Here is a 72089-nt window from a genome sequence, read left to right on the forward strand (position 1 = left end):
AGCCCAAAAATTTCTGAAGGCTCTTCACGGATGTGGGCTGGATCCAATCATGAATGGCCTGAACCTTAACCGGATCCATTTCTATAGATGAGGGAGAAAAAATGAAGCCCAAAAAAGAAATCTTCTGTACTCCAAAGAGGCACTTAGACCCCTTCACAAACAAGGCATTATCACGAAGGATCTGAAATACCATCCTGACTTGTTTCACATGAGACTCCCAATCATCTAAAAAAATCAAAATATCATCCAAATATACAATCATGAATTTATCAAGATAATTCCGAAATATATCATGCATGAAGGACTGAAACACAGATGGAGCATTAGAGAGTCCGAATGGCATCACAAGGTATTCAAAATGGCCTTCGGGCGTATTAAACGCAGTTTTCCATTCGTCACCCTGCTTAATACGAACAAGATTATATGCCCCTCGAAGGTCAATCTTAGTAAACCAACTAGCCCCCTTAATCCTAGCAAACAGATCAGAAAGCAAAGGCAAAGGGTATTGGAATTTGACCGTGATCTTATTCAAGAGGCGATAATCAATACAGGGTCTTAAGGAGCCATCTTTTTTTGCAACAAAGAAAAAACCTGCTCCCAATGGTGAAGAAGATGGCCTAATATGCCCCTTCTCCAAGGATTCCTTAACATAGCTCGCCATGGCGGTATGTTATGGCACAGACAGGTTGAAAAGTCGGCCCTTAGGGAACTTACAGCCTGGAATCAAGTCAATAGCACAATCACAGTCCCTATGCGGTGGAAGGGAACTGGACTTGGGCTCATCGAATACATCCTGGAAATCTGACAAAAACTCAGGAATTTCAGAAGAGGGGGAGGAGGCAATTGACATCAAAGGAACGTCACCATGAACCCCCTGACAACCCCAACTAGTCACAGACATAGATTTCCAATCTAATACCGGATTATGCACCTGTAACCATGGGAAACCCAGCACAATAGCATCATGCAAATTATGCAACACCAGAAAACGACAATCTTCCTGATGGGCTGGCGACATGCACATGGTCAGCTGTGTCCAAAACTGAGGTTTATTTTTAGCCAACGGTGTAGCATCAATGCCCCTCAAAGGAATAGGACTCTGCAAAGGCTGCAAGGGGAAACCACAACGTCTGGCAAATTCTAAGTCCATTAAGTTTAGAGCGGCGCCTGAATCCACAAATGCCATGACAGAAAATGATGATAATGAGCAGATCAGGGTCACAGATAACAGAAATTTAGGTTGCACAGTACTGATAGTAACAGAACTAGCGATTCTCTTGGTACACTTAGGGCAATCAGAAATAACATGAGCAGAATCGCCGCAGTAAAAACACAACCTATTCTGACGTCTAAATCCTTGTCGTTCAGCTCTAGACACAATCCTATCACACTGCATAGGCTCAGGTCTCCGCTCGGAAGACAATGCCATAGTGTGCACAACTCTGCGCTCGCGCAAGCGCCGATCAATCTGAATGGCCAGAGACATAGAATCACTCAGACCAGCAGGCGTGGGGAACCCCACCATAACATCTTTAACGTATTCAGAAAGACCCTTTCTGAAGATTGCCGCCAGGGCATCCTCATTCCATTTAGTCAGTACAGACCATTTTCTAAACTTCTGGCAATATGATTCTGCCGCTTCTTGACCCTGAGACAGGGCCAACAAGGTCTTCTCAGCATGATCCACTGAATTAGGTTCGTCATACAATAACCCAAGCGCCTGAAAAAAGGTGTCTACATTAAGCAACGCCGGATTCCCAGGTTCCAGGGCAAATGCCCAATCCTGGGGGTCACCACGCAGCAGAGATATAACAATTTTAACCTGCTGGATGGGATCACCAGAGGAACGGGGTTTCAGAGCAAAAAACAGTTTACAGTTATTTTTAAAGCTCAGAAATTTGGACCTATCCCCAAAAAACAAATCAGGAGTTGGAATTCTGGGCTCTAAAACCGGAGTCTGAACGATATAATCGGAAATACCCTGTACTCTAGCAGCAAGTTGATCCACACGAGAAGCCAATCCCTGAACATCCATACCAGCGCCGAACTCCTGAGCCACCCAGAGGTAAAGAGGGAAGAAAAAAAAACACAACAGACTACAGACTTCCCTTCTTCTGAGATGCGGTTAACTCATTGTTGGCCAGTTGTACTGTTATGATCTGGTGGCCTAAGAGCAGCATGAGACGTACTCTGGAGAAGGTGGTACCTGTACTGACCGCAGACCCTGATCTTAACACCGCAACTAGAAGAAGCCGTGGAATGTACCTAGCGCTCCCTGGACATCTCGACACAGTCGGAGGACTAATTACCCCTAGAGATAGAAAAGGGAAAACTATCTTGCCTCAGAGAAAATTCCCAAAGGATAGGCAGCCCCCCACAAATATTGACTGTGAGAGGAGAGGGAAAAAACATACACAGACTGAAATCAGAATTTAGCAAAGGAGGCCACTTCTAGCTAAATAGAAAGGATAGGACAGAGTACTATGCGGTCAGTATTAAAACACTAGAAAATATCCACCACAGAAAATACAAAAACTCCACAGCTAACTAAAGATATGGAGGGTATATCTGCATCTCCAGAGATACCAGCTTGGCTAAAAAAATCCTTATACAGACCAAGCTGGAACAGACAAAAACATGAAAAAGAACTGAACAATAAGGCCCACAGCATGTGGACAGCAAGAAATCAAGGCCAGAACTTATCTTTGTTGAAAAGAACTGCAAAGCAGGAGAGACCAGGCAGAGATGTGAATCCTCCAGGAACAATGGACAACTGGCACTGGCTAAAGGGTGAAGCAAGACTAAATAGCCCAGTCAGATTTGCAGAAAGTGAACACACCTGATAAATGCTGCGATTCAGAGACAGCAGCGCTACCACTTACAACCACCGGAGGGAGCCCAAGAGCAGAATTCACAACAGCAGACAGATGCAATCTGTAGTGTCTGAAGAAGGTAGATGGAGAAGACCAAGTGGTTGCCTTACAGATCTGGTGGATGGAAGCGTCTGCTCTCTCCACCCAAGATGCTGCCATGGCTCTCGTGGAATGGGCCTTCAGACCTTCTGGAACATCCCTGCCTGCACTACTATACGCTAGCTTAATGGCCTCTCTCACCCATCTAGCTATTGTATAGTCTGCTTAGAGACTCTAAGACCCTTTCTTGACCCCTGAAACGAGACAAACAAGGCCCCTTGCTTTCTCCAGGGTTCTGTTACCTCTAGGTATCATAGGAGACACCTTTTAACATTCATCTCCTTTTGGTTACTAGGGTTAGGACAAAAGGATGGTAGGATTATTTCCTGAGCCCTATGGAATTTTGACACCACCTTGGGGAGATAAGCTGGGTCTAATCTCAATACAATTCTGTCGTGCATGACCTGAGTGTAAAGGTACCGTCACACTCAGTGACGCTGTAGCGATATAGACAACGAGCCGATCGCTGCAGCGTCGCTGTTTAGGTCGCTGGGGAGCTGTTACACAGACAGCTCTCTTCAGCGACCAACGATCAGGGGAACGACTTCGGCATCGTTGAATCTGTCTTCCCCTGCAGCACCTGGGTAACCAGGGTAAACATCGGGTTACTAAGCGCAGGGCTGCGCTTAGTAACCCGATATTTACCCTGGTTACCATTGTAAAAGTAAAAAAAAAACACTACATACTCACGTTCTGATGTCTGTCACGTCCCCCGCCGGCGGCTTCCCTGCACTGAATGTGTCAGCGCCGGCCGGCCGTAAAGCAGAGCACAGCGGTTATGTCACCGCTGTGCTCTGCTTTACGGCCGGCCGGCGCTGACACATGCAGTGCAGGGAGGCCGCCGGCGGGGGACGTGACAGACATCAGAAGGTGAGTATGTAGTGTTTTTTTTTTACTTTTACAATGGTAACCAGGGTAAATATCGGGTTACTAAGCGCAGCCCTGCGCTTAGTAACCCGATATTTACCCTGGTTACAAGTGAACACATCGCTGGATCGGTGTCACACACACCGATCCAGCGATGACAGCGGGTGATCTAGCGACGAAATAAAGTTCTGGACTTCTAGCTCCGACCAGCGATATCACAGCGGGATCCAGATCGCTGCTGCGTGTCAAACACAACGATATCGCTATCCAGGACGCTGCAACGTCACGGATCGTTGTCGTTCTCGCTGCAAAGTCACTTAGTGTGAAGGTACCTTAAGGAGGGTCTGTTGATAATTCTTGTAAGTCACCTACTGTACGGGCTGAAGTGCCACCATCAAGGCTGTTTTTAATGTAATTATGCTTTCTGATACCGTGCTCAATGGTTCAAAAGGACTCTGTGTTAAGGCTGATAATACTAGATTTAGATCCCAAGGAGGAGGTAAAGGAGAAGGGATAGAGTTTGCTCTAATACAAGCCCTGATTAATCTCGCTACCCACCTGTTATTTGCCAGGTCATAATTAAACAATGCCGCCAACGCTGAAACCTGCACCTTGAGGGTACTGACTGCTAGCCCCAACTCTAAACCCTTCTGCAGGAATTCTAGTATGGCCACTGTTGGGATTTCCCCTTCCGGTACTGGCCCTGAGACAGGCAAAAATGTATTCCATATCCTCCCATAAATTCTGGTGGTTATTGCCTTCCTGCTACTAAGCAGTGTAGACACTAACCCTGCTGAAATGCCCTTCCACTCTAGCAGCAACCTCTCAAATTCCAGGCTGTTAAATGCAGCCCGGACTGCTGAGGATGATGGAAGGGTCCCTGGGTCAGAAGGTCCTGGTCCTCTCGGAGTACCCATGGATCTGACACGGACATTGTCCTTAGCCAGTAGAACCATGGCCTCTTTCACCAAAACGGGCTATCAAGATTACTCTGGCTTTGTCTTCCCTGATCTTCCTCAAGACTGCTGGTATGAGGCATATTGGAGGGAAGGCGTACAGGAGTCCTGATGTCCACTGTATTCTGAAGGCATCTACTGTCATCGGCCTGTCTGCTGGACTTAGAGAGCAAAATTCCTGAACCTTTCTGTTCACTCTTGAAGCAAAGAGATCTAACCTGGGCCGACCCCACATATCTACAATCTGATTGAAAATTGACTTCTTTAGGGACCATTCTCCCTGCCTCAATTGATTGCGGCTTAGAAAGTCTGCCTTCAGGTTGTCTATTCCTCGGATATGCAGGGCCGATAATGAGAGGAAATGATGTTCTGCCAGACATAGAATCCTTTCTGTTATCTGCATCAGTGCTCGAGAACGGGTAACCCCTTGGTGATTTATGTAGGCTACTGCCGACTGGTTGTCTGATAGGACTCTTACATGCTGTTCCTGTAGATGTGGCAACAACCCGTTTAGTGCTCTCTCAACCGCCAGCAGTTCCCATTCATTTGATGACAGGTCCCTTTCCTCTTGGGACCATGGATTCTGAAGCCACAGAGTGTCTAGGTGGGCTCCCCACCCCCAAGGACTGGCGTCTGTTGTGACTATCCTGGAAGCTCCACATACCCAGGGCACTCCTCTTGGGGCTAATTCGATATGCAACCACCAACTGAGTGACCGGATTACTGAGTCTGGGAGGGTAAGCTTTTGGTCTAATTGACCCTGTAGTACTAGATTGTTCTACTAAAAATACCGCTGCTGCTTTGAAGGCAGGCATCGCCTCCAAGATGTTTTCTCTGGGGTCTCTGGAGCACCCCACTAGGACCTTAGGGTATTCGGTACCGGGTACGGTCATCATTAAAGGGGTGATCACGGTGGCAGTGACCCGATCTGTGGCCCTGGGCATCCAAATTAAAGGAAAGGTGGAGGCCCTGTACACGTCCATTAGGCATTCTGATGGCATTAGGGCGGCCTCTTTCTTCCTCTCTAATAGCAGTATGGATGCGTCATTGAAGGAGTTCCTTATCGTGGCTCTTGACTTTTGTTTGAAACACAACTTTTTCGTTTTCAAGGGCACCCCCTACCTACAGCTCCAGGGAATTGCCATGGGAGCGGCGTTTGTGCCTTCCTATGCAAACCTTTTCCTGGGGCTGTGGGAATGGGAGTGCTTTATGACCAATCCTGTCAAGCATGCCGAGAAGGTACTAATTTGGACCAGGTACATCGATGACGTGCTGGTACTGTGGCAGGGATCTGAATGCCAATTAAAAGAGTTTATCACTGAGCTCAATGAGAATGAATATAACATATGGCTTAATAGTCAACAGAGCCAAACTTCCATTGAGTTCCTGGATAGCTTACTCTACAAGGATAATGGGAATACTTTACAAACATGTATACACAGAAAGGTCACGGCAGTCAACTCATTATTGCATGCATCCTTGGCACATCCCAATCATCTAAAAGAAAATATCCCTATGGGACAATTCTTACGTTTGAGACGTAATTGCTCTGATGACAACTCTTTCTTTCTGCAGTCACGTGATTTATCTAGAAGATTTATGGACAGAGGGTATGGCAGAAGTTCAATTAGAAAAGGCCTTAGAAGAGCTATGAATACAAAAAGAAGAGATCTACTTCAACCTCGTGCAAAAAAGTTAAGAAAGAACAGGTCAGATTTATCTCCCAATTTAATGCACATCATCTAAATATGAAACATGCTCTCTCCAAATTTTGGCCTCTTCTAACATCTGATGATGTATTACAGTCGCATATCTCTGGTCAACCTTCCGTGACTTTCAGGAGGGCAAAAAACCTAAGAGATCATTTGGTCAAGAGTAATTATAAGGGACCAAAACCCCAAGAGATGTTTAATTCTGGAGGGCCAAGAGTGGGATTTTTTCCATGTGGATCATGTATTGCCTGTCCAAACATGAGAAGGGACACTAAGTTTTTTTCAAGTGATGGAATAAAAAAGTTTAAAATCCTGAGACATATAACCTGCAATACGGAGGGGGTTATTTATTATGCAACATGCCCCTGCAATTTAATCTATATAGGGTTGACAACGAGAAAACTACGTATCCGCATACGAGAACATGTCCTGGATATTATTAATGCCGAAAAAGCCACTGACCTGACTTCACTGAAGCCAAACTCAATGCACTTCAAAACCACACATAAGAGCAATTAAGATTGGTATTGATTGTATCATAATGAATAACCGAGGAGGTGATGTGAAAAGGATGCTATCTCAATTGGAAACAAAATGGATCTGGAGGTTACAGACTGTTCGCCCAAAATGCTTTAACGAAATCCTGAGCTATGCTTCCTTATTATAATTTGGATTTTGTAATGTTTTACTTGTTTTTTTATTTTTTATTTTTTTAGTATGGGTTTGACCCTCGAAGGATCCCCAAAGACTCTTCTCTGCTCCTGTGAAAGATGCTGAAGATCGAACTGAAACACCTTTGTAATATTTCTTCTTTCATTATGAGTACTGAAAACGCCCCACTGAAGACCCTTCACTATGGACATTGGGTTTCCCGTTATCAGGAATTAATTATATTTCATTATATGACTCTTTGTACCTTTATGGATATTGTTCTACATTTTATCATTTTATGACTTTAGGTCCAATGTGTACATTTCATAACCGGGCCATTTGATGATGCAATTATGTACATCAACTGGTGTTGTTATTGTTGTTATTATATATATATATATCTTTTCCCCAGTTGTTGAGTTGTGAATTCATGGTAGGTATCTTCTTTTCTCTCTTTTTCACTTTGACACGGTGGTTCCTGTATCACATTTAATTGTCCCTATGGGACTCTCATGGGATTTTTCACTTTATTCTCAGTGGTGTATTATTCACATACATCATGATTTTTGTGATTATATATAGCTGTTCACATTTTTATTTTTTTTGTTCACCTGTGCACTTTTGGTGCCTTATGTTAATTATATATATCCTCATTTGGTTATATATCAATCACATACCCTCACGTTTCACGTCTTCATACTCTCACATAAGTTGAGTTCTATTTTGGCACTACATTTTTTTTTTCCATGTGGGCCCCCGCATGTATTCTTTTATATACACATATATATATTTTTCTTTTTCAATTGCCCTGACTATTCCATCCTGTGGACGTGTTCTTATGATCTGACAGTGTGCTGTGATCTTCAAGTTACCATATTTTTCGGCGTATAAGACGACTTTTTAACCCCTAAAAATTGTCCCAAAAGTCGGGGGTCGTCTTATACGCCGGGTACGGGTGCACAGAGCGATCCTGGATGATCCATATTCATGTAAAAAATAAAGAATAAAAATAAAAAATATGGATATACTCACCCCTCCGACGGACCCTGGACCTCAGCGGTGCAAGCGTCTGCCTCTGTTCCTAAGAATGCAGTGAGTGAAGGACCTTCGATGACGTCGCGGTCACATGAGCGGTCACGTGAGCGGTCGCGTGACTGCGAAGTCATCGCAGGTCCTTCACTCACTGCATCCTTAGGAACGGAGGCAGACGCTTGCACCGCTGAGGTCCAGGGTCCGTCGGAGGGGTGAGTATATCCATATATTCTTTTTTTTTATTCTTTTTTTTTTTACATGAATATGGATCCCAGGGCCTGAAGAAGAGTCTCCTCTCCTCCAGACCCTGGGAACCACACGCCGTATAAGATGACTGGGCGTATAAGATGACCCCCGTCTTATACGGCGGGTATATCCCAAATTCCATATTTTATATGGAAAAGTTGGGGGTCGTCTTATACGCCCAGTCGTCTTATACACCAGAAAATACGGTATATGAATTGATTTAATTATTTTTGCACTATGCACTTTATATTTTGCACATAGATTCTAATATTTATGGTATTTATATTTATGACATATCTTATACATACCGTATATATGTAGTGCTTTATTTTTTAGCATAATTTGTTTTTTTGTCCGGCGTTTGCGTTTTTCCATCACTTGCATGGGCTACCTGCATCTCCTATCTTTTAATTGTTTAACAAAAATTATGTTTATCTGAATAAAAATCTTTTTATACTGTAAGTTATTTGAGTCTGAGGACCTTGTTTCTTTTCGTTCTATTGATATTTGTGGTCCTCTCTATTCACATTGGGGCTACCCATTCCTATATATTCTAAAGGCGTCTACTGTCATCGGCCTGAGTGCTGGACTTAGAGAGCAAAATTCCTGAACCTTTCTGTTGGCTCTTGAAGCAAAGAGATCTAACCTGGGCCGACCACACATATCTTCAATCTGATTGAAAATTGACTTCTTTAGGGACCATTCTCCCTGCCTCAATTGATTGCGACTTAGAAAGTGTGCCTTCAGGTTGTCTATTCCTCGGATATGCAGGGCCGATAATGAGAGGAAATGTCGTTCTGCCAGACATAGAATCCTTTCTGTTATCTACATCAGTGCTCGAGAACGGGTACCCCCTTGGTGATTTATGTAGGCTACTGCCGACTGGTTGTCTGATAGGACTCTTACATGCTGTTCCTGTAGATGTGGCAACAACCCGTTTAGTGCTCTCTCGACCACTAGCAGTTCCCATTCGTTTGATGACAGGTCCCTTTCCTCTTGGGACCATGGATTCTGAAGCCACAGAGTATCTAGGTGGGCTCCCCACCCCCAAGGACTGGCATCTGTTGTGACTATCCTGGAAGCCCCACATACCCAGGGTACTCCTCTTGGGGCTAATTCGATATGCAACCACCAACTGAGTGACCGGATTACTGAGTCTGGGAGGGTAAGCTTTTGGTCTAATTGACCCTGTAGTACTAGATTGTTCTGCTAAAAATACCGCTGCTGCTTTGAAGGCAGGCATCGCCTCCAAGATGTTTTCTCTGGGGACTCTGGAGCACACCACTAGGGCCTTAGGGTATTCAGTACTGGGTCCGGTCATCATTAAAGGGGTGGTCACGGTGGCAGTGACCCGCTCTGTGGCCCTGGGCATCCAAATTAAAGGAAAGGTCTTTAAGGGGGTTTTTAGGAATAAGAATGCTCATGACGCCACCTGTGGTATTCGGTCAGGGATGACCGACGCTGCTTAAAGGGGTCCACTGGGGTGATGTTATGGCAGCTGGGATGGTATGGCTTCCCACAGGTGAAGCTGGGTCCCCAGGGCTCACAGTGTAGTAGATAAAGATGGTGTAGTAAGAAACAGGACACAAGGTTGCAGTCTCTTTACCTCTTTACTGGTGTAAGTCAGCCACAGTCCATGGTACCGGATCACAGGTACTGATATGGTCCGGCCAGCTTGGAAGCAACTCAGGAATAGCTCTAGCCAGGTGTGGTTGGAAGCCTTCCCTTCTGCGCTGTGTTGTAGTCCCTTGATGCCTTAGGTTTCACAAAAGGTCCTCACGTTCTCTCTGTCCCCCTTGTTGGTAGGACACTACCTGCATTGCAGGCAGCGTGAGTCTTTTTACAGGTGTCTCTCAGATGACTACGGGCTCTATCTGTTACTGTGCCTTCAGGCGTTATTAGTAGACAGGCGACCTGCAATCTCCAGTCCACCAGTTTCTGCCATGGGGCATGGAGTTACCCCCACAACCTCGGTCTTCTGGCTACCGGAATTCTGCGCTTCAGTGTGGAGGAAGCTCAGTTGCAGCTTCCCTCCAGCTCTTTACTTCTCCTGTGCTTCTCTTCCCCTTTCAGTCTCCTACTGACTGCTCTGTTCTCTCTCCTTCCAGGAGCTGCAGATCCACTCGTCTGCATGGCCCCAGCTATCCTCTCTCTTCTCTCTCCTCTGACAGACTGACCAACTAACTACTCCTCCAGCCAGAATATATAGGGAAGTTTCCCGGAATCCAGATCTCGAGCTCCCCCTTCTGGCCTGGAGTCAGAACAGTGTTGCATGTACTGGTTACCTGTTAAAGAGATCCTTCCTCACTTCCAAGCATGGCATCACCCTCCCCGAGAGGAAGGCAATACCACTGTAACTATCGGTTACCTGGAGTGTTACAACTCCTTGTTATAGCTGATCTTCTAGATTGTCCACCCAAACCTTCAAAGATCTAGTCACACAGGAGGCCGCAATGGCTGGTCTTGATGACCCTACCGAGGAGACTCGCAAGTCGTCTTGAGAAAATTGTCCTTTTTTAATCCAATGGCTCCTTCAAGGATCCTGAATCTTCAAACTGGAGGGAAGACTTCCTAGAGATTTTCGAGATTGCCACTTCAAGTCTCGGTGCCTTATCCCAAGACAAAGACGCTTCTTCATCAAATGGATATTTCTTTTTAAAGAACTGTCTGTGTTCTTTTTCCCGGTTTATCCCATTCTCTTTTAATGAGGCCCTGCAACTGCTCAGTAATGGGGAAGGCTCTACGTTTTTTCCATTGCAAGCTGCCAAACATGAGCTCCTGGGCCGACTTTAGTTTTTTCCTCTACAAGTCCCATAGTAGACCGGACCACTTTTTTTAGTTTGTCCATTGCCTCCACCGGGAACGTAACTTCTTCCCCTGAACTGCTCTCAGAGTATTGTGATTGATCTGAGTCTTCCGGCTCTGAACATGTGGAGTCTTCTTGTGATACCAGAGAGGGACTGGACCTATCTCTTCTCTTACTGACTGTGTCCGTTGTGGCCTGTACCGCCCTAACCGACTTACAGACTTCGGACTGTATCAGAGATTTAAAGCTTTCAGTAAAGGTGGGAGTCTCCTCTGCAATAGTCCTATCAATACAGTCCTGACATAGCTTTTTATTCCAGGGGGCCTCTAACCATTGTCTCCATAGGGGACACTATTTTCAGCTTGGCTTTACTCTTTTTCAGGGACTCCCTATACTCCACCCCACCAATGAATATAAAACACAGGGAGAGGTTAGTAGACAAGAAAGAGAAAGAAAAGACAGACATTAGCATGCTGTATTTTCTCGGAGCTCACTCACCACTTGGACGCTTCAAACAGGTACCGGATCCAGGGTTCGCATAGTCATCTCAATGTCTCCTCCAGAGACTATGGACCTCTCCTTCCTGGAATCCTGGAGATCCACCCGCGTGCTGCCTAAGCAGCCCCCACTGCTGCTGCAGCGTGGCTGTCTCTTCCTGTGAGTGTGACCAATTTTCTGGCTCCTGCTCCTGGTTAGGCTGCAAGTGCTCAGGCAACAAGGCTTCAATGGTTGCCACCCACTTGCAAGCCTGCTGCCTTTAAATATTCTTAGGCTTCATTAGCTTGAGAAGAGTGCCACCCCTTCCTTTCCACACCTGGGTTAATTCTCTTTTTTTGCTCGTCCTCTAGGGGTATGCACGCATTCTGTCATTTTCCAGCGTCCTAAAGCATGCCCACAGCTCCTGACCCTATGTGCCCCTGGTATTCTACTTCCGGTGTGTGCTGGGGTCACTTCCTGTATACGCTCCCAGCCACTGGGCTGTAACAGCGCGCTGCCTTAACTTCACTTCCTATCTGTGCAGAAGTTAGATCTGGCATCCCTTAACGCCTCCACATGCCATAGCCATGACGCTCCACAGCTGCCCTTTCTCCAGGACAGGAGAACTGTAGGAGGGAGCAGGCCTTACCTGCACTTTCCAGGTACATCAGGGAGGGTACAATGGGATGCTATCCTCCTGCCATTCTGTGGGCTGCAGGGCTACCATCTACATCAGGGAGGGCACAGCGCAGTGTTGCCTCTGAAGTATGTTATCTCACCCGGGAATCATGTGCCTCGCAGGCTGCATGGCCACTGTATTCAACAGGGAGGGCATGGCGAGACGTGGCTTCTGAGGCCTCTGTTTCACCCAGACATCACCTCGCGGCCTGAGTGGCCACCATATTCAACAGGGAGCGCAGGGTAACGCAACCTCCGAGGAATTTATTTCATCCGGGCACCGATTTGCCTCATGGGCTGCATGGCCAATATATCCTCCAATTGTATTTTCTTCTCCCAGGCATCACCTCACAGGTTGTGGCCATGCTTCGCTCAGGCAGGGCGCGGCAAAATGTGGCCTCTGAGGCGCTACCGATACCTGGCAACGGATGCAGCAGCATGTCTGCCCAACACCACCCTTCCCAGGCATCCTCTTCTCTCAAGATTTTCATCTTAAGGATTCCATGTCAAGGACAGGAAACCAACTGATGCAGAGAGAGGAGCTGCCATTTTAGCTTGAAAGTTTCCTGTCCTTAAAGGGAAGATACCCTCTCGTGATGCCGTCACGTGTGATGGAAAAAAGTGGAGTTCTCCAGTTTGCAATTGTTACAGTGATACCAAATTTGTATTTTTTTTAGTTTTTTTTTTTAAGAAAAATTTGTACAATAATCACCATTTTTTCTAGACATGAAAACTTTACATTTGTGCATCAGTGAGGCTGTTTGTAGAGTTGATGCTTTTTTATTGATACCATTTTGGAGATAGGAAGTTTTAGTTTTTGCACTGTTACAGTGACCGAAAAACGGCAATTTTTTTTCAGTATTTAACAATCAAGTTAACTTATTTTATGAGTTAGTTGTAATCTTGCAGTAAACCAAGTTTTTTTTTTTTAGCTATAACCATTTTGTTCAGGAAAAATGAGGTTGATATGAAAATACATTTTTTTCATTTTTAGTTGCTTTGGGGGCTTGTACCGGTGATCGCCTGAGATTGTTTTATCTGGAAATACCACACTATTGCATCATAAAGCAAAAACTGACTTATTCTTTGTCTAATGAGTCAAACCAGCTTCTTCTCAGGAGTGCCAAAATGGCATTTATAGGGGTCTCGGCCAATGTAATCCATTGACTAATCACATCACGGGCACTGGTGATAGGCACAGAACTACTTGATAATTCCCTCCCCACAGCACACTGACACTGTCAGAGAATGAGTGCAGCATTTAAGGCACCAATAGCAATGTGCCAGATAAGGTCTTCGCATCTTGAGAAGTTGGATACCACATAGGCAGAGAAGATTTTAAAAGGTGTCAATGCAAGATTGACTTTGTTCAGATCAAGATAGTTGACCACAAAAATTAAGTGTCTACAAGAAAGTAACTTGTGTTCTTGCTTCCTGCACTACAGAAGCCTAGAGTGAACAAAGAATCGAGAAGTAACTGTTGGACTTTTAGCTGCTGCACTCTATATGAGTAGCTACAGAGCCCGCTTCATTACACCGTGATGCCGGCGCACTGACTACGGTGTGCGCTAAGTAGTATCAGTGCATTAGAGTATTTGATAGTGGAGAGGGTTGCTTCCACTGATTTTGGGGGTCTGGGGCAAGTGGACACTTGCCCCAAGGAGAGGGTATGATGTAGTTATTAGAAGCCCCCCTTATTTTAGTAGCTACAGTTAGGTGGACCTCAACTGGTGATACTGGTCAGTTTTAGTTGGTCAAAAGGATCAGGATTTTTTACTGTTCCGATCCCTTGTTTTCTGGGAGGCATACATCTGCCTGGTCCAGCATTGGTCCTTTGCTTGCACAAGCATTGGGCCAAGTATTCTGTGCTCTGAGCTGGGAGAGAAAAGCCATAAGGACACATTAGATGGCTGATTGCCAAGTTATAGATTGCAAGAGGGGGAAAAAAAAAAAAAAAGCGCTCGAGTTCATGGATCAGGCAAATTCTAGGGACATGGCCAGCCATAACCACTTGTAGAGTGCCGGTGGCTTCTCTCGCACTACAGGCTCCTGTACACCGTCAGATTTAAGACAAATCCAGAAGAAACTTCAATGAAGCCAATGCCGATTGGCCAAACATTAACTCAATCTGTGCTGAACTTCCTGCAGGAGCCCATGAGCTCAGTTGCTGCCTCCTACTCACATGAAGCATTTCAGGACTAGTTCTGCACGTGTTAGAGGCAGCCGTTACCTTTAGGTAACACCTTTGATCTAGTGCGTTAGTGACATCAATGTACAATGTGAGGGCTGAACATGGCCAGTGTGAGTGGTATATTTGCAGTGTGGGGTGAGTGGCAGAGACGCTAATTAAGGTAATCAATTTGTGGTCCCCAAGTCCTTTACAGGTTTGTTTGAAAGTTTGGCTCTGGCCACTATTTAGCCCAAGGCCAGCCCTGGCATTGTCAAACCAATAATTGAGACAAGAAACATTGATGATGTCTTCCATCTTGATATTTAGATACTACAGCTGCCCAAACTGGCCCTTAACACCTCATTTTGTGAGATATTTTTTTTTGGTGTAAATCATAGTAAGTCCCTGGATCTGTTTAACTACCCCAGAATATGAACTTTCCATAAACGTTATGAGACAAAAGAGCCTTAGACCACAAGTTGAGCATTAGAAAACTTTATTGACCCCTGTAAACCACTGGCAGACATGACAATTTATTGGTTGTGGGTTTTTGTAGAAAGTCCTTTTACATACACATTCATCTCATCGTCCCAATATATTGGCTTTGTTGCAGTTCCCGTGTCATGGTTCACACAGTATAAATCTTGTAGTCCACCAGTTTCTTTATTCCATGTATTAAAAAAAATTAATCTCAATTATGTACAGCATCCTTCATAAAAGTTTAGACCTTTCTGGACTTATGGTTCAGGCGTTACTATATTAAGAAAAAGAAAAAAAAACAGAATGTTAAACACAAGCATTTAGGTTTGTTACATTTTTGCTTGAGGACATTCTATGACTTGTGTGTTTCCAACATCTGGAAACATGGAAGTGTGTCACAAGTCTCCTGCCTGGATCCCCAAGTATGCCACTTCCGTCCTCCCACATTATGGCCTACAGTGCCCCAGTTGGTTGAGTCCCTTCAAGGAAAACATCCATAATGGTGCCATCTTAATTTGATTAGTTATGGACAGCTTTTCACCAAACCGCCCTTCTAGGCTCCTATATTACCCTATCTATTGCCAAACTTCAGATGAAGTCTTGTCTACTTTTCATAAACATGCTAGAGTCCCATGTTGCACTCGAATATTCAGGTGGTCCTATTGGTCAAAGGTTACTCACCAACTAGTGAAGTCTAGAGCTTTCCAAGAGGCTATGAGCTGTACCACATTAGCAACAGACTTCCCATCTGGAGACTTGAGATCATCAGTAATGTCTCCGTTAAAGTTTCCACAGGCTCCACAGATCACCTCAGACAATTTATCAGAGACACGCAGTACAACACTGCCGGCAGTTGACCATTCGATCCTAAAATCAGCACCAATCTGGACAGAAATCAAGTTCTCTACAACACTGGCTGAGAAAATATCAGACCCAATAGGGAAACTAGCCAAGCGGCCATTGATCTATACAAGGAGGAAGAAGAGAAAAAAATGTTTTATATTTCTCAGAAAGTGCATCCAGTAGTGCCAGTACTACCCTCAAAAAGATTACTCACCCATACATCCTTGTCTTTAGAGATGGTCACCAGGGAGCTACCAAGGAAGATATAAAGTCTTGACAAGAGTGTTGTAGCCTTTCCACAATTTTCAAAATTAGCAGTAACGCGGAACCATCCAGAAGCTCCGTCATCACATAGACGCACTAGCTCTACTGGACCATTTCCACTAGGACCTCCTGAGAGGCCATCAAAAGTAACCAGCTTCTGAGGACTCATGGAGCATTCACCTTCCACCTTGTAGCAACCACGGACTCCATTCACCATGCCACATCGTTCCTTGGCACTACATTTTACTGCGTTACAGGTTACACCTCCAGCCTGGCATTTACACACACTGGTACAATCGGCTGTGATAAAGGAATCTCCATCCTACGAAAAGGATTAAAATGGTTAACTTTTGGAAAGCCAGTTGTAGACCTAATGGCATTATGGGTGAATGGCCATCAAAATAACTCATGGATGCACTGGTTAGGCCAGAGTGGGAACTTTTAGGCATCTCTAGTCTAGCTTTGCTTCATTTATGGTCAAATCCCATAAATTATATGAGTAGGGCTACTAAACAAAAGTAATCTTCACAGGTTTGATATGTGGGCAGCACCAGAGTCCTGGGTTTTAATCCCACCATCTACAAGAAGCCACTATGTTCTCCCTTTGTATGCTTGGGTGTCCTCAAACAGCGATAAGGAATTTAGATCAAGAGACCAAGTGGGGGACAATTATGGCTAAAGTTTTACGGAATATGATGGCATCAGTGTATCGGCAAATACAACAGGTTGTAGATATCTGACCATGTTGACTAGACATCCCATGCTAGAGTTACTGCATCTGTAGATTAGACAATACTCACACTAAGGTATCTTCCATTGAAGACACATCCACATTTGTCAGCCGTGATGCAGTTATCTCCATCCAGCACATACCCAGTGTTACATTCACAACCTTCAAAGCATCGGCCTGAACATCTCATTGGTGCTGTGAGTCCAGAGCAGGTTTGTGAACAGGTTTGGGTGCAAAGTTCATAATGACTGTTTGCTGGGCAAGACATGGCTACAGGAAAGTAATGTTAAAGTTTGTTAATTTTCACTAATACCTAAATTTTAACATAGAACAGTTACAGTTAAAGTTTACTATACTTACGACAGAATGCTGCAGTTCTCCAAGTGCCAATTGTTACCCCAACAGTTTGACAAGCAGCTGCATAAGCCTGGAGGCTCTTACACAGGATTTCATCTTTTCCACTAACTGCACAGGAGTCAAAGACGCAGTTCTCGAAATACTCAATTGGGCTGATAAGGGATTGACATGCCTTGAATGGCCCAGATGGGTTTGTGATCATACCACAAGATGATATGGCCTTGAATGGTTGGAGCTTGGCATCCTCACATACCGGGCACTCTCCTGCATTACAACCATCACTGCACTTAGCCCCAGTGATGTTAACTTTCCAGGAGAGCCCAAACTCATTCACATTCTTGACAACCTGTTTGCTGGGAAGCTGGAATTCATCACTCTTGTCACTATTGAAGTTGCCACAGAGGCCACCCAATTTGCCACGGTAGTTACTTGGAATACTGAGGACCACATGGTACACGGTGTCATAAAGAACCTTCATCCCAAAGTCTGTCTGCAGGACAACGTTGTTTCCTTCTTGATTCACAAAGATGTAGTCATCCTCAATCACCAGAGGAAGCTTGACAAGTTCACCGTTAACCTAAGGCACATAAAGTAGCCATGATTACATGATGAAGACAAAACTCAATATTAAGGTTGCAGCACGTTGCCGATACCCACCTTGACCTTTGATCTCACGTTTCTTTCAATGGCAATTGTGTAACCATAGACGGACACCACCACAAGCCTTGTCACAGCAACTTTACCGTTTCCATAGCTCTCATTCTCCACAGTGACCGAGAAGCTCACCAGACGTGGATCATAGTCAACAACTTTTGAAAGAGTGTAAGTGCAGGTACCTTGGAAGTCGAATTTAAGGCCATCGAAGGAAGTGTAGTGAGGATCTCCAGAAGCAACACATCTTCCACATTCTTTTGCTTGACATCCCCACACACCATTGACCAACTTGCATTCTTCCTCAGGTCCACAAGCTTCAGACTTACACTGGACAGTGCCATCAGCACCACACTGGCACTTCTCACTGCACTGGCCCTTGGGATAGAAGATTTCATTTTTCTGGTAATATTTATCTTGATACACACAACCACAGTCAGCAATTGGAACACATTTGTGGCCGCTCATAATGTAGCCATTGTCGCAGTAGCAGGCTTCCTTGCATGGGGTGTCACAGCCAGCTGGTGAAGACAATCCACGGCAATTGACAGAACAGGAGTCTCCACACAATTCATAGTGGGTGTTTATTGGGCAGGATAGACCTAGGTGGAAGAGTAAATGACAACTGGGGTCACTACCAGACAAGTCTATAACAAACATTTATTATGAGAAAATAACTTACTGCAGAAAGAGGATGATCTCCATTCCTTTAATGGGACATTAGCTGCTTGGCAAGCTGCCACATAAAGACTGATAGCATTACAGAAAGATGATGGGTGTCCCTTGTATTGGCAAGTATCAAAGATACAATTGTTAAGGAATGGAGTTGGGTCCACAACCGAGTAACATTGGCTGAATGGCCCATTGGGCTTGTTGATAAGTCCACAGTAATTCTCAGTCTTGTACTGTTGTTTCTGGGCTTCAGAACATAGAGGGCAGCTTCCTGTACACTCTGGAGAACAACCAGGGACATCACCAACTTTCCAACTGTTACCAAACTGAACAACATTTGTAGTTGATTTTCCATCCTTTGTGAGGAAGTCATCGTTGGGATTTTTGTTGAAGTTGCCACACAAGCCACCAACAACGTTCTCAAAGGTGCTGGGTATGGTCACTTCCACATAACTGTTCCAGTCATACTTGATGGTGACTTCAAAATCTGTTTTTAGAATTCCTTGGGAGCCACTGATGTAGGCAATGACCTTGTTAGTTTGGAAGTAGAATGGAAGAGCAGTAACCTCTCCATTGACCTGAAAAACAAAACCAAGGAAGAACTTTGAGAGAGACTATTCATCGGATGTCAAGAGTTTGGAGCAAGATCATTTTAACGAGAGAGTCTATTGGGTCCCCTATTTAAGTTGAACATTCAACTAGTACATACCAAGATACGGCGAGGGTAGTCCATGCTAAGAGTCAAAACAATATTGTAGACTTCCAGGGTAACCACTTTGGTATAAGATACAGCTGTATTTCCACCACGGTTGTTATTCTGGACTTTGACATTGAATTGTGGAATTAATGGGTTGTTGGAGGTCACACCAACAAGTTGGTAGATGCAGGTACCCATAAAGTCAAATAATTTGCCATCAAAAGTCTTATAATGTGGATCTCCAGACCCTGTACATGTGGAGAAACTGAAGGGTTGACAGCTCCTCACACCGTTCTTTACCATGCACCTTTCGCTAGCTTTACAGCTGCTCGCCTTGCAGATGACCATGCCAACATTTGGATCACATTTGCAGAGGGTGCGGCAGCTGTCATCAGCCCAGAATTCTTCATTAGGTTGGTAGTAGGCACCATTGTAAGTGCAGCCACAGCCTGATATGGGAACACATTTGTCACCGCTAAGTACAAAACCATCGTTACACTGGCAGGTCTCAACACAGGCATCCGTGCATCGTGATGGAGCGGTGCGGTCTGTACAAGTGGCTGGGCAGGCATTTCCACAGAACTCATAATGACTGTTTGCTGGACACGGCAAAGCTGCAAAGAAAAGAATAAAATTAGGTGTAAGTTTAATTAACTAGTACCAACCATTTCCTTCAGGAGTGTTGACCATGTACCCTTAAGCAATCCAGTAGGCTTCACTTAAAGGGTCATTCCATTGGCCAAGGAATGTGATGTCAATAGATATATTTCTAGCATCCATAAGCACTTCTACTCCTCCCAGCAACAAGCCTGACAGAACTAGACTGCAGCTTCATCTCCCTCCTCCATTGTTACTTTTCTAGTCCTTTCAACATTTAGCCTCAAACTAGACTCCTTCCATCCAACCATCCAGATGCTATCATGGTGTACTAGACTAGCCAGTCGGATGTCTCCCTGTATTTCCATTCTGTGTTCTCACCTAGCATGCAATTTCAGTCTGACTGAATAAGACCCCACAATAAGACTAGATGTGCATCATCTTTGCTTCCTGGGTCATTTTTATAACATGCTCCTCACTTACCACATCCTGATGGAGTCCTCCAGTCGTATATTTTAACTCCTGCTTTCCTGCAGGTACTGGCATAGGCATTGAGAGCTAGGCATAGGAACTGGTTAGCGCCACCATTAACGCAGACATCATACAAGCAGTTATCGAAGAAAGTGTCTGGGCTAACTTTCGAGAAACACTCCCTGAAGGGTCCGTCGCCAACTTTGCTAATAAGACCACATTTCTTGTCTCCCCCATATTGGGCCTTCTTGTCATCATCACAAGTTGGACAGTTGAGTCCGGGACAGAAGTCAAAGCAGAAGGGATCTCTGTCGTTCACTTTCCAGCTCTTGGCCCAGTCGATAATGGAGGTGACAGCTTTGTTGTCTGCAGTGATCAGCTCATCTTTTGGATTTTGGTTGAAGTTTCCACAGAGACCTTGTGTGAGGCCATAGTAGCTGCTGGGCAGAGTCACCACCACGTGACTGTTGTAATCATAAGTCACCTTGAGGCCAAAGTCTGTACTAACCACGGCATACAACCCACTGATACTGGCTGAGATCTTCCCATTGAGCAAGGTCACTGGCAGGTTAGTCATCACATCATTGACCTGTTGGGAATGAAGTGGGGAAATACAGGGTGTGACTTTCATATTTTGGCTGCATTGACAATTCTGCAAGCTCCATCTCAATAGACTACAGAATATGTACAGAGATTCCATAAATGACAGAAGTCATGTCCAATGAAGAGCTTCTACTCACCCGAACTTTGCCGAATTCACTCTTCACGATCATAATCTTGTACCCATATGTGTAAATGGCCACTGATCGGACATAGGCTACTGCCTGGGTTCCTCGATTATCGTTCTTCTCTTCAATTTTAAATGGAACCAGTCCGGCATCACCACCATCATATTTAGACAGGATGTAGGTGCAAGTTCCTTGGAAGTCGTAGTTGTATTCGTCAAACGTATGATAGTGGGGGTCTCCCCATCCCCAACAGGTGCCTGTGAAATTCGGAACGCAAATGGGCTTTCCATCTTGTATCTTACATGTTTCCTTGATCCTACAGTTCATTGACTTGCATGGATCTGAAAAATAAATGCATGGATTGCACAAGTAATGTTTAGAAGCCTGAATACCTCAAAGTTTAATGATACTGGTGCTTGAAATTGTTGGGGGTTCAAGATAAGATGCCATTTCCACCCAAAATTTTAACATTACCTTTATTAACACAAGCCACAGCGCCATCTTTTATCTGGCATGTCTCATCAGCCGCACATCTGGTATTTTCACAGATGAGTCCACCCATTGGGCTACAGGCGCAGGCTTGGGAACAGTCACTGGATAGAACTTTTACACCAGGCTGTTGATATAGAAGCAAAAAGTACATTTTAGCCAATTTTTGACAAGTGTTTACAGTTTAGCCATAGGATGTGCCCAATGTTATTTTTTCCTCCTTGCATCATTAAGGGAATGTGCCCACGTTGCAGATTCTCTGCAGATCTGCAGCGTTTTTTTGCAGTGCAGAAACGCTGCAGATCTGCAATTGATTTACAGTACAATGTAAATCAATGAGAAAAAAAAAAAATGCTGTGCACACTTGCGGACATCCGCTGAGGTTTAAAAGAAGTAGCATGTCATTTTGTGAATCTGCAGCGTTTTTGTACCCATTCCATTATGGAAAACTGCAGGGGTAAAAATGCAGCAAATCCGCAAGAAAACCGCAGCAAAAACATGCTGCGGAACGGCACAAAAAAACGCAGGTGCGTTTTGCCAGGAGAGGCAGAATCCGCACCAGAAATCCCTAAGCCTAATCCGCAACATGTGCACATAGCCTAAAGAAAGCAAGCTTTTTTGCTTGGGGGAGGGGGGGCGAACTTAATATGGTACAAGTGGGCAACCAAGCTGCATTCTACTTTAGGTTACCCATTAGATTGTCACTTGACCCCACAGTTCTTGAGTTTAAGCCATAAGTAATTGCACCCACCGGATAATATCTTCCATCCTCAAAGCAACCACACTTGTCAAGTGACACACAGCTGTCCCCATCGAAGAAGAATCCATCATCGCATTCACAGCCCTCTGAGCAGGTTTCGGGACACTTGGCGGGATCAGTAAGACCAGCGCACGTTACAGAGCAGATGTCGGCACACACTTTGTATTTGCTGTTGGCTGGACACTGTATGGCTAAAAGAAAAGCAAACAAAACCACCACTTGCTTTATTAAGATACAGCACCAACAAGAGTTAGTTGTGCCACCGACAAGTAGACTTACGGCAGAAAGCTTCAGTCCTCCATGGTTGGACGGTGACCCCAGCTGCCTGGCATGCAGCCACATAGCTATGAATGCTATCGCAAAGGATTTTTCCATCACCCGCAGCAGCACACAGGTCATAGACACAGTTGTTGAAGAAGTTATCAGGGCTGATTGTGGCATAGCAAGCGCTCAAGGGTCCTCCAGCTGTCTTCAGGAACCCACAGTAGTTTTCGGTTTTGAATATCTCCTTTTTCTTGTCATCACATGTAGGACAAGGTTTTCCACTGCCTCCACAACCATCATCACAAGAAACACCAGGAATCGGGACCTTCCAGGAGGCTCCAAATACGGTGGCATCTGAGACCAACTTCTTGTCAGGTAGCAAGAACTCATCTTTTTTATCACCATTATAGTTACCACAGAGGCCACCCAACTGCTCCTTGTAGTTTCCGGGAACTGTGACGATGACATTATAGACAAGATCATAGTTTACCTGGACACCAAAGTCAGTGTCGATCAGGACCCTCATTCCATGCTGATAACAGTGGATCTTTCCACCTTCCAAATTTAGGGGGAGGATATAGTATACACCGTTGACCTGCATGGAAAGCAACATTAAAGTTAACCCTACAGCAGTGTTAAGAAAATAAGAGTCCAACCCTAAGGGTTTTTAGATCTTCTCAAATTCCAAGACCACCACTTAAGGACATTCTAGTCTTTTCTTGTTATTTGTAATATTTCAATCAGGTGCTCAGAAATACCTCTACTATAGTTTTGCCCTGAAGGTTTGACCTCAGACAACGATCACTTACCATGATTTTGCCACGAACTTCATATTGGAGAACAAGATTGTATCCGTAGACTTCAAACGATACCAGTTTGGTGACTGCAACCGTTCCATCACCCCACTTCTCATTTTTAACGTTGATGGCAAAGGGTACCAAGTTGTCCTTCTTGGTGATGGTCTTGGTGAGGGTGTAGGTGCAGGTGCCCTGGAAGTCAAAAGCCAGACCATCGAATGACATGTAGTGAGGATCACCTGCAGCAGAGCACTGAGCAGACCCAATTGGTTGGCATTTCTGGACTCCATCTACAACTTTGCATTCTTCGTTGGCTCCACAGGTGAAGGCCTTGCATTCGACAACGCCGCTTGCTGTGCATACACACTGCTGGTTACATAAGCCACTGGGGAAAAACATCTCACCGGCCTTGTAGTATTTATTGTTGTATCTGCAGCCACATTGGGCTATGGGAACACAATCACCACCACTTAGGATGAAGCCATCATCACATGTGCATCCCTCAGTGCAACCAGCTTTGCATCCCAATGGAGGTGCAAGCGACAGGCATGTTGGAGCACATCCAGAAGCACACACTTCATAGTGGCTGTTCTTTGGACAAACTGGACCTGGGGTTAGAAGACAAGGGTAAGCATTTAAAAACAAGAGTGGGCAACTTAGTCATATGACCCAATTATGTTGGTTCAAATTACTGTTTCGACTCCATTAACAGATGTGACATTGGGCATGTCTAGCCTATCATGTTTTAAGAAGGCATGAGATGCCTTGAATTCTAAGAGTGGGGTAAATTGGCCAGTTCAGCATGTTAGAAACAAAATCTATTGAATGTTTATGGCCATGTAGACTAGTAAAATATGCAAGTGGTCTTGGGTTAACTTACTGCAGAATTTGGGTGTTCTCCATTGGTATATGGTAACTCCAGCCTCTTGGCATAAGGTTGCGTAGCTGGCTATTGTTTTGCAGAGGACATCTGGTCTTCCTTCATAGAAGCATGCATCATATACACAACTCTTGAACAGGCCATCTGGATCGATCTTGGCATGACACTCACGGAAAGGTCCACTCTTATCTTTAATGATGCCACATCCCTCTTTGTTGTTAGTGTGAAGAAGTTCCAGTTGTGCCAATTTTGAGCAATCTCCCTTGTCTTCCTCAAAACACCCAGGTATGTGTTGCACTTTCCAGCTGTTTCCAAAGAGTACTGGTTTTGCAGCCAACTGGTTGTTTTTCATGAGGAAGTCATTATTTTTGTTATTATCAAAGTTGCCACAAAGACCACAGACTGCTCCAGCATAGCTGCTTGGAAGAGTAACGGCAATTTGACTGTCCCAGTCATAGGTCACACGTAGACCAAAGCTTGTCTGGACTACAGCTGAATTACCTTGTTTGTAGATCGAGAGTTTGCCATTATCAACAACGAATGGAAGGTTGGTCAAGACTCCATCAAGCTAGACAGAAAGGGTGGATAATTACCATCAGAAAAACAAAAAACCGACTACAACATAGGCCAACAAAGCTTTGCTCATAGGGCATTTATAGACTTACCAGAATTTTGTTCTTGTACCTCCTGTCGATGACAATATCAAAGCTACAAAGCTTGACTTGGACAGCTGAGACATAGGCCACAACTTTGCTTCCTCGGTTATCGTTTTGTACATTGACCTGGAAGTCCACTAGATCATTTATCTTCTGGCATAGTGCTGCAAACTGGTAAACGCATGTGCCCTGGAAGTCATATTTCACACCATCAAAAGTGATGTAATGAGGGTCTCCTGATGCTGAGCATGTGCTATAAGATAAGGGGTAGCAGTTCTGGATTCCATTTATAACTGAACATTGCTCTGAAGACTTGCACTTTGTGGATTTGCATTCAACCTTCCTGGTGGAAGGGTTGCAGACACATTCCTGTTCACACTTGTTATCTCCCCAGAACTTCTCATTGGGTGCATATAGTCTGCCTTGGTAGATGCAGCCACAGCTGGCCTTGGGTATGCATTTTCCTTCATCAAGGACATAGCCGGTCTTACACTGACATGACTCCACACATGATTCAGAGCAGATAGAAGGGGTAGCATCATCATTGCAGGTGGATGGGCATGCTTGGGAACATAGCTTGTACTCGCTGTTTTCGGGACACTGCATTGCTGTGGAAACAATCAATATCTATTTTGTACCATTTTAGACAGGGAAAAAAAATAAAAAATAAATAATGTAGGAGATAAGGTCTGTGTTGGTTACACCCCAGATGATCAACACTTGTCACAGCTAATGGACAAGGATGGTGCCATTTCTGGAGTTAACACTAGTCAGCCATAGCTCTAACCCTTTCATGACCTTGGGATTTTCCATTTTTTCCGTGTTTGTTTTTCGCTCCCCTCCTTCCCAGAGCCATAACTTTTGTCAATTTGGCCATGTGAGAGCTTATTTTTTGCGGGACGAGTTGTACTTTTGAACGACATCATTGGTTTTACCATGTCGTGTACTAGAAAACGGGAAAAAAAAAATTCCAAAGTTTGGCTTTTTTTGCTAGGTTCACTAAATGCTAAAACTGACCTGCCATTATGATTCTCCAGGTCTGTACGAGTTCATAGACACCTAACATGACTAGGTTATTTTTTTATCTAAGTGGTGAAAAAAAAAAAAATTCCAAACTTTGCTTAAAAAAAAAAAAGCGCCATTTTCCGATACTCACAGGTCTCCATTTTTCATGATCTGGGGTCGGGTGAGGGCCTATTTTTTGCGTGCCGAGCTGGCGTTTTTAATGATACCATTTTGGTGCAGATACGTTCTTTTGATCGTCCGTTATTGCATTTTAATGCAATGTCACGGCGACCAAAAAAAACATAATTCTGGCCTTTTAAATTTTTTTTCTCGCTACGCCGTTTAGCGATCAGGTTAATGCTTTTTTTTATTGATCTGCCGATTCTGAACACGGCGATACCAGATGTGTAGGTTTGATTATTTTTTTATTGATTTATTTTGAATGGGGCGAAAGGGGGGGGTGATTTAAACTTATATCTTTTCACTTTTGCCATGCTTCAATAGCCTCCATAGGAGGCTAGAAGCTGGCACAACACGATCGGCTCTGCTACATAGTAGCGATCTGATGTTCGTTGCCATGTAGCAGAAATGCAGGTGTGCTATGAGCGCCGACCACAGGGTGGCGCTCACAGCTACCAGGGATCAGTAACCATAGAGGTCTCAAGGACCTCTATGGTTACTATACAGAAGCATCGCCGACCTCCGATCATGTGACGGGGGTCAGCGATGCACTCATTTCCGGCCGCAAGCACCGGTTAAATGCCGCTGTCTGCGTTTCACAGCGGCATTTAACTAGTTAATAGCGGCGGGTGAATTGCAATTTCACCAGCCGCTATTGCGGGCACATGATGTGGGCTCACCGCGGAGCCCTGCATCAAAGCAGGGGTTCTGACCTCGGACGTATTATCCCATCTGAGGTCAGAAAGGGGTTAATGTCCATACCATTCCCCCTTCCCCTTCATGAACAATGGCCCCCCTTCTGAAATATCAGCAATAATTGAGCCCATAGGTGAGGATAGAGCCCTTTTCCTGGGTTATTTTTAGTAATATTCCAAAAACTATACTTAAATGGTAAGGATACCCCTTTAGTTCTCCCTTAATTGCATACATTTATAGTAATTAAGAGACTTCAGTTTCTACTTACGACATCCAGAAAGTTGGCGCCATTCTGCTATTGAGACCTTGCTTCTTTGACAGGCGTCTGCATAGGTTTTCAAGCTCTGGCACAGAATTTGCTTGGAGCCTCCATTCATACACAGATCATATACGCAGTTGTCCAAGTATTGCTTGGGATCAATGACCGAGTAGCACTGACGGAATGGACCATCTACTTTAGAGATCAAGCCACAGTTTAGGTCAGTTGAGTAGGTTTTTTGAGTGTCAAGAGGACACGTCTTGCAATCTCCATTACAGTTGTGCCAGCAGAACCTGTCACCATCTTCAACCTTCCAACTCTTTCCAAAGTCAACTAAGTTAGGAGCCTGGGTACCGGTTGGCGTCATCTGGTCATCTGAAGGGTTTCCATTATAGTTTCCACACAAGCCACAAACACTACCAAAGAAGCTACTAGAAATGTAAACCTTTAGGATGGAGTTCCAGTCATAGTAAACCCTTAATGTAAAGTCTGTTTCAATGATCACCGAGCTACCAGACTGATACAAGCGGACTTGACCATCATTCAGATTAATAGGGAGACGTTGTCGTTGGTTGTTGACCTGGAGAGATAGAAATTGCAAGTGCATTATTGTACATGGCTTGTTATAAAGAGTTGTATACAGCAAGTAGCATTACATTTATCAAAACTTACCCTGACAAATCCATTCTCATATCTCACCAAGGATATGGAATAGGCATAGACTTGTACGGTAACATAGCTGATGTAGGAAACACGAGTATCTCCCCGATTTTCATTCTTAGCTTCTATGTTGAAAAATGGGAGGCTGCTATCACTGCCACAAGTCTTGGCAATGGTGTAAGTACAGGTTCCTTGGAAGTCATAGTAGCGGCCATCAAAGGTGCGGTAGTGGGGGTCACCAGTTCCTTGGCAATAGGCTTCAGATTCCGGCACACATATAGGCTTCCCATTGGACATCTGGCATGTCTCCCTTGCTCTGCATTTTACAGAGCTACATGATGGAACCGAGTCAGCTGAAAAACAGTATCAGATTGGTTAACATTAAGAAATATCATTCAATTCCCCCCATTGAGAGGCTTAAGAAACCCACCATTGATGCACAAAGCTGGGGAGCCATAGCTGTTCAGCTTCACGAATCCAAAAGACAACAACATGAAGGGTGAAGATGGGTTCTCAATAAGTTGGAAGCTAAATCCTTTCCCTAATCCCTGAGTAGACCAAGAATAATCTGTTCCTGGGATCGCACTCCATGTCAGGCCTGTAACTGGATTTTTATTGTAGCTGATTCTTGAGACATCTGCGGTCTTTACCACCAGGCTGCCATAGTTGTCAAATTCTTGTTGACCGTAGATGTAGTAAGAGGAACAGTAGCTGCTGATAGGAGGAATGGTCATGAGAATTGGGTCAAATTGTGTCAAAAGCCTGTCTTGCCAACCAGTACAGTAGTAAATTACTTGGATTCCAGCACTGGCAGTGAGAAAAATGGGGCTTTTGATGGGGACTTCCAACTGGATTACTTGACCTGCATTTAAGTTCTGGCTTGACATTCTGGAATCTATTTGATAATCAATTTTTGTAGCCTCGGCAGCTGTGACAAATACAATATCGGACTTAAGCTGCAAGGATATTGGAGGTATGATAAAACTTCTGCCCCAGCTGGAGACTGGCCTGAGCTGCTCATAGACATGGTTGCACTTTGTGTTCTTCCATGTACACGTGTGACCACTCAATACTGCCACGGGTTTCTGTGACATGACACGAGTACCAGACAAGTTATCAGTACTCAGGAGCTGAAGAGCATTGAACGGATCTAGGGCAACAGTGAGTTTGCTACCAGCTTTATAGGTCTTCTCTTGGTAGATAACTGCTCCGGTCAAGAAGAGGTCAACACTGGTGGGGTTTTCGTAACTGACTACGGAGAACTCTTTGTACCCATCACTAGGTCCATCCAAAGGAGTCACCACATAGTAGTCAGTACCAAGGTCTTCGATGGGATACACGATACTAGTATCAGCACTTTGAGACTTGTAATTCAGAGAAAGAACAGATACAGGCTTATCAGCTTTGATGCCAATGACATTGCATGACCTGGTAGTTCCAGGTAACTCTGCATTCGGAGGAATCTGGACAGAAAGCGTTGCACGTTCATTCACAGTCAGGACCTGTTTGAAGCTAGACTGGCTCATCCAAATTGTAACAGTGGTGGAAGGACTGTACCCAGCGATAAAGAGCTGGAATTCAGCTTTGCTGTAAGATAACTGATAGTTTTGCATGAAGACCGTAACAAATTCCTTGCCCAGTGGACCGGCTGAACAAATTCCTGCAAAAAACACAAAGACAAGACAACACCTAAGGTAAGAACGTGTTTACAGTAGTAGAAAACTCCTTTGTAGGGCTCATTTAGATCACAAATCTAGAAATCAAGATTAAGAATTAGATCGCACTCATCTGGTGATTGGAAGATCTAGTAAACAAAAAGGTGGTACCCCAATATATACAGGAAGGAAACACTGCGGTCATACCGAAGTTAAGTCTTTGTTGACTTGTACTTACTGTCCCAATGAAGTCCACACTTTCGCAAGACTCCAGTATGGAGTGGAATTTGGACACTTATAAGCAGGATACTGGGCCACTGAATCTAAATCATGACTAGGACACTTGGGCCAATGGCACAAATATGGTTTACATCATGGCAATGCCTTCTTTGTGCCACCAAGCCACAGGAGTGTGTTTTTAATAGCATTATCTACCCAAGATCTGTGGTGGTTAAAATAGCCTGCATAAAATTTGGTGGCTGGTGGAAAGTAGGAGTGCAGTGATCAAGGTCAGAGGGCGAGAGGGTAACTAGGCCCTTGCTGGAGGGGGCCCCGCTGACACCAATTCCATCTGGATGAGTATTGCATCACAGGGAACTGGTGGGTAATGCATGCTGCCCATCAGTGGCCAGCATACCAAGGTCAGGTGCTGGCTACAGATGAGGATGCTGCACAGTGTGACTGATGGAGGGCAAAAAGGTATTTCTTAAGAAAAAAAAAAAAAAAAATGAGTTATTGCATGAGGCCCAGGCTGAGAGAGAAGGATGCAACACAGGACATACATGTATGTTTTATAGGATCTAGACTGGTACAAGGGACCATGCATGTTTGCCAGATGTAGGAGAGGGCCAAGGTCCAAGTTCTGTACTAGGGTACAGGAGATTCTAGTTACATGACTGATGGAAGATATTTTATTGGCAAGTGGTATTGACCAAATGCAACCCCATCACCCAATGTTGTTGCCCCATTTTGGCACAAGTCAACTAGTAGTTTTCCAGTTCTGTTGCATTTTATCCTTACTGACTGGACAGCTCTCTTCTGCTTCTTAGAGCCATAACTTAGTTTCCCTATAGACATGTGCTTTCTTGTGGTACAAGATGTAGTTCATACTTTAGTTGGAATTATCACCTGTGTGATATTAAGAATACCTCAAACCATGATGGGTTGGTGGCTGTTCAGGACTAGACTTGGGGGAAGCACTTAAGTAGTTAGTACAATGGCCCATTGACTTTCAGCTGGGGACACTCTGGTCTATGTCTAGATCAGTGTTCCCCAACTCCGGTCCTCAAGAGCCACCAACAGGTCATGTTTTCAGGATATCCTTAGTATTGCCCAGGTGATAATTGCATTACCTGGAAAGGCAATAATTCCATCACCTGTGAAATACTAAGGAAATCCTGAAAACATGACCTGATGGTGGCTCTTGAGGACTGGAGTTGGGGGGAGCACTGGTCTAGATGTTTGATTATGGGAACCATAGATGAAGAGTTTTAGGACCCTCTCACAGTTTATATAGTTTACTGATCCAACACTGAAGATTCCTCAATGAGAAGACCTAAATGAACGATGGAGAACTTAACTAATTTCAGTCATCATCAACTTATCTACTTTGGAAGAATGACCACCATTGCCATCTCCTATGAAGTCTTACTACAAGAAAAAAGTGACTACATCACTAATGGGATAAATAGAAGCCACTCAAGTCTCAGGTTTGGGGTGGGGTTGTGTACTTTGAGGTTAAGTGTACAGTAAACACAACTTTAGCTTATAGGTAAAGTCAAATCCCTTTGGTTTAGCCCATTGTGGGACAACCCTGAGTCTACAGAGTAAAGGCTGAGTCACAACAATATCGTTAACGATATTGTTGCAATGTCACGCTTTTGGTGATGTAGCAACGATCCCGCTAATGATCTCGTTATGTGTGACAGCGACCAATGATCAGGCTTCTGCTGGGAGATCGTTGGGGAATGATCAGGACCATTTTTTGGTCGCTGATCACCCGCTGTCATCGCTGGATCGGCGTGTGTGACGCCGATCCAGCGATGTGTTCACTTGTAACCAGGGTAAATATTGGGTTACTAAGTGCAGGGCCGTGCTTAGTAACCCGATATTTACCCTGGTTACCATTGTAAAAGAAAAAAAAACAAAAAATCTAAACCAGTACATACATTCTGATGTCTGTCACGTCCCCCGGCGTCCACAGGGTTAAAACTGCTTTCGGCAAGAGCGCTGCTAATATGCACGTGCTGCTGCCGAGAGCTTCCCTGCACTGACTGTCAGCGCCGGCCGTAAAGCAGAGCACAGCGGTGACGTCACCGCTGTTACTGCCGGCGCTGACACATTCAGTGCAGGGAAGCTCTCGGCAGCAGCGCGTGCATTCGGCAAGAGCGCTGCTATAAAGCAGTTTTAACCCTGTGGATGCCGGCGGGGGACGTGACAGACATCAGAATGTGATTATGTAGTGTTTTTTTTTTTTACTTTTACAATGGTAACCAGGGTAAATATCGGGTTACTAAGCGCGGCCCTGCACTTAGTAACCCGATGTTTACCCTGGTTACCAGACAGTTTCAACGATGCCGAAGTCGTTCCCCTGATCGTTGGTCGCTGGAGAGAGCTGTCTGTGACAGCTCCCCAGCGACCACACAACGACTTACCAACGATCATGGGCAGGTCGTATCGCTGGTTGTGATCGTTGGTAAGTCGTTTAGTGTAACGGTACCTTTAGTCGTTATGTAAAGGTACCGTTTGTGTTCATGTATACTGTGCAGTAGTGTAGCTACTGGGGGGGCAGAGGGGGCCATCGCCCCGGGCCCTGTCACATGAAGGGGCCCACCGGGAGCCAGGGCAGGGACACTTATGTGACGAGGCAGGACACCGCATAGGAGCAGAGCAGTGTAATGTCTGCTCCCGTCTGACGGAGACTCTGCACGCTGCTGGCACAGTGGCCGGCTGCAGTCTCCCTCCTGCAGTGGATGGTGCTGCCGTCTGACCTGATGATGATTCTGATGGAGCTTTTCCTATCTTCACTATCTGCACGCTGGGATTGGCTCAGGCACGCTGGGTCCTAGTGCCCACCTTGCATTTCACTCACACTTCCTGGTCCTGCCTGCAAACTTTATCAGTAAGTGCTGGGGATGGAACTTATCAGGTTTATTATATTCAGATATGTCACTGTGAGACCGTTGGGGTATTGTGGGGGCTGAAAGAGGGGGGACAGGGTACTGGGGGGTGGATGTGAGACCATTTGGGTGTTGTGAGGGCAGAAGGTGGGTAAGGTGGGATAGGGCACTGAGGGGGTGGATGTGAGATGATGGGGTATTGGGGCTGAAGTGGGGGAGGGGGACAGGTCACTGGGGGCTGAATATTATAATGTTTAGTTATGATATTATATGTACTCCATCATGCAATATTTGCTGTCTGGGGAGGCTGGAGATGGGGCAGGGGGCTTTTGATACGTACCACCTGGGTCTTTTATGAGTATTAGTATAAGGAGCCGGCATACAGTAACCAAGAGCTGCATCACATTTACAGCACCACTGCAGCATTATTATTTATTTCATTGCTGGAGCGGTGCTGAAAATCCCCGTCCCCTGCCCCCTGTCTGATACTCACCTTCCGGCGTTTTCATCGGTTTTTGTCTCTGCTTGGCTCCGTCTCCTGCAGTTTGTGGCCTGTCTGAGGCTCCAGTGTTTCATGGAGCAGCGCAGAGGTCACTAATCAGTGAGTCTATGGGAGCCTCGTTCTGGCCTGTTCCTCGCTCTCAGGCTGTGTGCACATGTTGCGGATTGGCCGCTGCAGATTTGCAGCAGTTTTCCATCTGGTTTACAGTGTATACCTATGGAAAACCAAATCCGCAGTGCCCATGGTGCGGAAAATACAGCGCGGAAATGCTGCGTTGTATTATCCGTAGCATGTCAATTCTTTGAGGATTCCACAGCGTTTTACACCTGCTCCTGTATAGGATTCCGCAGGTGGTAAAACGCAGGTGAAATGTGCACAAAAAACAGGAATCCGCAACAAGTGCACATAGCCTCATAGTCTTACATTGAGCGCTTGTGACATAGCTTCTAACTTCTGGCCTGTCAGAAGCTGCGCTCACAAGTTTGAGCTGCGGCACTGCAGCAGTGCCACAAAATAGTGATTACGCCGGAGTATGAGTAAGTGATCGGGGCATCCAAATCATTACAGGGAGCTGTGAGTCCATCGTACTGTGTATAAGGGAGCTGCGGGCCCATCATACTATGTATAAGGGAGCTGTGGGCCAATCATACTGTGTATAAGGGAGCTGCGGGCCCATCATACTGTGTATAAGGGAGCTGCGGGCCCATCATACTGTGTATAAGGGAGCTGCGGGCCCATCATACTGTGTATACGGGAGCTGCGGGCCCATCATACTGTGTATAAGGGAGCTGCGGATCCATCATACTGTGTATATGGGAGCTGCGGGCCCATCATACTGTGTATAAGGGAGCTGCGAATGCATATTGTGCATATGGGAGCTGTTGGCCCATTACACTGTATGTGGGGGACCTCTGGGGGGCATTATACTTTTCTATAGTGGAGTTCTGTCAGCATTATACTGTGTATAGGGGAGCAGTGGGAACATCATACTGTGTAGAGGGAGAGGGGAGCAGTGAGAACATCATACTGTGTATAGGGGAGCTGTGGGGGCCTTAGACTGTGTATAGGGAAGCTTTGAGCTCACCATACTGTGTATAATGGAGCAGTACATGGGGGAACTTAGGGGACATTATTAAATGTTAAGTGGGCACTTAAGCATTATTGTTATAGGGGCACTCAGAGTATTGTGACCATCAAAGTTGCATATGGTCACAATATGGCGGTAAAGTCAACGTTCGTTTTTGTATATAGATTTTTTTTTCAATAACAGTGCGGTCATATTCTGAGGTTCCCCTATATTTACAATTAGCGTGCGCAACCGTAGCTGTAATCAGGGTTAGCTGGTTAGGGGCCCACTCAGATGTTTCGCCCCCCCTAAGTTGAAACCCTAGCTACGCCTCTGATACTGTGGAATGAAGAACGTGCAGATTAAACAAACACGATAACAGGTTCCTGGTCATTTAATGCTACAGATCACTCAGGTTAGTGTATTAATTTCTAGAGATTTCTATCATTTCATCAAGCATTGAAAGGGCTTAAATAGGAGCTCACGCACAATGTAGTCAATCTTTGGAAAATGGTATTCAGAAAGTGGACTTCTTCACGACAACCCTGACAGAATGCAGGGAATTCGTGTATGCTCATTAGCCCATGTTACCTTTATGTTTTGGCTACTGGAGAAAGACTACAAGGTCCAAAGAACCTGCTGCCTCCCGAGAACACATTGAAGCCGTGCAGGAGCTTCACATGACTCATCTGCTTGACCATAAGTTAGGAGTCTCAACTTAGTGAGATGCCTGCACTGCTGGAAGGGCCAAGAGATGGAAGAAGTAGGGGTATAGGCAACTGACTGAAGTTTGGCATTATGGGAGGGCACGATTTCTGGAAAGGGTCCTTAGGGTATGTGTCCACGTTCAGGATTGCATCAGGATTTGGTCAGTATTTGTAAGCCAAAACCAGGAGTGGGTGATAAATGCAGAAGTGGTGCATATGTTTCTATTACACTTTTCCTCTAATTGTTCCACTCCTGGTTTTGGCTTACAAATACTGATGGAAATCCTGACCGTGGACACATACCCTTAGATTTGATTTTCATTAAAGTAATGAAAATACTCCAGATCTGGTGTCTCATTTCTAGACAACTGGATATTTTGAATACTATGGAGTTGTATGGCAGTTAGGGATGAGCAAACCTGAACTGTAAACTTCGGGGGTTTGTACTAGACAAAGTGTCTGGTACTGAACGCCAAACAGTGACTTCTCCCGGGAGTCAGTGTTACCGTTTTGTTGCTTAATAAAACTTGTTGAAAGGCTGAAGCACAGTCAAGTCAACAAGCTTTGAGCACTTCTGAAGCCATCACAGCCATGCCAAGTATTGGAATGGCTGCAATTGGCCAGCTCCACCTGTTGATGCATCCTTTATGACTCCAGATCACAGGTGGAGGCACCTTGTGAGGGATAGTGTAAAAGTACAAAGATGACTTAATAGCCAGCCAAGGGAAAGCAGACAGCTAAGAGCTTGTTTTATTATGCTGGGAAGGGGCCAATATCCATGAACCTTCCCAACCTATAAGGGCTCATTTCCACATGCGAGGCACACGTCCGTGGAAACGAAGCTCTGGCGCCGGCACTTTGGAGTGGAGCTGTGCAGCTCCATGTGTTCCTATGCGGCCGCACGCTCCGCTTGGTTTCCACATGCGAGACACGGGCGTGTTTCTCGCATGTGGAAATGAGCCCTTAAAAATGGCATCGAGCTGTCTGCATACCTTTGGCTGGTTAATAGAGGGGACCCCCATGATTCTTAAATTACTTACAGTGAAATACACAAGGCACTGCTCCACTCAGACCTACAAGATTATTAATTTTCTATATTTTAAGTCCTGCAAACCCTTACATTTCAGCCCCTTAACACTTTTTTACAGCACCAGAGTTTGGGTCCCTATTGACTTTATGGAGTCAAGTTCTGGTACCCAAACTTTGGTTGAACCTGACCTTCCACACATTCGCTCATCCCTAACTGGATTATATAGAAAATGCAACACAATGATGAAGGATCGAGTAAAGGAGACAAAAAGTTATACTTAGTTAAAGTTACTTTCTATACTAAAAAGCAAACAACTAACCAGCAATTTAGATTTCGGACTTTTATTCAGTGAAATTCATCATTCTGGACACATTGCAGCAAAAGCTACAGAGTAATTCTAGTGTTAAAGTAAATTTGGGGATCAGTAATTCTAGTGTTAAAGTAAATTTGGTGATCAGACTGGGAGATAATCTAGAGGAAGTCTATGAATCATGGCCAAACATACAGGTCACTTCCCTGGAAGTCTTTGATGTTGAACATAGATAATTAATGATTGATAGAACAAGTGTAATGTATACAGCAGGCCCAGTAATGTATGCAGAACTATAGGTGACAGCAGAGCTTACACTACAGAGATGATACTATTGTATCAGTGACTGCTGGATGAGAATATTGCCAGCACTACTATGTAGAATGCACTACTATGTGGCGGATACTACAGACAGTGATGAATGCTCCTGCTGTACAGACACTGGTGTTAATGGTATTTTCGTGTAGACTTATGAATGAGCTGTATAATTAGAGAACGGACATTTTTCTAACATGTCTGTGGACATAAGGAGGATTGCACACACTGGACGGCAGATTTATGGCCGCAGGCAGATATTGAATAGTCATTAGTCACATGGGTGTAATATGGCGGCACTACTGTACAGTGAGCACGGTGTGACTGGTACCGGGGTAGAAGCAAGTGATACAATTCGCACCATTGTATAAGTGACAGGACTAATGTACAGATCATATTGATCCCCTGGGATTGACCTTTACCGGCACTTTTTTCTGCCTAGGGCGGGTATAATGGAGGGAGGAGGATGGCAGATAGCGAGTAGCCATTAGTCTGTGTACTCACCACACAGGAGGGCCAGGAAGGCCCAGAGCCCCAGGACGGTCACCGTACCCATGGCTGCGGAGAAAGACAAGGCGCTTGTTAGGAAAAGTGTGAACGGCACAGAGGTAGGAAAAAAAAACCGCAACAATTCATTAATTTCCCTCTAGTCACAACTGAAGCTGCTCCCAAGTTTGTAAGCATTACTTAGAATTAGTTATCTGTTGGGGAGATACAAGACCTCACAGCTGAGGGCTAAGACCCCACAATGATGTGTGACAGGTGTAACCAGCAGGAGAGGAAGCTTTGGGTGTGAATGGAAAAAAAAAAATTCAAAACATTACATTGGTGCACAGGTTTAGCATTCATCCACCATCAAGGTATCTGCTCCGGGGCCTCTGGCGCTTGCTCTGTACCAGGGACTCGCAAACTCATTTTGGTTCTATAGATGCAAATACATCCATTTCCAGTGCAGCAGAGCTGTGTTTGCAAGGTCTGGATTGCAGTGACGAGTTTGGCTCTGCTGCATCCCTACTATCACCCATGCGGATTAGTATTGCAGGATCTGGATTCCTGGAGACTGGCTGCAGAATGATCAGTTTTGCAGGGGGATAAGCAGCACATGGCACCCACTGTACCCATGAGCCATTGGTGGTGGGGGGGTGAGTGCATGCATGCCACACAATAAAGGGTCCACATAAGACCCCAGTCTCCAATAATAAAGGGCAATGCCTTTAATTTACATTATTGGGTCTAATATTCAACCCGATTTGTTTATGATGACAGATCAGGACCAAGCAGAAGTCTCACCAAGCTTCTCTCATCCATGAGACCTCCTACAGCAAAAAGCAGGTTAATGATTGAGAGGAGTCAAAGTGTCACATTCATCTCACTGCACTGGAGTCTGAAGGGATGGATCAGAGTCCCTGATAAAGCCCAGTGCAGACAGCGCCCCTAGTGGCAGCAGCGGAGTACTGACTGGAGATGCAGGACATTGTTGCCTCCTCTGAAGATGAACTGCTGTCACATAAAATAAAAATGTATATTTGTATGTAATTTATTTATTTATTTTAACCTGGAGAAAATGCCACTGTATTCCCGAGTCTGGTTTTTGAGAGACATGATGACCCCCTGTGTGCAAATATGGTCCTCAGCCAAGGAGGTGTGGTCCTCAGTACATGAAATTTGAGAACCACACCCAGTTGACTAAACTCAGTGAAGAGTAAACCCATAGCTAAGGGGGAAAAATTTTTTTTTAAAAAAATTATAAATATATAAATTTTGAACAATTTTTATATTAATAAATAAAAATAAAAAAGTCTCCTACTTCAGTGCCAGACTCAGGAACACCAATTAGTGTCTATGACAGGTGACAAGTCCCCTTTAAGTAAGTCATTCCAGTACCACCAGTATGAGGCATGTTCCTTCCAAAAGTAGCGCCACCCCTGTGCACAGGATGCATGTGGTATTGCAGTTTTGCCCCATTTACATCCATAGATCTGCACTTGACCATACATGACCTGTAGACATGGTGCTTTTTTTGGAAGAAAATACCCAGGTTTTACTTAGGCTATGTTCACATTTGTGTTGTTGCGTGTTGCGGAGACGCACCGCACAATGCATGCAAAACGCATTGTTTTGTGACGCATGCGTCCTTTTTTAGCATGATTTTGGACGCAAAAAAATGCAGCTTGCTGCATCCTCTGCGCCCCGACGCGTGCGCCCAAAAAGACGCATGTGTCCCAAAACGCAACGCATGTCCATGCGTCCCCATGTTAAATATAGGGGCGCATGACGCATGCGGTGCACAACGCTAACGTGAACGTAGCCTTATCTTAGTGGGTTGCACTGATTTAAAGGGAAAGTTGCATGCAAAATGCATCATGTTCTAGAAGTTAAAGTTCAGACACTTACTATCTAAAACTAATGTTTCCATCGCTATAATCTGCTCAGAAGCCTCAGCAGGTAGGTTACTTAGACTATGTTAGGGAGAGTTAGATAAGAAAATGGCTACAAGTCGAAGCAAGTAAGAAAGCGTCGCCCCGGGCATTAGTTTTTATAAATCTGATAAGTGATAGAGCAGGAGATGGGAAATACTGTGGAAACGACTATATAGGACCTGGACATACAGAATTTTCTAGGACCAGATGTGTATTGGAAAAAACTAGAATGATACAGATCATAATCTGGCTTAAATTGTGAGATTAGAAGAAATCTACTGGGATCAGTCGCAAATTAGGGAATTGGTATCATCCTAGTCCTAGAATAGCCGAAACCCCTGGTAAAATATATATATATATATACATATATACACACACATACATACACATACACAGTAACCAATAGAATTAATAAAGGCAAAAAAGTGACAAAAAAAACAGTAAACAAAAAACAGTGCAATAAAAGTAACAAATCAGGAAAGTTTTGTTTAAAGGGCCAGTGTCCAATTAAGTATATTCTTATTTTCAGGGGTCCCTGCTGTGATTGATCAATTACATTTAAAGGGGTTTGGTGTTGGAGGAATTATAACTTTATTTACAAAAATTAAGAAACTATTTTAGCAAGCCTAAGTTGGTTGGAAGGGTTAAAAAAAAAAAAAAAATTATATATATATATATATACACAATTTTTTTTATTTTTTAAAAACTAGTAACCTTTAACCAACTTAGGTCTAGTAAAATTAATTCTTCATTTTCTTAAATTAGTTATAATTCCCCCTCCCCCAACAAAAAAAAGACCCTTTAAATGGATGTATACACTGATAGGGAAGATAAAGTAATGGAATCATATTTAAAAAAACTAGGGATTCCTTTAGTTAATATCTCCCCCATCAGCATTTTAGCCCAATTCTGAGATGTTTATAGTGAAGAATGCAGAATACATTGAGAATTGGGTGAATCAAAAGTAAATGTAACACATTTGTTTCTTTCATACATAAAACATAGGTTAATGCTACCCAGCAGCCCCATGTAACACACCCTTTCCCAACCACATACCTGCAGGCTGCCCTAGATCTTTCACCCTGCCACTAGCAGCGGTTTATATACTTTCCTGGGAGGTGGGAGGCCAATGGCTAAGGAGCTCATACCTGCAGAACAGGTGTAGCGGGCCCATCATTAGTGCACTGAGAATGGTACACATGGGAGGGTGCGGTGCTGCAGGGAATTACACAGAAAACATAGAGGAACTGCTATAAAATAACACAAGATATGATGATACCGGCGAAGAATAAAACGGGGCAGATTGTGACCTTAGAATGTGTGATTTTACTGATATTCTGAGGATTCCGGGGATTATATTGCCACTATTGTAAATGAGCGAGGAGCGATGTTATCAGGAGCAGGAGGAAGATTTATCACTAATCCCCCCCTTTCACCCGCCCAAAAATAAAATAAAACATTTATGAGTCCCAACATTTTTTTGTTATTCCGAGTCACTTTCGGTGACTGCGATTGTGTTGGTGACAGTAATATCTTTATAAGGATAAAGGTCGCTCTATAAAATACCAAGACACCAAGTGTGATCTGTAAGCGTTAACTGCAATACGTCGCAAATGCGTCGTTTTGCCGAAAATACGCATCCAGCAAAAGTTCTTGCTGGATACGTTTTTTGTCATAGACTAACATTAGCGACGCATTTGCGACGCATTGCCAAACGTCGCGTCCGTTTTGCGACGCTTGGGCGTTTGGTAGCGGACCGTCGGGAGGAAAAAAACGTTTTTTGCTCCCGACGGTCCACTTTTTCCGACCGCGCATGCGCGGCCGGAACTCCGCCCCCACCTCCCCGCACTTCCCCGCACCTCACAATGGGGCAGCGGATGCGTGGGAAAAATGCATCCGCTGCCCCCGTTGTGCGGCGGAGACCACCCTAGCGTCGGGAACGTCGGCCCGACACACAGCGACGGGTTGTTCCCGACGCTAGTGTGAAACTAGCCTTACCGTAGATCTAATTGTATGGACACTCAGGGATTTTTGGAAGAGGTCAGCCCCGAAAAAATGCCAATGTGCAAATTTCCTGCACCCATTAAGTAAAATAGGGTACTTGCATTTTTTTTTACTAAAATTTTCAGCATTAAAAAATTATTAAAAATGAACTGTGGGAACAGTGAACTTGAGTTTTCATGAAATCACACGCTTGAATTGTTAGTGCATGTTCACACACGGCGTAATTGCAGCAGATTTCTCTGCATCAAAAGGTGGATGGAGAAATTACAAGGCGTGCAGTTTTTACTATGTTTTTATGGCTTTATAGCGATTTTTTTTCATCCGATAAAGGAAAAATGCTGCTAAAACGCTGAAATAATTGACGTGCTGCGGATTTGGAAAAATAAAAACAGATTGATGATTAAAGGGATGAAATTATGATGAAGCCACAGGACCACCAGGGATAATATTATCAAGCTTCAGGACCACAAGGGATGATATTGTGAAGTCACGGGATAAAAGGGATGATATTATGAAACCACAGAACTCCAAGAGATGATATTATGAATCCACAGGTCATCCAGGGATGATATTATGAAGCAAAATGATAACAGGGATGATATTGTGAAATCACAGGATCACCATGGATAATATTATGACACAACAGGACCCCAGGGATTATATTATGAAGTCACAGGACCACCAGGGATGATATTATGAAGCCACCGGACCACCAAGGATGATATTGTGAAGTCACAGGACCACCAGGGATGAGATTGTGAAGCCACAGGACCACCAGGGATAATATTATGAAGCCACAGGACCATCAGGGATGAGATTATGAAGCCACAGGATAACAGGGATGATATTATGAAGCCACAGGACCTCCAGGGATGATATTATGAAGCCACAGGACCATCAGGGATGAGATTATGAAGCCACAGGACCACCAGGGATAATATTATGAAGCCACAGGACCATCAGGGATGAGATTATGAAGCCACAGGACCACCAGGGATGATATTATGAAGCCACAGGATACCAGGGATGATATTATGAAGCAAAATGATAACAGAGATGATATTGTGAAATCACAGGATCACCATGGATAATATTATGACACAACAGGACCCCAGGGATGATATTATGAAGCCACAGGACCACCAGGGATGATATTATGAAGCCACAGGACCACCAGGGATAGGGATAATATTATCAAGCTGCAGGACCACCAGGGATGATTTTAACAAGGCACAGGACAACCAGGGATGATATTATGAAGCCACATGACCACCAGGGATGATATTATGAAGCCACAGGACCACCAGGGATGATATTATGAAGCAACAGGATAACAGGGATGATATTTTGAAGTCACAGGATCACCAAGTATAATTTTTATGACACAGGGATGATATTATAAAGCCACAGGACCACCAGGGATTATATTATGAAGCAACAGGATAACAGGGATGATATTGTGATATTACAGGATCAAAAAGGATACTATTATGACACAACAGGACCCTCAGGGATGATATTATCAAACCACAGGATCAGCAGGCATGATATTATTAAACCAAAGGCCCACCAGGGATTGTATTATCAAACCACAGGACCACCAGGGATGATGTTATCAAACCACAGGACTTCTAAGGATTATATTATCAAGCCACAGGACCACCAGGGATGCTATTAGAAAACCACAAGACCACCAGGGATGATATTATAAAGCCACAGGACCACCAAGGATGATGCTATCAGGTCACAAGATCCCCAAGGATAACATATTAATATTATTTAAAAAATTTAAGTCCAGGACCCATTAGAAATCATTTTTTTTAATGTCCTGCTTCACTGATATGTGTAGTTCTCCCAGCGGGCTCTCACTCCACAAAGTCTATGGATGCCAAGCGGGTCACAGACATCTACCCACACATTTCTCAGACCTGCGGCTAAACTATGCGTATAAATCATGGCTTGTGATACATTGTATCACTATGAGTTCTTTCCAGGTTTGCTGGACTTCCTAGCCTGAAGCAGCTGGAAACGTGTCTGACCAGTAACTGAGCGGCGACTGTACGGTACAATCATGAACCTTTGACTTAACATCGGTAAGAAGAAGCATTTTTGGATAATGAACGTTACACAAATTGTTTCATAATTGTTCCCCCTGAAAGCTCTTGAGATGCCCTAATAATCCAGATGATTGACAAGGCTGTCCCGCAGGAACGGTCAGCAGGACGGAGGTCAGTCATCAGACCGTCCCATTCTATAGCCCAGCACCATATGTTTGTTAGAAGCCCGATTCATTATTGCACTTGCGGCTAGCTTTTTTCTAGTTTTTCCAGTTTTTTTTCTTTTAAATTTCACTTATTTTGAACTCGTTTATCTATAATTTTTTTTCCCCCTCGGCGCAATTTTTGTTATCCAGATGACAGTAACCTATTCATTATGTGTGACATTTGATTTGAAAAAAAGTCACAATTTGTTATTTTTTGGCGCAATTCCCCCCCCCCCCCGGAGGGAATGTTTCTGTACCAGAACTTTTTGTACCGATGTTAGCATTGCATGCAACATTTTAACATTTTATAGAATCTTGTCATTTTTCTTTGTTCTAAAAAAGTGCAGCTAAGGTAGAGGACAAAAAAAGGAGATTTTTTTTTCATTGCGCAGAAAATGCCATTTTTGAAAAATTGGGAGAAAAAAATAGTAACAACGATTAATAAATGATAAAGACATGTCAATTAAAAAAAAAAAGTGCAAATGATTAATTTATGACATGTCAATTCCCTGTTCCCGGCTTTTGTTGCAGGCTCGGCATGCGAGCCCGCATCTTTCTCAGCAGATGATGGCTGTTTTATTCAGCCATCATCTGCCTGTAACATGCCCTGCTATGTATAGTACAAGCTATCAGACAATCACAGTAAAAGATACAGTGAAAAGTATGAAAAAATGTTTTTAAAAATCTGAAAAAAATATATATATAAAAGTTCAAATCATCTTCCTTTGCCTCATCTAATATATAAAGCTGAATGTGTGTATGTATGTCTGGGATTGGCATCTGCACCGTCGCAGCTACAGCCACAAAATTTTGCAGTCACAAGTCTGGACCCTGAGAGCGTCATAGGCTATGTTGTGAGGCGAAATTTTAACCCCGCGCATTCCAATTCACCAAACAATTTTGCCCCTATCTACATAGTGGAGAAAAAGTGAAAGGAAAAGTGTTGGAGGCAAATTGACAGCTGCCAGATGTGAACAAGGGGGACTTAAAGAGTGAGAGCGATGGTGCCAAAGAGTATATACCGTACAGTTGCTAAGGTGGGGCCCCGACATGGGATACTCACCACACAAGGGGATATGAACACACACACAAAATGTGCCACACACTGCCACGTGCTTGAACACGTATACCACCCTCAGCGCACATTTCACCACACACACAGCAACCTCGCCACATAAAAGTCGAAACACAAAAGTCACCGCTCAAAACTCGCCACGCGCAAAACTCGCCACATGCAAAACTAGGCTCACGCAAAACTCGCCACACGTGCAAAACTCACCTCATGGAAAACTCGCCACACGCAAAACTTGCACACGCAGAAAAATTGCCACATGCACAAAAGTTGCAACACATGCAAAAGTTGCCTCACACAAAACTTGCACATACTCAAAATGCACCACACATAAAACTCGCCACGAGCAAAACTCGCCACACGCAAAACTTGCTGCACACAACTTGCTACACTAACCTGTCACATGCAACTCGACACACAAAAAGTTGCTTCACGCTGTGATGCAGTGACCCCTGTAACAGGTAGGGGGCGCTGCATGGTCTCTCCAGTATACGCACGGAGGCATATTGAGGCCATGGGTATGCATGAATGTGGTAGTGAGACAGTGTCCGGCATTGTGGTTAATGGGAGGTATGTGTCACAGGGATGGATGCTCCCTGCGATGCAACCCGGAGTAACTTGTCATTAGAGCATGTAAGCACTGAAGATGTCATTTAGTGCACCTGGGTCCGGGTTGCGGGTAGCTATGAGAGATGGGAGGGTCTGGCTACCCACATACCTCACCCCTGAGTGGGGGCACTCACTGTACCTTTTTCCCTGCAGGAGTGTGAGGACCTGCAGTGATGTCATGATCACGTGACCAGCCCATGTGATATACCTCACCTATGGGGTGTGGTTAGAAGGTACATAATGTGACCAGAGTGTGGGTCACATGTCCCTGTGTATGTTCCTGTGTTGGAAGACCTGGGAGGAGGCTTCCTGAAAGCACATGCTGGTGTTGGGAGGTCCTGGGAGTAGGACCGGATCCCTGAGCAGCGTGGGAGGTCCTGGGAGTAGGACCGGATCCCTGAGCAGCGCACAGCTACTGTGTGGGGAAGCTACAGTCCTCCGGTGGGTCTGGACTGACTAAGATATGCCGCCCAGGCAAGTTGGTGATCCCCGTGAGGCAGCTTACCCGGAAAAAGACGACTGACAAGGAGTCAGAAGGTGGAGCAGGAGCTCCCATAAGGTACCTCCATAAACTGTTGGTGCTGGTGATATGAACTGTGTGGTAACCCACGGCAACTGGTCAAGGGAGGACCAGCATGTTTAGCTGCTGCAACCGTAATGTCATACGTTGGTGCCTGTTGTGCTCCATGGACATTAATCAACTGTATGGCGTGCGGTCACCCACGATAACTGGACACAGAGGTTCAGTGTGTTTAGTGACCGCGGTTTAAAGCCATAAACTATGGTGTGAAGACTAATGTAAAGACTGTTTGCTGGTTGTTCATATTTTCTGTGGTTTATGATGCCATAATAAACCATATAGACTGCTTTGTTTGAAAAAACTGTGCCCGTGTGCTGAATATCGCGGCCAAGCGAGTGTCCCCCAATACACTCAGTAAGAGCAATCTTACATATGGTGCTCGAAGCGGGCAACGATCCAGGATGCACATGTAGAGTTAATTGCTGTGGCTCGGCGGGGCCACGAAGCTGACAAGCGTCTTGCTGTGGATCGGCGAGTCCACGAAGTTGACAAGCGTCTTGCTGTGGATCGGCGGGTCCGCGAAGGTGACAAGCAGCTTGCTGTGGATCGGCGGGTCCACGAAGTTTGCGGTAGAGCCGTGCAGAGCCTGGTGGGGAGCGTAGCTGCAGTTGCAGCAAGAGGTTCCACAGCAGGCGGAGATGCAGTGGCAGTGGCTTGTGGTTGGCAGCCGGAGGTGCCGGTTGTATGTGACTGCAGCGGGAGCTGTGGCGGTACCAGCAGGAGCTGGTGAAGTGACATATAGAAAGAAAAAAGAAAAATGTTTTTCTCTTCCTCAGATTGTGCAGACTCTTAAAGGGCCAGTACAAGCCCAGAGACATAGGGGTGTACTGTGCGAACTGGGGCCTGAGTGCCGTGGGGAAGTCCACGGGGTGTAACCCAAGGAAGAGAATATCCCTAATAGTGAGCGGTGACCCCAAACGGGGATGGTTGCCCAAAAGGGGGCGGAGTCCCAAAAAGGGGCGGTAACCCGAACAGGGGTGGTGGCAAAAAGCGGAGCACTTGTCCAAAAAGGGGGCGGAGCCAAAAAGGGGCGGCAATCAGTGAGGAGTCACGACTGTGTCCTTTTTGGCTGGATGGAGAGTGTGTGCGGGGGTTGATAGACCCGGGGAGAGAAGCATCTTTGCTGAGAACCCTTCCAGGAAGTTCTGTGTCACCTGGGGACACTAAACGTTTTCACGTAGCCACTCTCTACATTGTTGCAGCTGATGTTTCCACATACCATGAGGTGGCTGTAGTCCCGAACTTGCCTTGTCCTATGGTAATAGGACAAGATTTGGAAGCACTGTGGGACTGGTTGAAAAAGGGTGAAGTATTTGTGAAAATTATGTATATGGGAGGTAGTAATGTTGAGAATGTGCCCCCTAGAGTTGACAGTCCTAAGGTGGGCATAACCAAGGAAAATGGTGAATGGGCCCAAGTTAGTGACACAACGTTGGCAGAAACACCTTCCAAGACTGATAGGTCAGACGTCGGGTTGACCAGTGGGGAGGGAGCGTCTGCCCAACTTACAGACATGTCACCTGGTGTGTACCCCAAGATGACTTTAAGTGACATGCTTAATAAATCCTGTGAAGCTGATGCAGCCCCCAGAGTCCTGGTCGTTGCAGTACTGTGGCTCCGCCGCTAAGGGGGGCTATGGTACGTCTGATGGCACTGAAGGAGTTCATCTGACCAGGTATCACAGACACCAATACATTTCACAGTCTGGCCTCCAGGGGGAGCTAAGGGTACTATTCATTAGGCCACTCCTCACAGTCTGGTAAAACTGGGGATTAGGCAGGAAGTTAGTAAGAAAGCTGACTGGGTTGGAACCAGGCAACACCTTGTGGCAGAGGGTGTTGTAGGGGAAGATTCGGTAGGGTCCCTGTCAGGGGTGGGATCCTGACAGAGGCCTGGCAATCAGAGAGAAAGCTACGGGACCACGCCTGCACTTCATAGCGGCGGTGCCCTAAGAAAGGACGAGAAGCGAGATTTATTGTGCTGAGTGAGAAACGAGATCAACGCAACAGGGAGAAATACCAGTAGGAGTCGTGCTGTTAGACCGAGGCAACATCCTACTGAGGCGTAAATAACCGGTGGCCGGAACGCCGAGGAAGTACAGAGCTCTAAGCATTACGTCAAACCAAAGGCAGGGCAGAGAGCTATAGGCTGGCTGCCTCACCTACATCACCTACGCAGACATAGGGGGCAACCTTTGGAGAGGGGCGACTCTAGGGTCCCGGAAGAGCTCCGAGCCTTCCCGTCATACGGGTGCGTCCTACCATAAGATCTGGGGGGCGAGAAGAAGAAGAACATCAGAATTGAGTTGTTGTGAGGGAACACGAGGAACAGACACAACAGTTGTGGGGTACTATCCCGTAAGCACAGCAGGGGAGGACCACAACACACAAGCGCTAGAAGGAAGGCACAGATTTCCACCTGCAACGGGAACTCTGGAGGTGCCATCGGACCGGCCGGACTTGCGCAGCCCGGTTAACCGTATTCCGGACTGAGGACCCAGAAGCGTTCAGTAAAGAGGTAAAGAGACTGCAACCTTGTGTCCTCGTTATTAACTGCGACCGGCACTACACCGCACCACTACCACCATCCACATCTATTACTGTACGCCCCTCAGCAGGGTCATGGACCGGGTCTAGCCACCGTGACAACCCCAGAGCAGAGACTCAGAGGCCCGGTACCGGGTACCGCTCGGCCCTGCGGCAGTGGGGGCGCTGCAAACTTGGCGTCACAAACAGGATCTACTTAAGCCTGAAGAATCAGGTCATGTGTGCCTTGGAACTGTGATTTATTATACTTGGACTGTGACTTATTGCAAAGACTGTGCTGTGCCACTTGCCGCCAAAATCCACCGCCATTATAGCGCTGAGGAGAGCGCAGGAGAAGAAGAAGGGCGTGGAGTGGGCGTAGGCAAGCTGGAGAGCGCGAACGACAATGGCCGCCCAGTCTAAATATTTCTGTGTCCTGAGGAAGTGTCCGTCAGCAGCCGAGGTCCGCCTCCTCATTCTCTTTGGAGGATGGAGTCCATGGAGACAGGGCCGCCCACGAAAGAGACCACGGGAAGAGGACACCAGAGAGGAAGCGAAGCTGGCGACGCCGGAAGCACCGCGTGGGAATGACCCAACTCAGCAAGGGGCTGCACAACCCGACACAGCCCTGGACACGCCATCATTGCGGGAACTGACCCTTGCGGAGCTACCGATAGGCCGACCCCCATGGCCGATGTCCGAGCAGTGTGTGGCTGCAGCCGAGGCCCGGCAGGTAGCCTACCGCCTGGAAGCCGATGCTCATGTGATCGCTCGGCTGGGCCAACCTACGGAGGTCCGCCTGTCTCCGGTGTCCCCCGCTTCTTTTATCCCGGCCACGGCGGAGTGTGAGCTGCAGGCACAGGGCCTGAGGATCCTGCTGGAGGCGGAGCACCTGCAGCGCCTGATGACAGCGTGGCGGAACAGACCCCAACCGGCAGCCCAAGTCAATCTGAGGAGCGTTGAGGAGGTTCCACCGTCACACTGGGGAGTAGTAATATCCTTTAACTCCCGGAAAGGAAGGGGAGTTATCCAGGAGATCGGGGAGCCACTGCAGGTCCATGTGGATCGGGAAGAAGTGGAGCCCTGCGGGGGAAGGTACGATTCCGATCTGAAGCCTGGCGACGTAGTGACCTACACCCGGTGGAGGAGGGAAGCTGGCGAAACCGGTTGGATAGCTCGAGGCGTCCAGCGGTGCGTCGGCCTCCAGGCTGCTGCCGGAACGCCGGAGGACGAGCCTTCTGCAGGGAAGGTGTCGGAGCCCGTCCCCGCGGAACCTCAGGAGGTCCGGGTCCACCGTGTGCCCTTGGGTCGCGTTTGCCCACGAGTAAGGAGGGCATCTCGCAGAGGGATTCTGTCGCTGCTGGAGCCAGGACCGGCCCTTGCTGCACCAATGCGACCCGTAGGCCGGGTGAGGCCTGGAAGGAGACCATCCCCTGCACAGCCACCATCAGAGTAAGCAAAAACGCTTTAATGATTGTAAATAGTTCATTGTTTTCTCTGCTATTTTGCTGCTAAAACCCGTCCAGGGTTAACTCTTAAAGGGATCCCTTTGTTGACCCGGGATCCCTATTGTTTTGTTTGTTTTCTACGTTTTTGCACCAGTTATCAAGAACTGCTGAATCATGAACAATGCATGATACAAACTCCTTGTATATAGTTTGCACCTTCTTAAAGGTGCTCTCTACTGGTTTTACATAAAAGACGGACTCTTTGCGAAGATATGGTTCTTGGAACTTGCACTGGAGTCCTTGCTGCATACGGACTTGCGGCTTGAGAAGTTGCACTACCTCGTAGAGACTTGGTCCCCCCCTTAAAGGGGATGTTCACATCTTGCACTTATGTACAGTGTTGCCTTAAGATGGTTAGATGGCAATAATGTCTTGACAGAAAAAGTAATGATGCTAATATGAAGAAGTTATATGTAGCCGACTAGTTGATTGTAAGAAATGTTTGATAATGTGTTAGAGAATGAGGACAGAAAGTGAACCCGTACGGGGTTAGTTAGTGAGTCCTCCTAGGAGCCATACAGAGATGGCTCAGTGATCTTAAACTGAAAGAAAAATGATATGTTCTATACTGTGTATAGTAGTGGAAGGACAGTAGGCCCGGGCGGAAAGGGGCGGTCCTGTACAGAAAGAGAGGCAGTAGGTCTGGAGCGGTTAGGACAGGCGGTCCTGCAGACTTAAAGTAGGAGAATGTAACCTTATAATGTGATTATAAGAAGGTCTTTAGTGGATTTAGCGAGTACGTCCTTAAAGGCAATGTTAAATTATTGTTCAAAGATTTTGCACTCAGTAGAATACCCGGTTGGGTAAGAAAAGTTATTTAAAGTATTTAACCATGTTTGTAACGTTCAAGTGTCCTCACCTCCCATAAAGGGAAGCTCTGTTAAAAAGTTTAATCGTACTTGCATTTTCAAAATTGTATGTCTTTTTGCTGACATGTATTGTTGTTTTCTTCCCAGTCCAGGAGTACTGGATTTAACCGGGGGGGAGTGCAGCGCCCCAGAGTCCTGGTCGTTGCAGTACTGTGGCTCCGCCGCTAAGGGGGGCTATGGTACGTCTGATGGCACTGAAGGAGTTCATCTGACCAGGTATCACAGACACCAATACATTTCACAGTCTGGCCGCCAGGGGGAGCTGAGGGTACTATTCATTAGGCCACTCCTCACAGTCTGGTAAAACTGGGGGTTAGGCAGGAAGTTAGTAAGAAAGCTGACTGGGTTGGAACCAGGCAAACACCTTGTGGCAGAGGGTGTTGTAGGGGAAGATTCGGTAGGGTCCCTGTCAGGGGTGGGATCCTGACAGAGGCCTGGCAATCAGAGAGAAAGCTACGGGACCACGCCTGCACTTCATAGCGGCGGTGCCCTAAGAAAGGACGAGAAGCGAGATTTATTGTGCTGAGTGAGAAATGAGATCAACGCAACAGGGAGAAATACCAGTAGGAGTCGTGCTGTTAGACCGAGGCAACATCCTACTGAGGCGTAAATAACCGGTGGCCGGAACGCCGAGGAAGTACAGAGCTCTAAGCATTACTTCAAACCAACGGCAGGGCAGAGAGCTATAGGCTGGCTGCCTCACCTACATCACCTACGCAGACATAGGGGGCAACCTTTGGAGAGGGGCGACTCTAGGGTCCCGGAAGAGCTCCGAGCCTTCCCGTCATACGGGTGCGTCCTACCATAAGATCTGGGGGGCGAGAAGAAGAAGAACATCAGAATCGAGTTGTTGTGAGGGAACACGAGGAACAGACACAACAGTTGTGGGGTACTATCCCGTAAGCACAGCAGGGGAGGACCACAACACACAAGCGCTAGAAGGAAGGCACAGATTTCCACCCGCAACGGGAACTCTGGAGGTGCCATCGGACCGGCCGGACTTGCGCAGCCCGGTTAACCGTATTCCGGACTGAGGACCCAGAAGCCTTCAGTGAAGAGGTAAAGAGACTGCAACCTGGTGTCCTCGTTATTAACTGTGACCGGCACTACACCGCACCACTACCACCATCCACATCTATTACTGTACGCCCCTCAGCAGGGTCACGGACCGGGTCTAGCCACCGTGACAACCCCAGAGCAGAGACTCAGAGGCCCGGTACCGGGTACCCCTCGGCCCTGCGGCAGTGGGGGCGCTGCACTGACACCTGGTTAGAGTGTGACTTGGGGGTTCGCCATACTGTGGGGTATGACACAGAATACGAGGGTGACTGTGACTCTGAGGAAATAAAGGGGTACAGTAAAGAAGAGCCCCACAAGAAGGGCAAATCCTTTGGTCGCTGGAGACGTAAAGGGTGCAAAGAGGTGGTACCAGTTGCACCTTGTGAAGAAGGAGAGGAGGCCACCAAAGGGGGGGGCCTGAAGTTGACACCCGGTTGAAGCAAGAGGAGCTTCGGAGACAGGCTGCTGAGTGCCGTGTGGGTGCCTTGGAGAAAGAGGTGGCAGAGCTCAGAGGTCACCTGTCAAAGTGGTAAATTATGACCAAGGCCCTAAAGGAAGACATGGAAGTGCTCAGAGAAGCACTAAAAGGCCCTCTACAAGAGGAAGAGGTGGTGGTTGCAGACTTACCGTGTCGACACCAGAGTGGTAATGAGGTGAAGTTGCTAATGCCCATCTTGACCAGGGGTCTGGAAGAGGGTAAAGCTGAGGAAGAGTTCGTGCTAAAAGCGGAACAAGACAGTCACCCGGTCGTGGCAGATGTCCGTGAAGAAGATGAGACCCCGCTTTTCAAGAGCATAATAAAAGTACCCAAAGACATGCGAGAAGTGTGTGCCAGGAAGGGCGTGCATGAGGCCTTTAGAAAGGCAATAGAGGCGTGTAGTGTGCACTGGGCACCTGAGACTCAGCAGTTGGTCATACTGTCGACTAAGGAAGTCACAGTGAAGCGGGTGGCTGTCCTGAGGGATATGCACCTACACTGCCTCCGTACCAAACAGAGGATCATTTTGAAGAATAATGAAGCCGTTCGATGTTTGGAGCGTGAAAGGAAAGCTCTTAGTCGACTGGGCTTAGTGGAAGACACAGTCCAAGTACCCAAAGTTCTGGTGGCGAAAGTCATTGGGAGACTTGGGAGAGTGATGCCGGAGATGGTGGATAAATCCGGTGTGAAGAGACTGAGGATACCGGCTGATGACAAGGTTCAGGTCATGGGTGAAGATGGGATGGTTCCATTCCCTGTTGTCGGATCCAGAGAGAGTCTAGGGAATATCCGCATGCTCCTGGAATATCGCATGGCATACCTAAGGGAGGTAGAGCAGCTGAGACTTGAGAGACTGCAAGTTAATAAACAGCTGTCAGAAAGGCGAAGAAGATGGCGGCCACTTTCAACCCGAAATGTGGACAAACAAAGGGGTGGAAGTACCCAGCCTGAAGGAAGAGTTAGAGGCAGTGTCTCCTCAGAAAGCTCAGGGCCGAGTGACTTAGGGGGGAGACCTGGTAGCGGACGTGTTGACAAAGAGTCAGTCCAGACAGGTCATATGGGTGCAAGGGGATTGCGACGCCAGATAGACCATGATGCCCAAACCCGATTGAGTGGGCCCTTTTGGCTAGTAGGGCAAGGTGACTTGGGTACCCGGTCTCAGGTCCCCAGGTGTCTGACAGATGTTCAACCCCACAAGTTTGAACAGAGGGGGGGAATATGTGATGCAGTGACCCCTGTAACAGGTAGGGGGCGCTGCATGGTCTCTCCAGTATACGCACGGAGGCATATTGAGGCCATGGGTATGCATGGATGTGGTAGTGAGACAGTGTCCGGCATTGTGGTTAATGGGAGGTATGTGTCACAGGGATGGATGCTCCCTGCGATGCAACCCGGAGTATCTTGTCATTAGAGCATGTAAGCACTGAAGATGTCATTTAGTGCACCTGGGTCCGGGTTGCGGGTAGCTATGTGAGATGGGAGGGTCTGGCTACCCACATACCTCACCCCTGAGTGGGGGCACTCACTGTACCTTTTTCCCTGCAGGAGTGTGAGGACCTGCATTGATGTCATGATCACGTGATCAGCCCATGTGATATACCTCACCTATGGGGTGTGGTTAGAAGGTACATAATGTGACCAGGGTGTGGGTCACATGTCCCTGTGTATGTTCCTGTGTTGAAAGACCTGGGAGGAGGCTTCCTGAAAGCACATGCTGGTGTTGGGAGGTCCTGGGAGTAGGACCGGATCCCTGAGCAGCGCACAGCTACTGTGTGGGGAAGCTACAGTCCTCCGGTGGGTCTGGACTGACTAAGATATGCCGCCCAGGCAAGTTGGTGATCCCCGTGAGGCAGCTTACCCGGAAAAAGACTGACAAGGAGTCAGAAGGTGGAGCAGGAGCTCCCGTAAGGTACCTCCATAAACTGTTGGTGCTGGTGATATGAACTGTGTGGTAACCCACGGCAACTGGTCAAGGGAGGACCAGCATGTTTAGCTGCTGCAACCGTAATGTCATACGTTGGTGCCTGTTGTGCTCCATGGACATTAATCAACTGTATGGCGTGCCGTCACCCACGATAACTGGACACAGAGGTTCAGTGTGTTTAGTGACCGCGGTTTAAAGCCATATACTATGGTGTGAAGACTAATGTAAAGACTGTTTGCTGGTTGTTCATATTTTCTGTTATTTATGATGCCATAATAAACCATATAGACTGCTTTGTTTGAAAAAACCGTGCTCGTGTGCTGAATATCGCGGCCAAGCGAGTGTTCGCCAGTACACTCAGTAAGAGCAATCTTACAACGCATGTCGCCACACAAAACTCATCTCACAAAAGTCGCTACATGCATGTCGTCACACGCAACTCAACACACACAAGTTGACACATGAAACTCGCCCTAAAACACACACAAGTCTGGTATTATTCAAAAATAAAAATCTGATTAATAAGCAGACAAACTACAAGAGCAACAAATGTACCATATAGGAAATACGGCAGCTGTCAGTCACATGACCTGTCTATTATGTGTATGTGTGAGCTAATATATACTGCCAGGGGGGAGGGCTTCCTGTTGACTGGGGATTTATCAGGCTGCCAATTTAGCTTACAAATACTGAGGTAAAAATACTGACCAAATAACATGTGAACGAGCTCTAAAACAGGAGGCGATGACATACAGGTACATACTATATACAGGGGAGATGACACACAGGTATATACTATATACAGGAGGAGATGACACACAGGTATATACTATATACAGGAGGAGATGACACACAGGTATATACTATATACAGGAGGAGATGACATACAGGTATATACTATATACAGGAGGAGATGACACACAGGTATATACTATATACAGGAGGAGATGACACACAGGTATATACTATATACAGGAGGAGATGACACACAGGTATATACTATATACAGGGGAGATTACACACAGATATATACTATATACAGGAGGAGATGACACACAGGTATATACTATATACAGGGGAGATGACACACAGATATATACTATATACAGGATGAGATGACATACAGGTATATACTATATACAGGGGAGATGACATACGGGTGTATACTAGATACAGGGGAGATGACACACAGGTACATACTATATACAGGAAGAGATGACACACAGGTATCTACTATATAATTGTCTAAGGGTCACTTCTGTCTTTCTGTCTGTCTGTCTGTCTGTCCCGGAAATCCCATGTCGCTGGCGGCCGCGACCAATCAGCGATGGGCACAGTCCGGCCGAGAATTAGTCCCTCCCTACTCCCCAGCCGTCAGTGCCTGCTCCATACTCCCCTCCAGTCAGCACTCACACAGGGTTAATTTCAGCGTTAACGGACCGCTTTTAACGCAGTCCGTTAACGCTGCTATTAACCCTGTGTGACCAACTTTTTACTATTGAGGCTGCCTATGCAGCATCAATAGTAAAAAGATCTAATGTTAAAAATAATAAAAAAATAAAAAATAGTTATATACTCACCGTCCGTCGGCCCCCCGGATCAGGAACAGGCCTTTCCCGCTCCTCACGACTCTCCGGTGACCGCTCCATGCATTGCGATCTCGCAAAATGATGATGTAGCGGTCTCACAAGACCGCTACGTCATCATCTCGCGAGACCGCAATGCACTCTTGGGACCGAAGTGCGCGAGGAGCATTGGTAAAAGCCTCGCTTGGATACGGGGGCCAACGGAGAGTGAGTATAGAACTATTTTTTATTTTATTTCTTTTAACAGGTATATGATGCTCACATTGCTATATACTATGTGGGCTGTGCTATATACTACATGGGCTGTGCAATATACTACGTAGGCTGTGCAATATACTACGTGGCTGTGCAATATATTACATGGGCTGTGCAATATACTACGTGGCTGTGCAATATACTACGTGGCTGTGCAATATACTACGTGGCTGTGCAATATACTACGTGGCTGTGCAATATACTATGTGGCTGTGCAATATACTATGTGGCTGTGCTATATCCTATGTGGCTGTGCAACAAACTACATGGGCTGTACAATATACTACATGGGCTGTGCTATGTACTATGTGGCTGGGCTATATACAACGTGGGCTGTTATATACTACGTGGGCTGTTATATACTACGTGGCTGTGCTATATACTACGTGGCTGTGCTATATACTACATGGCCGGACGCAAACAATCAGCGACAGGCACAGTCCGGCCACAAATTGGTGTGGGATTTGAACCACGCTTTGCTAATTGGTCGCGCCCGGCCGGCCGAATTCTGTGTATTCAATGTATTATTCTAAAATCTTCATAAATAAACTACATATATATTCTAGAATACCCGATGCGTTAGAATCGGGCTACAATCTAGTATACTATATACAGGAGGAGATGACACACACGTACATACTATATACAGGAGGAGATGACACACACGTACATACTATATACAGGAGGAGATGACACACAGGTACATACTATATACAGGAGAGATGACACACAGGTACATACCATATACAGGGGAGATGACACACAGGTATATACTATATACAGGAGCAGATGACACACAGGTATATAATATCCACAGGAGGAGATGACATACAGGTATATACTATATACAGAAGGAGATGACCCACAGGTATATACTATATGTAGGAGGAGATGACACACAGGTATATACTATTTACAGGAGCAGATGACACACAGGTACATACTATATACAGGAGGAGATGACTTACAGGTACATACTATATACAGGAGCAGATGACATACAGGTACATACTATATACAGGGGAGATGACATACAGGTATATACTATATACAGGAGGAGATGACACATATGTATATACTATAGACAGGGGAGATGACACACCAGTATATCCTATATAAAAGAGGAGATGACATACATGTATATACTATATACAGGAGAGATGACACACAGGTATATATTATATACAGGAGGAGATGACACACAGGTGTATACTATATACAGGAGGAGATGGCTTACAGGTATATACTATATAAAAGAGGAGATGACATACAGGTATATGCTATATACAGGGGAGATGACACACATGTATATACTATATACAGGAGGAGATGACATACATGTATATACTATATACAGGAAGAGATGACTTACAGGTATATACTATATACAAGAGGAGATGACACACAGGTATATACTATATACAGGAGGAGATGACACGCAGGTATATACTATATACAGGGGAGATGACACACAGGCATATACTATATACAGGAGGAGATGATACACAGGTATATACTATATACAGGAGGAGATGACTTACAGGTATATACTATATACAGGAGGAGATGACATGCAGGTATATACAGTGGAGATGACACGCAGGTATATACTATACATAGGAGATGACACACAGGTATATGCTACATACAGGAGCAGATGACTTACAGGTATATACTATATAAGAAAGGAGATGACGTACAGGTATATACTATATACAGGGGAGATGACACACAGGTATATACTATATACAGGGGAGATGACACACAGGCATATACTATATACAGGAGGAGATGATACACAGGTATATACTATATACAGGAGGAGATGACTTACAGGTATATACTATATACAGGAGGAGATGACATGCAGGTATATACTATATACAGTGGAGATGACACGCAGGTATATACTATACATAGGAGATGACACACAGGTATATACTACATACAGGAGCAGATGACTTACAGGTATATACTATATAAGAAAGGAGATGACGTACAGGTATATACTATATACAGGGGAGATGACACACAGGTATATACTATATACAGGGGAGATGACACACAGGCATATACTATATACAGGAGGAGATGATACACAGGTATATACTATATACAGGAGGAGATGACTTACAGGTATATGCTATATACAGGAGGAGATGACACACAGGTAGATACTTTATACAGGAGGAGATGACATACAGGTATATACTATATACAGGGGAGATGACATACAGGTATATACTATATACAGGAGATGACTTACAGGTATATACAATATACAGGAGGAGACGACATACAGGTATGTACTATATACAGGAGGAGATGACACATAGGTATATACAATATACAGGGGGAGATGACATACAGCAGGTATATACTATTTACAGGGGAGATGACATACAGGTATATACTATATACAGGAGAGATGACATACAGGTATATACTATATATGAGAGATGACATACAGGTATATACTATATACAGGAGATGACATACAGGTGTATACTATATATAAGGGAGATGACAAACATGTATATACTGAGGGGAAAATGAGAGGTGTGAGGTGAAAATGAGGGGTGTGAGTGCAAAATGAGAGGAGTGAGGGAAAATAGTGGAGTGATCAGAAAATGACAGATGTGAGGTCGAAATGACAAATGTTAGGGGAGAGTGAGAGGAGTGAGGGGGGGATGAGATGTGTGAGGCTGCCATCACACTACCAGTATTTGGTCAGTATTTTACATCAGTATTTGTAAGCCAAAACTAGTGAGGGATAAATGCAGAAGTGGTGCATATGTTTCTATTATACTTTTCCTCTAATTGTTCCACTCCTGGTTTTGGCTTACAAATAGTGATGTAAAATACTGACCAAATACTGCTAGTGTGATGGCAGCCTGAGGGAGAAAATGAAAGATGTGAGGGAGAAAATGAGATGCGTGATGGGAAAATAAGAGAAGTGAGGTGCTATAACTAACCACAGATATTTTGCTATGCCCAGTAGGGTTGAGCGACTTTCATTTTTTTAAGATCGAGTCGGGTTTTGCGAAACCCGACTTTGTCCAAAGTCGAGTCGAGTGCAGTCGGCCGATTATCGCTAAAAGTCGGGGATCGACCGAAACACGAAACCCAATGCAAGTCAATGGGGAAGCATAGTTGGCAGTGAGTGGAGGCCAGGAAAACACCTACAGTGCCCATTTTAATGCCAAAAACATCCATTCTTGTTTCTGAAGCTTGTCAATCTTAATTAACTTTATAATAATAGTTGGGCATTGGAAATTGGGGGTCATTTGGCAAAAGTTGTGGGGGGTAGGGCTGGTTCAAGGTTTTAGTGGGCCCAGGAAACGTGGACTACGTCACGGCGGTGGAGCAGTGAGAGGTAAGTATGTCAAGTTTGCAAGTGCTGTGATCCTAAGCAAGCAGAAGGGCCCACTCGTTGGCATTGGCACTGGCACAGGGCCCCTCAAAGTACAGCGGTGTGTTTGCACGGCGGGGGCGCCTCCCACCAGCAGCGACACTTTTGCGTACTCTGAGGGGCCCTGTGCCAGTGACGTCGCCAACGAGTATGCCCCCGCACCTGATGAAGGAACCTGCACTTTCATCTGCACCTTCCTCTTTGTCCCTGTGTAAGGTGGTATAACATGCGGGAAGGGGAACCTTACTTTCAGCAGGGTCAGATTCTGGCTGTGTAGAGTGCAAGGGGAATGTAGTGGTCTAGGTCAATGTACCAGCAGACTCATCTAGCAGTGGCTGGGCAATGGGCAGGATGAGGAGGAAACACAGATATAGGGCCAAAGAATAAAGTAGGCTAAATGCAGTTCAAAATTGGTAACAGGACTAAACAGGCGGCATTGCTTTGTTCAGTGGAGTAGCAAACCCAGGAGCAGCAGACACTGTTTTAAGGGCCCAACCACACTAGTAGGCCAAATGCAGTTTAATATCTGCTACTATAGGCCAAAAGCCTAAAGACTGAAGCTCAGCTTTATACAGTGGAGGACAACACCAGGGAGCGGCACACACCGTTAGTAGGCCCCAACCAAAGTTGAAGGCCAAATGCAGTTTAATATCTGATACTATAGGTCGAAAGTCTAAAGACTGAAGCTCAGCTTTATACAGTGGAGGACAACACCAGGGAGGGGCACACACCGTTAGTAGGCCCCAACCAAAGTTGAAGGCCAAATGCAGTTTAATATCTGATACTATAGGCCGAAAGCCTAAAGACTGAAGCTCAGATTTATACAGTGGAGGACAACACCAGGGAGCGGCAGACACCGTTAGTAGGCCGTAACCACCAATTTTTTAAAAACAGCACTTAATGAGAGCCAGAAGGTTCAAGCTCAGATTTAGACAGTGGAGGACAACACCAGGGAGTGGCAGACACCGTTAGTAGGCCGTAACCACCAATTTTTTGTTAAAAAAGCACTTAATGACAACCAGAAGGTTGAAGCTCAGACAAGGCAACCTGGAGAACACCAAGGAGGAGGAGAACACTCAGGAGGAGGACAACACCCAGGAGCGGCAGACACCGTTAGTAGGCCCTAACCACCAATTTATTTAAAGAAAGCACTTAATGAGAGCCAGAAGGTTGAAGCGTTGAAGCTCAGATTTAGACAGTGGAGGACAACACCAGGGAGCGGCAGACACCGTTAGTAGTCCGTAACCACCAATTTTTTGTTAAAAAAGCACTTAATGACAACCAGAAGGTTGAAGCTCAGACAAGGCAACCTGGAGAACACCAAGGAGGAGGAGAACACTCAGGAGGAGGACAACACCCAGGAGCGGCAGACACCGTTAGTAGGCCCTAACCACCAATTTTTTAAAAAACAGCACTTAATGAGAGCCAGAAGGTTGAAGCTCAGATTTATACAGTGGAGGACAACACCAGGGAGCGGCAGACACCGTTAGTAGGCCGTAACCACCAATTTATTTAAAGAAAGCACTTAATGAGAGCCAGAAGGTTGAAGCTCAGATTTAGACAGTGGAGGACAACACAAGGGAGCGGCAGACACTGTTAGTAGGCCCTAACCACCAATTTATTTAAAGAAAGCACTTAATGAGAGCCAGAAGATTGAAGCTCAGATTTATACAGTGGAGGACAACACCAGGGAGCGGCAGACGCCGTTAGTAGGCCCTAACCACCAATTTATTTAAAGAAAGCACTTAATGAGAGCCAGAAGGTTGAAGCTCAGATGTAGACAGTGGAGGACAACACCAGGGAGCGGCAGACACCGTTAGTAGGCCGTAACCACCAATTTTTTTAAAAACAGCACTTAATGAGAGCCAGAAGGTTGAAGCTCAGATTTAGACAGTGGAGGACAACACCAGGGAGCGGCAGACACCGTTAGTAGGCCGTAACCACCAATTTTTTAAAAAACAGCACTTAATGAGAGCCAGAAGGTCGAAGCTCAGATTTATACAGTGGAGGACAACAACAGGGAGCGGCAGACACCGTTAGTAAGCCGTAACCAGTCCACCAATTTTTTAAAAAACAGCACTTAATGAGAGCCAGAAGGTTGAAGCTCAGATTTAGACAGTGGAGGACAACACCAGGGAGCGACAGACACCGTTAGTAGGCCCTAACCACCAATTTATTTAAAGAAAGCACTTAATGAGAGCCAGAAGTTTGAAGCTCAGATTTAGACAGTGGAGGACAACACCAGGGAGCGGCAGACACCGTTAGTAGGCCGTAACCACCAATTTTTTGTTAAAAAAGCACTTAATGAGAGCCAGAAGGTTGAAGCTCAGACAAGGCAACCTGGAGGAGAACATCAAGGAGGAGGAGAACACTCAGGAGGAGGACAACACCCAGGAGCGGCAGACACCGTTAGTAGGCCCTAACCACCAATTTATTTAAAGAAAGCACTTAATGAGAGCCAGAAGGTTGAAGCTCAGATTTATACAGTGGAGGACAACACCAGGGAGCGGCAGACACCGTTAGTAGGCCGTAACCACCAATTTTTTTAAAGAAAGCACTTAATGAGAGCCAGAAGGTTGAAGCTCAGATTTAGACAGTGGAGGACAACACAAGGGAGCGGCAGACACCGTTAGTAGGCCGTAACCACCAATTTATTTAAAGAAAGCACTTAATGAGAGCCAGAAGGTTGAAGCTCAGATTTAGACAGTGGAGGACAACACCAGGGAGCGGCAGACGCCGTTAGTAGGCCCTAACCACCAATTTATTTAAAGAAAGCACTTAATGAGAGCCAGAAGGATGAAGCTCAGATTTATACAGTGGAGGACAACACCAGGGAGCGGCAGACACCGTTAGTAGGCCGTAACCACCAATTTTTTGTTAAGAAAGCACTTAATGAGAGCCAGAAGGTTGAAGCTCAGACAAGGCAACCTGGAGGAGAACACCAAGGAGGAGGAGAACACTCAGGAGGAGGACAACACCTAGGAGCGGCAGACACCGTTAGTAGGCCCTAACCACCAATTTATTTAAAGAAAGCACTTAATGAGAGCCAGAAGGTTGAAGCTCAGATTTATACAGTGGAGGACAACACCAGGGAGCGGCAGACACCGTTAGTAGGCCGTAACCACCAATTTTTAAAAAAACAGCACTTAATGAGAGCCAGAAGGTTGAAGCTCAGATTTATACAGTGGAGGACAACACCAGGGAGCGGCAGACACCGTTAGTAGGCCGTAACCACCAATTTATTTATAGAAAGCACTTAATGAGAGCCAGAAGTTTGAAGCTCAGATGTAGACAGTGGAGGACAACACCAGGGAGCGGCAGACACCGTTAGTAGGCCGTAACCACCAATTTTTTTGTTAAAAAAGCACTTAATGAGAGCCAGAAGGTTGAAGCTCAGACAAGGCAACCTGGAGGAGAACACCAAGGAGGAGGAGAACACTCAGGAGGAGGACAACACCTAGGAGCGGCAGACACCGTTAGTAGGCCCTAACCACCAATTTATTTAAAGAAAGCACTTAATGAGAGCCAGAAGGTTGAAGCTCAGATTTATACAGTGGAGGACAACACCAGGGAGCGGCAGACACCGTTAGTAGGCCGTAACCACCAATTTTTTAAAAAACAGCACTTAATGAGAGCCAGAAGGTTGAAGCTCAGATTTATACAGTGGAGGACAACACCAGGGAGCGGCAGACACCGTTAGTAGGCCGTAACCACCAATTTTTTGTTAAAAAAGCACTTAATGAGAGCCAGAAGGTTGAAGCTCAGACAAGGCAACCTGGAGGAGAACACCAAGGAGGAGGAGAACACTCAGGAGGAGGACAACACCTAGGAGCGGCAGACACCGTTAGTAGGCCCTAACCACCAATTTATTTAAAGAAAGCACTTAATGAGAGCCAGAAGGTTGAAGCTCAGATTTATACAGTGGAGGACAACACCAGGGAGCGGCAGACACCGTTAGTAGGCCGTAACCACCAATTTTTTTAAAAAACAGCACTTAATGAGAGCCAGAAGGTTGAAGCTCAGATTTATACAGTGGAGGACAACACCAGGGAGCGGCAGACACCGTTAGTAGGCCGTAACCACCAATTTATTTAAAGAAAGCACTTAATGAGAGCCAGAAGGTTGAAGCTCAGATTTAGACAGTGGAGGACAACACCAGGGAGCGGCAGACACCGTTAGTAGGCCCTAACCACCAATTTATTTAAAGAAAGCACTTAATGAGAGCCAGAAGGTTGAAGCTCAGATTTAGACAGTGGAGGACAACACCAGGGAGCGGCAGACACCGTTAGTAGGCCGTAACCACCAATTATTTGTTAAAAAAGCACTTAATGAGAGCCAGAAGGTTGAAGCTCAGACAAGGCAACCTGGAGGAGAACACCAAGGAGGAGGAGAACACTCAGGAGGAGGACAACACCCAGGAGCGGCAGACACCGTTAGTAGGCCCTAACCACCAATTTATGTAAAGAAAGCACTTAATGAGAGCCAGAAGGTTGAAGCTCAGATTTATACAGTGGGGGACAACACCAGGGAGCGGCAGACACCGTTAGTAGGCCGCAACCACCAATTTTTTAAAAAACAGCACTTAATGAGAGCCAGAAGGTTGAAGCTCTGATTTATACAGTGGAGGACAACACCAGGGAGTGGCAGACACCGTTAGTAGGCCGTAACCACCAATTTATTTAAAGAAAGCACTTAATGAGAGCCAGATGTTTGAAGCTCAGATTTAGACAGTGAAGGACAACACCAGGGAGCGGCAGACACCGTTAGTAGGCCGTAACCACCAATTTTTTGTTAAAAAAGCACTTAATGAGAGCCAGAAGGTTGACGCTCAGACAAGGCAACCTGGAGGAGAACACCAAGGAGGAGGAGAACACTCAAGAGGAGGACAACACCCAGGAGCGGCAGACACCGTTAGTAGGCCCCAACCACCAATTTTTTTTTAAAAAGCACTTAATGAGAGCCAGAAGGTTGAAGCTCAGATTTATACAGTGGAGGACAATTTGAACTAGGGACTGCAGACAGACTTAGTAGGCTGTCCCCTGTGGACCATGCATCCACCACATTAACCCATTGCGCCGTAATGGACATGAAACCTTCCGTGGCCATGCCTACAGGTCCATGCGTCTGTTGTCAGGTGCACCTTTGTACTCACAGATTGCCAGAGTGCATGGACAATGCGGTCTTTTACATGCTGGTGGAGGGTTGGGATGGCTTTCTCGCAAAAGAAGTGTCGACTGGTTAGCTTGTAGCGTGGTACAGCGTAGTCCATCATGGCTTTATTAATATTAAATAAAATATATAAATGGGCTCTATGAGCTTTTAAATAGGTTCCAGGGGTACACGGGCAGCATTGGTGTGGTCAGCGGAGGACGATTGCAAGGAGGGACCGCAGACAGGCTTACTAGGCCTAAAATAACTAAAAATAGGCTCTATGCAGTTTTAAATAGGTTTCATGGGTACACAGGCAGCATTGTTGTGGTCAGTGGAGGAGGATTGCAAGGAGGGACCGCAGACAGGCTTACTAGGCCTAAAATAAATAAAAATAGGCTCTATGCAGTTTTAAATAGGTTACATGGGTACACAGGCAGCATTGTTGTGGTCAGTGGAGGAGGATTGCAAGGAGGGACCGCAGACAGGCTTACTAGGCCTAAAATAAATAAAAATAGGCTCAATGCAGTTTTAAATAGGTTACATGGATACACAGGCAGCATTGTGGTCAGTGGGGGAGGATTGCAAGGAGGGACCGCAGACAGGCTTACTAGGCCTAAAATAACTAAGAACAGGCTCAAGGCACTTAGAGTTATCTCGCAGGGGTACACAGGCAGCATTGTTTTGGTCAGTGGAGGAGGATAGCAAGGAGGGACCGCAGACAGGCTTACTAGGCCTAAAATAAATAAAAATAGGCTCTATGCAGTTTTAAATAGGTTACATGGGTACACAGGCAGCATTGTTGTGGTCAGTGGAGGAGGATTGCAAGGAGGGACCGCAGACAGGCTTACTAGGCCTAAAATAAATAAAAATAGGCTCAAGGCACTTAGAGTTATCTCGCAGGGGTACACAGGCAGCATTGGTGTGGTCAGCGGAGGACGATTGCAAGGAGTGTCTGACACAGTTAGTACTCACAAAAAATAAATAGATGTTAATGTCTCGCAAAACAACAACAACAAAAAAAAGTGTGGCATACTTAGGTACAGGGGTGGGCTCATCTGCTGAGTTTCTGACATAGTAATTTGGCAGTAAGTATTTACTGGTGTCAATATAGGACACTGACCCAGACTACTTTAACTAGCATCATAGATGTCAACAAATTGGTATTGTCAGTGCCAGGCATTGAATGATGTCAGCGCATAGACTAAACATTGGTGGAGCTGTGAGAGATAATTTTGCACGTGGTAGAGCACAGTTTGAGCTGGGGGGGGGTGAACTCTCTTGTGGCCGGCGGTACCGTCCCAGGGCCCCTCATGTTACAACGGTGTGTCTGACGTTGGGTGCGCGCCACCACCGCCAGAGACACTTTATTTTACTATGAGGGACCCAGTGGCAGTGCCGTCGACCAAAAGCGGGCACACCCACCTCTTCAGACAAACGGCACTCTAACGGGTGCTTGCGCAAAGTGGCGAGACCACGGCCCCGTGGGGGGAGTTTTCCCATTGAGGGAGGTGTAAACATGTCGTATGCTGGACAAACAGCTGCTGCAAATTAAGAGATTGGAACACTCAGTAAGACCAGTCCACAAGCAAGACCTTTTTATAGGAAAGCTAGGTGTCAGCCGGGAAAGGTGGGGCAAAATAATTTGAAATCCAGGAGTGGTTCATTTTAATGAAGGTTAGATCATCCACATTTTGGGTAGCCAGACGAGTCCTTTTTTCGGTTAATATTGAAAAAGTAGCACTGAATACTCTTTCTGATAGCACACTAGCTGCTGGGCAAGCAAGCTCCTGCAATGCATATTCTGCCAATTCAGGCCAGGTGTCTAATTTGGATGCCCATTAATCAAATGGGAATGACGGTTGAGGGAGGACATCGATAAGGGATGAAAAATAGTTAGTAACCATACTGGACAAATGTCTCCTGTCACTTTGAATAGATGCTGCAGTACCTGTCCTGTCTGCGGTCATTGCGAAATCACTCCACAACCTGGTCAGAAAACCCCTCTGTCCAACGCCACTTCTGATTTGTGCACCTCTAACACCTCTGCCCTGTAACCCCCTGCAGCTCGTGTGAGAACCATCACCGGCGCTGTGTGCTGGGAATGCCTGAATCAAATGGTCTACAATAGTAGCTTGTTTGGTTGCTAATATTTGTTTGAGGTTCTCATGTGGCATAATATTTTGCAATTTGCCTTTATAGCGAGGGTCAAGGATGCAGGCCAACCAGTAATCGTCATCGCTCATCATTTTAATAATGCGTGGGTCCCTTTTGAGGATACATAAGGCATAATCCGCCATGTGGGCCAAAGTTTCAGTTGTCAAATCTGCGGTTGTGCTGGTTTGAGGGGAAGTTACAGGCAAATCTACGTCACTTGTCTCCCTTAAAAAAACAGAACCCGGCCTTGCAACGCCACTAATTTCTGTTGGCCCAGGAGAAGCTTCCTCATTAAAAAAGTACTCATCCCCATCATCCTCCTCGTCCTCCTCATCCTCTTCGCCCGCTACCGCGTCCTCTACACGGCCCTGACCAGACAATGGCTGACTGTCATCAAGGCTTTCCTCTTCCTCGGCTGCAGACGCCTGCTCCTTTATGTGCGTCAAACTTTGCATCAGCAGACGCATTAGGGGGATGCTCATGCTTATTATGGCGTTGTCTGCACTAACCAGCCGTGTGTGTTGTGAACTCTATTTCTGGGCTCCCTCTTGTGGTCACAAGTGGTACTGTGTGAGTGCTGTCTTTCTGCAGGTTTGTGACTGGCATCAGCTGTCTCGTTATCTGTGGGCTGGTTTTCTATTTAAGCTCACTTGGACTCTCAGTCTATGCCTGCTGTCAATGTATTCAGTGCTATTCTGATTCCTTCTGACTACCTTGCTCCCAGTCTCTTCAAGAGAAGCTAAGTTTCTGTTTTGTTCATTTTTTGATCATCAGTGTTCTATATGTTTCTTGTCCAGCTTGCTAATATGTGATTTCCCAGCTTGCTGGTAGCTCTGGGGGGCTGAGTTTCTCCCCCCACACCGTTAGTTGGTGTGGGGGTTCTTGACTTCTCAGCGTGGATATTTTGGTAGGGTTTTTTACTGACCGCACAGTTCGCTATCTCTGTCTTCTGCTATCTAGTATTAGCGGGCCTCATTTGCTGAATCTGTTTTCATTCCTACGTGTGTCTTTTCTCCTTACCTCACCGTTATTATTTGTTGGGGGCTTCCTATATCTTTGGGGTTATTTCTCTTGAGGCAAGTGAGGTCTTGCTTTCTCTTTAGGGGTAGTCAGTTTCTCAGGCTGCGTCGAGACGTCCAGGATTTTAGGCACGTTCACCGGCTACCTTTAGTGTGTTTGGATAGGATCAGGTTTTGCGGTCAGTCCAGTTACCACCTCCCTAGAGCTCGTGTCTATGTTTAGTTACTTAGCTAGTATTTCCTGTGATCCCCAGCCACTGGGATCATAACAGTACAGCAGGCCCGAAAAAGTGTTTAATGCATTGCATGAAGTGGGATAAAAGAAGTCCTGAGTACAATTTTTTTTTTTCTTTTCCTCCTTTGCTGCAGTCTGTCTAGCTTCTCTCATCCCCTTAATCTCTGGGTGGTTTTGAGCTCAGCTGCAGACATGGATATTCAGAGTCTGACTTCTAGTGTGGATCATCTTGCTGCAAAGGTGCAAAATATTCAGGATTTTGTTGTTCATAGCCCTATGTCTGAGCCAAAGATACCTATTCCTGAGTTGTTTTCTGGAGATAGATCTAGGTTTCTGAATTTTAGGAATAATTGTAAATTGTTTCTATCTTTGAGACCTCGTTCCTCTGGTGATTCTGCTCAGCAAGTTAAAATTGTTATCTCCTTGTTACGCGGCGACCCTCAAGATTGGGCTTTCTCTCTGGCGCCAGGAGATCCTGCATTGCTGAATGTGGATGCGTTTTTTCTGGCGCTTGGACTGCTTTATGAGGAACCTAATCTTGAGAACCAGGCAGAAAAGGCTTTGCTGGCTATCTCTCAAGGTCAGGATGAAGCTGAGGTGTACTGTCAAAAATTTCGGAAATGGTCAGTGCTTACTCAATGGAATGAGTGTGCCCTGGCTGCAAATTTCAGAGAGGGTCTTTCTGAAGCCATTAAGAATGTTATGGTGGGGTTCCCCACGCCTGCAAGTCTGAGTGATTCAATGGCATTGGCCATTCAGATTGATCGGCGTTTGCGGGAGCGCAAATCTGCGCATCCTCTGGCGGTGTTCTCTGAACAGAGGCATGAGTCAATGCAATGTGACAGAACTCTGACTAGAATTGAGCGACAAAGTCATAGACGTCAAAATGGGTTGTGCTTTTACTGTGGTGATTCTACTCATGTTATCTCAGCATGCTCTAAGCGCTTAAAAAAAATTGCTAAACCTGTCACCATTGGTACTATACAGCCTAAGTTCATTTTGTCTGTTACTTTAATCTGTTCTTTGTCATCCTACTCGGTTATGGCTTTTGTGGATTCAGGTGCTGCCCTGAATCTTATGGATTTGTCATTTGCCAAGCGCTGTGGTTTTGTTCTGGAGCCTTTGGAATTTCCTATTCCACTGAGGGGAATAGATGCTATGCCATTGGCTGAGAATAAGCCTCAGTATTGGACTCAAGTGACCATGTGCATGACTCCTGTACATCAGGAGGTGATTCGCTTTCTTGTGCTGCATAATTTGCATGATGTTGTAGTTTTGGGTCTGCCATGGCTGCAGGCCCATAATCCAGTTCTGGATTGGAAAGCTATGTCTGTGTCAAGTTGGGGTTGTCAGGGGATTCATGGCGATGTCCCTTTGGTGTCAATTGCTTCTTCCACTCCTTCTGAGGTCCCTGAGTTTTTGTCGACTACCAGGATGTATTTGATGAGCCCAGATCCAGTGCCCTGCCTCCTCATAGGGATTGTGATTGTGCTATAAATTTGATTCCTGGCAGTAAGTTCCCTAAGGGACGACTTTTTAATTTGTCTATACCAGAACATGCCGCGATGCGGAGTTATATAAAGGAGTCTTTGGCGAAGGGACATATTCGCCCATCCTCCTCCCCTCTTGGTGCAGGATTCTTTTTTGTGGCCAAGAAGGATGGTTCTCTGAGACCTTGTATAGATTATCGTCTTCTAAATAAAATCACGGTCAAATTTCAGTATCCTTTGCCATTATTGTCTGATCTGTTTGCTCGGATTAAGGGATCCAGTTGGTTCACCAAGATAGATCTTCGTGGTGCGTATAACCTTGTGCGTATCAAGCAGGGGGACGAATGGAAAACAGCATTTAATACGCCCGAAGGCCATTTTGAGTACTTGGTGATGCCTTTTGGACTCTCTAATGCTCCTTCTGTGTTTCAGTCCTTTATGCATGACATCTTCCGAGAATATCTGGATAAATTTATGATTGTGTATCTGGATGACATTTTGGTCTTTTCTAATGATTGGGAGTCCCATGTGAAGCAGGTCAGGATGGTGTTTCAGGTCCTGCGTGCTAATGCTTTATTTGTGAAGGGCTCAAAATGTCTCTTCGGAGTACAGAAGGTTTCCTTTTTGGGTTTTATTTTTTCTCCTTCTACTATTGAGATGGACCCAGTCAAGGTCCAGGCTATTCATGACTGGACTCAGCCTACATCTGTTAAGAGTCTTCAGAAGTTCTTGGGTTTTGCTAATTTTTACCGTCGCTTCATCGCTAATTTTTCTGGCGTGGTTAAGCCCTTGACGGATTTGACCAAGAAAGGTTCTGATGTGACTAATTGGTCTCCTGCGGCAGTGGAAGCCTTTCGGGAGCTGAAGCGCCGGTTTTCTTCAGCTCCAGTCTTATGTCAGCCTGATGTCTCTCTTCCTTTCCAGGTCGAGGTGGATGCTTCTGAGATTGGAGCAGGGGCTGTTTTGTCGCAGAGAAGCTCTGATGGCTCTGTGATGAAGCCTTGTGCCTTCTTTTCAAGAAAGTTTTTGCCTGCCGAGCGGAATTATGATGTTGGTAATCGGGAGTTGTTGGCTATGAAGTGGGCATTTGAGGAGTGGCGACATTGGCTCGAGGGAGCTAGGCATCGTGTGGTGGTCTTGACTGATCACAAAAATCTGATTTATCTCGAGTCTGCCAAGCGCCTGAATCCTAGACAGGCTCGTTGGTCGTTGTTTTTCTCCCGTTTCGATTTCGTGGTCTCGTACCTGCCTGGTTCGAAGAACGTGAAGGCTGATGCCCTTTCTAGGAGTTTTGTGCCTGACTCTCCGGGAGTTTCAGAGCCGGCTGGTATCCTCAAAGAGGGAGTGATTTTGTCTGCCATTTCCCCAGATTTGCGACGAGTGCTGCAGAAATTTCAGGCTGATAGACCTGACCGTTGCCCACCAGAGAGACTGTTTGTCCCAGATAGATGGACCAGCAGAGTTATTTCCGAGGTTCATTCTTTGGTGTTGGCAGGTCATCCTGGGATTTTTGGTACCGGAGATTTGGTGGCTAGGTCCTTCTGGTGGCCTTCCTTGTCGCGGGATGTGCGTTTCTTTGTGCAGTCCTGTGGGATTTGTGCTCAGGCTAAGCCTTGCTGTTCTCGTGCCAGTGGTTTGCTTTTGCCTTTGCCTGTCCCGAAGAGGCCTTGGACGCACATTTCCATGGATTTTATTTCAGATCTTTCAGTATCTCAGAGAATGTCTGTCATCTGGGTGGTGTGTGATCGTTTTTCCAAAATGGTCCATTTGGTGCCCTTGCCTAAGTTGCCTCCCTCCTCCGATTTGGTTCCTTTATTTTTTCAGAATGTGGTTCGCTTGCACGGCATCCCTGAAAATATTGTGTCTGACAGAGGATCCCAGTTTGTGTCCAGATTTTGGCGGATTTTTTGTGCTAAGATGGGCATTGATTTGTCTTTTTCGTCGGCCTTCCATCCTCAGACGAATGGCCAAACCGAGCGAACTAATCAGACGTTGGAAACTTATTTAAGATGTTTTGTTTCTGCTGATCAGGATGATTGGGTGACTTTTTTGCCATTGGCCGAGTTTGCCCTTAATAATCGGGCTAGTTCTGCTACTTTGGTTTCGCCTTTTTTCTGCAATTCTGGTTTTCATCCTCGTTTTTCCTCAGGTCAGGTTGAGCCTTCTGACTGTCCGGGGGTGGATTCTGTGGTGGATAGGTTGCAGCAGATTTGGAACCATGTGGTGGACAATTTGAAGTTGTCACAGGAGAAGGCTCAGCGCTTTGCCAACCGCCGTCGCGGTGTTGGTCCCCGACTTCGTGTTGGAGATTTGGTGTGGCTGTCTTCTCGGTATGTTCCTATGAAGGTTTCCTCTCCTAAATTCAAGCCTCGCTTCATCGGTCCTTATAAGATTTTGGAAATCCTTAACCCGGTGTCTTTTCGTTTGGACCTCCCAGCATCGTTTGCCATTCATAATGTGTTCCATAGGTCTTTGTTGCGGAGGTATGTGGTGCCTGTGGTTCCTTCTGTTGAGCCTCCTGCTCCGGTGCTGGTTGAGGGCGAATTGGAGTACGTGGTGGAGAAGATCTTGCATTCTCGTATTTCCAGACGGAGGCTTCAGTATTTAGTTAAGTGGAAGGGCTATGGTCAGGAGGATAATTCCTGGGTTGTCGCCTCTGATGTCCATGCGGCCGATTTGGTTCGTGCCTTCCATGCGGCTCATCCTGATCGCCCTGGGGGTCTTGATGAGGGTTCGGTGACCCCTCCTCAAGGGGGGGGTACTGTTGTGAACTCTATTTCTGGGCTCCCTCTTGTGGTCACAAGTGGTACTGTGTGAGTGCTGTCTTTCTGCAGGTTTGTGACTGGCATCAGCTGTCTCATTATCTGTGGGCTGGTTTTCTATTTAAGCTCACTTGGACTCTCAGTCTATGCCTGCTGTCAATGTATTCAGTGCTATTCTGATTCCTTCTGACTACCTTGCTCCCAGTCTCTTCAAGAGAAGCTAAGTTTCCGTTTTGTTCATTTTTTGATCATCAGTGTTCTATATGTTTCTTGTCCAGCTTGCTAATATGTGATTTCCCAGCTTGCT

General features: G+C 45.7%; 1 protein-coding gene across 1 annotated transcript; it reads right to left on the reverse strand.

Annotated features, from left to right (window-relative positions):
• Nucleotides 1-15046: 15046 nt before the first annotated feature.
• On the reverse strand, nt 15047-36964 carry LOC143770526 (IgGFc-binding protein-like). The gene is made up of 20 exons (XM_077260209.1): nt 36912-36964; nt 28134-29363; nt 27716-28056; nt 27053-27623; nt 24913-25511; nt 24248-24815; nt 23380-23975; nt 22586-23165; nt 22298-22497; nt 21532-21673; nt 21070-21398; nt 20342-20918; nt 19274-19875; nt 18575-19142; nt 17899-18494; nt 17245-17818; nt 16955-17154; nt 16105-16476; nt 15729-16012; nt 15047-15321 (listed from the first exon to the last, which is right to left on the reverse strand). Exons 1-20 carry the CDS (start codon nt 36961-36963, stop codon nt 15312-15314), a joined length of 8991 nt encoding a protein of 2996 aa, XP_077116324.1. The 5' UTR covers nt 36964; the 3' UTR covers nt 15047-15311.
• Between the last annotated feature and the right edge of the window lie 35125 nt (nt 36965-72089).

The sequence above is a fragment of the Ranitomeya variabilis genome, chromosome 4 (genome assembly GCF_051348905.1).
Source record: "Ranitomeya variabilis isolate aRanVar5 chromosome 4, aRanVar5.hap1, whole genome shotgun sequence".
Lineage (NCBI taxonomy): Eukaryota > Metazoa > Chordata > Amphibia > Anura > Dendrobatidae > Ranitomeya > Ranitomeya variabilis.

Bases quoted from the DNA above. Each gene is read 5' to 3' on its own strand.
- LOC143770526 (XM_077260209.1), bottom strand. From the start codon at position 36,963: ATGGGTACGGTGACCGTCCTGGGGCTCTGGGCCTTCCTGGCCCTCCTG. The intron at 21,674-22,297 runs GTGGGTGCAATT...CTATATCAACAG, and splicing joins AGGATGGAAGATATTATCCG to CCTGGTGTAAAAGTTCTATC. The intron at 19,876-20,341 runs GTAAGTGAGGAG...TTTTCTTTGCAG, and splicing joins GAGGACTCCATCAGGATGTG to CTTTGCCGTGTCCAGCAAAC.